This window comes from Hemitrygon akajei, chromosome 17, assembly GCF_048418815.1.
Source record: "Hemitrygon akajei chromosome 17, sHemAka1.3, whole genome shotgun sequence".
Lineage (NCBI taxonomy): Eukaryota > Metazoa > Chordata > Chondrichthyes > Myliobatiformes > Dasyatidae > Hemitrygon > Hemitrygon akajei.
In genome coordinates this window covers 27,654,306-27,726,394 of record NC_133140.1, presented here as the reverse complement: position 1 = coordinate 27,726,394, position 72,089 = coordinate 27,654,306, and the positions used below count along the sequence as shown (strand labels likewise).

The following is a 72,089-nucleotide window of genomic DNA, read 5'->3' as shown; positions in this document are numbered from 1 at the left end:
CATATCAGCTCCAATACCTTATTTAAATTTGCTCATATCAGCTCCAATACCTTATTTAAGTTTGCTCATATCAGTTCCAATACCTTATTTAAGTTTGCTCATATCAGCTCCAATACCTTATTTAAGTTTGCTCATATCAGCTCCAATACCTTATTTAAGTTTGCTCACATCAGCTCCAATACCTTATTTAAGTTTGCTCATATCAGCTCCAATACCTTATTTAAGTTTGCTCATATCAGCTCCAATACCTTATTTAAGTTTGCTCATATCAGCTCCAATACCTTATTTAAGTTTGCTCATATCAGCTCCAATATCTTATTTAAGTTTGCTCATATCAGCTCCAATACCTTATTTAAGTTTGCTCATATCAGCTCCAATACCTTATTTAAGTTTGCTCATATCAGCTCCAATACCTTATTTAAATTTGCTCATATCAGCTCCAATACCTTATTTAAGTTTGCTCATATCAGCTCCAATACCTTATTTAAGTTTGCTCATATCGTGGCTCCAATACCTTATTTAAGTTTGCTCATATCAGCTCCAATACCTTATTTAAGTTTGCTCATATCAGCTCCAATACCTTATTTAAGTTTGCTCATATCGTGGCTCCAATACCTTATTTAAGTTTGCTCATTATCAGTTCCAATACCTTATTTAAGTTTGCTCATATCAGCTCCAATACCTAATTTAAGTTTGCTCATATCGTGGCTCCAATACCTTATTTAAGTTTGCTCATTATCAGTTCCAATACCTTATTTAAGTTTGCTCATATCAGCTCTAATATCTTATTTAAGTTTGCTCATATCAGCTCCAATACCTTATTTAAGTTTGCTCATATCGTGGCTCCAATACCTTATTTAAGTTTGCTCATATCAGCTCCAATACCTTATTTAAATTTGCTCATATCAGCTCCAATACCTTATTTAAGTTTGCTCATATCAATTCCAATACCTTATTTAAGTTTGCTCATATCAGCTCCAATACCTTATTTAAGTTTGCTCATATCAGCTCCAATACCTTATTTAAGTTTGCTCATATCAGTTCCAATACCTTATTTAAGTTTGCTCATATCAGCTCCAATGCCTTATTTAAGTTTGCTCATATCAGCTCCAATACCTTATTTAAGTTTGCTCATATCATCTCCAATATCTTATTTAAGTTTGCTCATATCAGCTCCAATCACTTATTTAAGTTTGCTCATATTGTGGCTCCAATGCCTTATTTAAGTTTGCTCATATCAGCTCCAATACCTTATTTAAGTTTGCTCATATTGTGGCTCCAATATCTTATTTAAGTTTGCTCATATCAGCTCCAATACCTTATTTAAGTTTGCTCATATCGTGGCTCCAATACCTTATTTAAGTTTGCTCATATCGTGGCTCCAATACCTTATTTAAGTTTGCTCATATCAGCTCCAATACCTTATTTAAATTTGCTCATATCAGCTCCAATACCTTATTTAAGTTTGCTCATATCAGCTCCAATACCTTATTTAAGTTTGCTCATATCAGCTCCAATACCTTATTTAAGTTTGCTCATATCAGCTTCAATACCTTATTTAAGTTTGCTTATATCAGCTCCAATACCTTATTTAAGTTTGCTCATATCAGCTCTAATGCCTTATTTAAGTTTGCTCATATCAGCTCCAATACCTTATTTAAGTTTGCTCATATCGTGGCTCCAATACCTTATTTAAGTTTGCTCATATCGTGGCTCCAATACCTTATTTAAGTTTGCTCATATCAGCTCCAATACCTTATTTAAGTTTGCTCATATCAGCTCCAATACCTTATTTAAATTTGCTCATATCAGCTCCAATACCTTATTTAAGTTTGCTCATATCAGCTCCAATACCTTATTTAAGTTTGCTCATATCGTGGCTCCAATACCTTATTTAAGTTTGCTCATATCAGCTCCAATACCTTATTTAAGTTTGCTCATATCAGCTCCAATACCTTATTTAAGTTTGCTCATATCGTGGCTCCAATACCTTATTTAAGTTTGCTCATTATCAGTTCCAATACCTTATTTAAGTTTGCTCATATCAGCTCCAATACCTAATTTAAGTTTGCTCATATCGTGGCTCCAATACCTTATTTAAGTTTGCTCATTATCAGTTCCAATACCTTATTTAAGTTTGCTCATATCAGCTCTAATATCTTATTTAAGTTTGCTCATATCAGCTCCAATACCTTATTTAAGTTTGCTCATATCGTGGCTCCAATACCTTATTTAAGTTTGCTCATATCAGCTCCAATACCTTATTTAAATTTGCTCATATCAGCTCCAATACCTTATTTAAGTTTGCTCATATCAGTTCCAATACCTTATTTAAGTTTGCTCATATCAGCTCCAATACCTTATTTAAGTTTGCTCATATCAGCTCCAATACCTTATTTAAGTTTGCTCACATCAGCTCCAATACCTTATTTAAGTTTGCTCATATCAGCTCCAATACCTTATTTAAGTTTGCTCATATCAGCTCCAATACCTTATTTAAGTTTGCTCATATCAGCTCCAATACCTTATTTAAGTTTGCTCATATCAGCTCCAATGCCTTATTTAAGTTTGCTCATATCGTGGCTCCAATACCTTATTTAAGTTTGCTCATATCGTGGCTCCAATACCTTATTTAAGTTTGCTCATTATCAATTCCAATACCTTATTTAAGTTTGCTCATTATCAGCTCCAATACCTTATTTAAGTTTGCTCATTATCAGTTCCAATACCTTATTTAAGTTTGCTCATATCGTGGCTGCATTTGGCAGAATCAAAGGTGGTGACGAACCAGCATACAGGAGGAAGACTGAAAATCTGGCGGAGTGTTGGCATAACAACAACCTCTCAGTCTAGACTAAGGAGCCGATTATTGACTGCAGAGGAGGAAACCAGAAGTCCAAGAGCCTGTCTGCATCAGGGGATCTGAGGTGGAGAGAGTCAGCAACTTTAAATTCCTTGGTTTTGTCATTTCAGATGATCTGCTCTGGGTCCAGCGCGTAAGCACCATTACAAAGAAAGTATGACAGAGCCTCTACTTTCTTTGAAGTTTGTGAAGATTTGGCATGTCATCTAAAACTTTGACCGCCTTCTGTAGATGCGTGGTGGATAGTATACTGATGGTTTGCATCAGGGTCTGGTATGGAAAACCATTGCCCTTGAATGGAGATCCTAGAAAAAGTAGTGGATCCAGCTCTGTCCACCACAGGTACGGCCCTCCCCACCAATGAGCACATCCATACGGAGCAATCCATCATCAAGGACCCCGCCATCTGGGCCATGTTCCCTTCTCACTGCTGCTATCAGGAAGGAGGTAGAGGAGCTTTAGGACTCACATCACCAGGTTCAGGAACAGTTCAACCATCAGGTTCTTGAACAAGAGGGGACAACTTAACTCAACCCAACACTGAACTGTTGCCACAACTTATGGACTCACTTTCAAGGACTCTTCATCTCATGTTCTCAATATTTATTGCTTGCTTATCTATCTATCTATCTATCTATCTATCTATCTATCTATCTATCTATCTATCTGTTTATTTATTTATTTGTATTTGCACATGGTTGTTTGTCCGTCTTTGAGCACCTTTTCATTCTATGGTATTTCTTTGTATCTACTATGAATGCCCACAAGAAAATGAATCTCAGGGTTGTATATGGTGATATATATTTACTTTGAACATTGAAATGATGTACAAATAATGTACAAGGATGGTGGGACGCTGTAGTAGCAGATGAGATCCCAGGAGCTGCTGATACGGAAGTGACGGGGATGGTAGCATAGAGTATGGATTTTTGCTCAGGGATATAAATGCTAAACCCAGTGAAGGAACTATAAATCTGACACTAGGGGAACTACCCTGGTCTGGACAATGAAAGCACAACCATTATATGACAGGATGTTACCTGGTCTCAAATAGATATTTTGTTGTGTGCAGATAGTTAGTTGTAAGTTTCTGCACCACAGTGACTGATTTTAAGAAGTACTACACTGCTTGCTAAGTTTTATGAGGCATCAGAAAAGTCCATGCGCTTTTATTCCTTGCCATGGATCCATTTTACTACAGCATTCTACAGGACACAGAGAAGTCGATGTTGCGGGGAGCCAATTACAAAAGAAAACGACTGCGGATGGCATCCAAACCTGTTAGCTTCAGTGAATCCAGATATTCCACTGAACAGGTCTTCCCAAAACCAGGAACTCGGGTCTCTACCCCAGGTGCATTGGAAGATCTGCCTGTTGTCCTGTTATAGACACGTCTGAAAAAAGATGCAATTGTGTCAAATGCCAGTAAAGTTAAAATATTAACAGATTAAAACAAATTGGAAACTAGCTATGATCTTTGATATTTGTCAATACAGGGCTAACACAGGAGTGGAACTTTAAATTGCCACTCAAATGTAATACAGGTAGTCCCCGAGTTATGAACGTCCGACTTATGGACAACTCCTACTTAGGAACAGAGGAAGGAGAATGCTGTCCGCCATTTAAAGTCAGATCACGACGCCGTCCGCCATTTTAAGTCATTGCCGTTGACACTGTGTTGAGTGTTTAACTTTGTATTTGGCTTAAATTTTTCTTAGTAAGATTCATCCTGACCCCACCCATCCCCTGCTCTGGTCGGCTGGTGGTGTCGTGTGGTCAGTGCCGGGCTCGAGAACAGAGGTTCCTGAGTTCGATCCAGTGACAGTCCGCTCCCGTGCCGGGTTGATGTCGATCCAGTGACTCCCGTACCCTCCATGCCGGGTTGATGTCGAGCTCGCAACTCGACCTCGTAAAAAAAACTGCCACCTCCAGTTTAAATTCCCATGCAGAGTATTGTGGAGGATCAAATACCCAAACCCAGCACAGCCCCCACTTGTCCCATTTAACCTGTCTCAGTGCGGTGGAGTTTAGGACCCAGTGGACCTCAGGACCTACCACAGTGTTTCTGTTCCATTGATGGGAAGCGATCGCGATTGAAAATAAAGTGGAAATAATAAAGCGTTTGGAAAGAGGTGAAATGCCATCAGTCATTGGAAAAGCGTTAGGCTACAGTTGGTCAATGATCGGAACAATTTTAAAGGATAACGGATAAAGTGAGAATAATGGAGCATGTGAAAGGCCCTGCCCCGATGAAAGCAACAATTATTACTAAGCAACGCAGAGGTTTAATTATTGAAATACATACATTTCTTAAGTGTTTTATATGCATAGAAAGGTAAAATATATACTATATACGAATGCAAACGTTTGACTAACTGACGCTAAATAATACCGGATGTACTTGTTCTGACTTACGTACAAATCCGACTTAAAGACGGACTCAGGAACGGAACTCGTACGTCACCCGGGGACTGCCTGTATAGTGCTAGCATCAACTTTCTGCTTCTTTCTCCTCCTGAGCTGCCTGACTTGTCGCACGTTCCTAGCAAGCTCCATGTCTTTTTCTGATTTCAAGCATATGCAGTTTTGCTTTTCATCAATAAGAATGAAAGCTGTTGCTTTCTACAAAAGATTCCCAAGCTGCAAGCACTGGTTCAGACTGCAAAGAAAGAACGTAGCTCTTTGCATCTAAAGCTTTTTCAATGTTTCTGTTCCAGGCAGTAACAAAGGTCCCTGGTCTGTTCTTGATTCCTTGACCTCCCTTTACCAGGGGCCTGGTTTGCATCAGCTGGTTCCCGTTTGATTTCCTTTCTGATGAAGTCCCGTCTCAACTTTGGCACTGTGGGGAAAATCGGAAGCCAAACACAATCACCCTCAAGCGGGAGGAAAGGTGGGAACAGTTCCCGGCCCAGGATACCAGCAACTGGCGTGATAAAGGCTCTGGAACAACTTTGATTCTTGTACAATCTGGGGAGAAGAGAGTTAGAGAGAGATGTTGGGGAAAGGTGAGGCATGATCAAAGAGTCATAGTCATTGGGAGATACGACTTGGAAACAGGCCCTTAAACCCACAAAGATGACACTGGTTATCAACCACCCATTCACGCTAAATCCACAGTCTCACATACTCTCTCCAGATTCTGCCACTCAGTTGAACTTAAGTGGCAATTTACAATGGCCAGTTAATCTCCAGACTCACAAGTCTTTAGTGTGTGAGAGGAAACTGGAGCACCCCAAGAAAACATATGCAGTCATAGGGAGAACATATCAACTCCACACTGTCAGAAACTGAGGTTGGGCTCGAGCCTAGGCCTCTGGTACGCTGACACAATGGCTGTGCTAGCTGTGGAAAAAAGGGAAGGAGTTGTACTGTGTCATCCTTTAATCAGAATCTTGAAGCAAACATGAAAAACAAATTAATGTTGGAAATCTGAAAAAAAAAGGCAGAGTCCTAGAAATACTGAGCAGGTAGGGCAGCATGGTAGTGAAGTCGATAGCACAATGCTTCGCAGGACAATTCCCGCCGCTGCCTGTAAGGAGATTGTATGTTCTCCTGTGACCGCGGTGGTTTCCTCACACCGGTTGGTAGGTTGATTGGTTATTGATCAGGCTAGGGCTAAGTCGGGGATTGTTGGGCGCCATGCTCGGACTGGAAAGGCCTATTCTGAAGAGAGAGAGAGAGTGAAAGTGAGCGAAGGGTAGAGGTAGAGAGAATGAGGGAAGGAAAAAAGAAACATTCAGCTCCATGGTTCCATGCCAGCTGACGTTGATCTGGAATAATGAAGTTCAGTCACTATTGAAGAGATAGATGGTGGAGGTTAGCCCCAATACATTGTGTTATCTTACATCCATTCAAAGAAAAACAAGTTTAAGAGTACGAGAAGAGAAAAGGGGATTGGAAATGGCTGTGAGTTTCCTCTCCAGCTGAAGGATTGATCCATGAGTGTTCCTTTCAATAAAGCCAGTGGGAATTGTAGGTGACAATCCATGGAATGAATGGCATGCTACTTAGAAAGACATGTTCCATTCATAAAGACATCACACTGACAGGTATGAATCATATTTGAAACATCTGTGTGTGGTAAACTACGTATACCTGTCTGGACACACCCCTCTGCTGACTGCTCCTGTGGCTCCTCCCACAGACCCCTGTATAAAGGCGATCGGAGGCACTGCTCCTCCCTCAGTCTCCGAGATGCCGTGCTCCCTTTTGCTGCTAACAAAAGCCTATCGTTCACCGCCCGTCTCCGGGAGTTATTGATGGTGCATCACTGTGATGGTCTGTTTCAGGTGACAGAAGTTGGGACACAGTAAAACCCTCGAACAGGACCGCTTTCCAGTAAATCAAGCCCATGCAATCTGAAACCAGATTATCAAAGGTCAGCAAGGCTGTGACAAGTTTACATTACCTCATGTTATCTATCCAGCAGTCAATTCCAATGGGCAGGAACATGTTGAGGTTGAGCCACAGCATGAAGTAATGTCTGCTGCGCTTCATACACAGCCAGTGGACCAAGTCGGGTTTGTTCAGCTTTGCCTCCAGATGATTCCCGGTGTGTCCAGGCACTTGGCAAACAGCAGGACCACAGGGTTAGTGCAAAATCATTCAGCTAAAATCTTCATTCACTGTCACTCTAATGGGCATCTGATGGCCTCTGTGATGGAACGGCAAGCCCTCAAATCCTTTTTCCCTGGTCTCCTGAAAGCTGGATGCCAGATGTAGATTTTTGCCCCTGGCTTGCAGTGTTTCTCACTGAGACCAACATTTACTGCCCATTGTTAATACACTTGAACTGATTACAATTAAGCTCCGTTAATCCAACATGTTCAGGACTTTGATGGTTCCAGTAAATTTCTAGGCAATTGGATGCTATATTAATCCACATTTTATTCACTTTTTCCTCAACCATTAAGCAGTAGAATTATACGTTTTCCAGTGGACTCGGTAAGTTTAAAGGGAGCGTGGGAGCCAAGGCCTAGTAAATTTAGAGAAAGTGTGGGAAAAAGGCTGTCGTGTCTAAAGACCATGCAGGAACTGGGGCCTCTGGGAATGGAAGTGACGTGTGGGGACTCATTCCCAGTGAGTATGTGGGGAGTATAGGGACTAGGGTTCTGATGAGCAACGAGCCACTGGGATTTCCAAGTAGTTAGACAGCGGATCATAAAACAGCAGAGAAACAGGCTCTTTCTCCCATCTGGACCATGCCAACTACAGCACCCCAGACCCAGCTGCCCACAATTGGTTTCTAATACTCCAAACCTTTCCATTTTATGCATTTATCTAAATGTGTCTTAAATGTTGCACTTGTAGCCACCTCTACCACTTCCTCTGGCAGTTTAATTTGGTAGAAGGAATAAAGATTTAGACTGCTTTCTAAACAGTGGCAAAATTCAGAAATCTGGGATGCAAAGGGATTTGGGAGTCCATATGCAGGATTCCCTAAAGGTTAACTTGCAGCTTGAATCGGTGGTGGGGAAGGCAAATGCAACTTTAGCATTAATTTCAAGAGTACTAGAATATATAAGAGCAAGGATGTGCTGCTGAGGCTTTGTAAGGCATTGGTCAGACCGCACGGAGTATTGTGAGCAGTTTTGGGCCCCTCATTGAAGAAATGATGTGCTGGCATTCGAGAGAACTGAGGGGAGGTTCAAACGAATAATCCTGGAAACAAAAGGGTTAACACATGAGAAGCATTTGGTGGCTCTGGGCCTGTACTCGCTAGAGCTTAGAAGAATGGGGGGGGGGATCTCACTGAAACCTATCGAATATTAAAAAGCTTAAATAGAGAGGATGTGGAGAGCTTGTTTCCTTGAGTGGGTGAGTCTAGGATGAAAGGTCACAGCCCCACCCCATTCCTGTCCCGCCTGTGAACTACCCTTGGTGTAAATCATTGCAAGAAAGTTGGGTGTGACAGGGTGGGGTTGGGGATCAGAGGGAGAGGGTTAAAGAACATGTGTGAGAGAATAGGGGGAAATAGGAAGGGGCATGGGACAGATGAGGAAGCTCAGAGGGCTGGTATAGGCTCAGTGGGGTGAATGGCCCCCATGTGTGAAGAGAAACTATGAAATTATGAACAACCAGGGAACAAGAGTCCAGTAAGCCTTCATCGGTAAGAGGAAAAATACAGAAACATATTAAGGAGCAAGCTTTTAATGGTATATAACATCGGTTAATTTCTTTCCTGGACAGGTTAACTTTGACTTTTGGACTGGATGGAATCAACATGGATTTATGAGTGGGAAATCATGCCCCACAGATCCATTGGAATTGTTTTGAGGTTGTCACCTACTGTATGGATAAGGGGAAACTGGTGAAGGATAGATCTCCTGGCCTTCATCATCCTGCTGTCTCTGGCCATTTGACCAAAGGTTTTCTGGTAGTGACCCTTAGGCCCTAAGATACAGGAGGGCCACTGACATCCACTGACTCTTCTTTCCATCCTGTTTGTTATTTCTTCAAAGAATTCCAACAGATTTGTCAGGCAAGATTCCCCCTTAAAGGAATCTGTGCTGACTTTGGCCGAATTTATCGTGTGCCTCAATTACTCTGAAGCCTCATCCTTAGTCTGACATTTTGCAGCCACTGAAATCAGGCTAACTGGCCTATAATTTCCAGTCTTTTGCCTCCCTCCTTTCTTAAAGAAGGGATTTTCCAGACCTCCGGAACCATTCCAAACTGTGATTCCTGAAAGATTATCACTAAAGCCTCCACAATCTCTTAAGTAATCTCTTCAGTGACTACCCTTTCACAGGCTGTGAGCTGGGATGTACTGAAAAAATACGAATGTTACTATACAAATCAAAGACTTTATTTAACTAGTGGGAACAGCAGCCTACGCAGGGTCAGCACGGGCCACAGTGCGTGAACTTTGATCGACCTTTTTTTAAAAAAGAAACTGTATTCAAGCTTAGGGCAAACATGGTACTGTACAAAGATGACCATGATCTTTGCAGTTCTAGCACACCACTGAAACTCCTGAAAGAGTAATAGATGGCTGAAAGCCATAACAAATGCATCAGTTAGTCAGACTGTTAACTCATGACATGCCAAAATCAAAAGCCAAACAGCTCGTGTTAATCAGTTCCGTACCCACACTGCATCAGAGTCAAGCAAAGGATCTGGGGACAAATTATACTCCATCCTGTCCAATCTTTCAGCCTCATCGTGCTTTTCTAACCTCAAACATTAAATGCCAGGGAATGACAGAAACCACTTCTTGTTTGAACTAAACTCAAACTTTCCATCAGTCGGTTTTCAATGTAGCACGGTTGAACATTTCACAATCTGATTAACGGCATGAGATTGCTTTAAGATGACTGTAACAAGATCCTACAATAGCCTGATAAATTACCTGAAGTAAACAACATGCTTTATTAAACAGGAGTGGAAGGAATGCTGCAGCACTGGGCTCGGTATTGGCTACCAGTCTCACATCATTTCTCTTGCACTTGGACTAGAGACCTGCACCTTCCACGCTCAGGGTAATTACTCTGGCTCATTCGCTGGGATCACTCTACAGCTCGGTTTTCAGCAGAAGCCACAGCAAACTGGATTGAGGGAAGGTCGAAGCAGAAAGCTCTCCGGAGCAGTTTTGAACCTTATAGTGGTCTGTGGAACTTTCAATACCAAGCAAACTATGATGTTAAGAAGACATTCGCTGTGAGTAGAACAGGTGTAGCGTGTGTTCTGTTCACACGACTTGGCACATTTTGATGCTGATCTGAAGAGCGAATGTGGTAGATCAGCAGCCCGTTACACATTTCAGTTCAGATGAAAACCATACAATTACTGGAAGCAATCAATGCAAAGGCGAGCTGCCAAACTAAACTGATGAGCTGGATGCCAATGATCTTTCCCATAGCACATACCTCACTGGGGCATTCTGTTTCTCTACTACAATCTCTCAAGCACTGTGCGGAATAATATGGAAATAACACTTCCTTTAAAATTCTTGCACACTCACAAAAGACTGTCGCTTTGCAAACGTGTCAGTAAACTGGCAGCAAAGTGCAGATGCCTTGCTCGTCTTGGGGTGAAGTGAATGAATGTATGGTCCCTATACACACACCACTCATTAAATGCCAGCAAGATCAATACAGTTCATTGAGAAAAACTCAAAGGAACTTACTATAGGTAGTTGCCCCATTAGCCATACTTACCAATGATCAGAGGTGGGAGCTCTTTCTGCAATACGTTTGCATCTTCTGGACCTACTGGCGAAAACAGAACATTGATGATCCAGAGTGTTGAGTTTGCTGCTGTCAGCTGGATAGAGAGGCCCACTAAGATCAGGGAGAGGACAAAACGCGGTGGAGGGAGATCTCTCATATTTTTGGTGTTCCCTCTCAAGCTGAGAGGAGCTCACTGGAAACGAGCAGAGCTCTCAAGGCTCTGCTGCTTGCAAGTCAGATAGTTCAGGCTGAGTAAATACTCATGGGCTGATACCCATCCGTCTGCCAACAATGGATTCAACTTTAATCTCAAGTGGAAAAGAGCAAGAAACAAAAAAACAAAAAGACCGCAATTAATAAGTGAAGGAATCCTGGAAATAAAATATAACCTTTACTGCTTATTTTGTGGAGTATTTTACATTATATATGTATTTTGTGCAATGCTTTTTTACATAATTTTTGGATATACAAAGCCAATGAAGAATTTCCAACTTTACAACTGTATTATGTAAACTTAGTCAGAATTTGGCTAAACTGTACGCAAATGTAGTAAATTTTAACCAGGACGTGGACTTCCCCTCCATGAAAGGACATAAATTCAAGAAAATCAGGAGGGAACCACAATCGGCCTAATGCTCATTGAGAGCCAGGAGATGAGGGCATACTCTGTGTGGTAGGTACACCCGGTGAAGCCAGTGTGGTCCTCTGATGCTGCAGCCCACCCACTTCAAGGTTCAATGTGTTGTGCATTCAGAGATGCTCTTCTGCACACCGCTGTTGTAATGAGTGTTTTTTTGAGTTCCTGCCGGCTTGAACCAGTCTGGCCATTCTCCTCCAACCTCTCTCATTAACCAGGCATTTTTGCCACTGAACTGTTGTTCACTTGATGCTTTAGTGTTATTTGCACCAATCTCTGCAAACTCTAGACACTGTTGTACATGAAAATCCCAGGAGAACAGCACTTTCTGAGATACTCAAACCTCCCCATCTGGCACCAAAAATCATTCCACAGTCAAGGTCAGTTAGAATATATTTCTCCCCCGTGCTGATGTCTGGACTGAAGAACAACTGAACCTCTTGACCATGTCTTCATGTTTTTACACACTAAGTCGCTGCCACATGATTGGCTGATTAAATATCCGCATAAAATATGTAGGGGCAATGAGCACTGGACTTCAAGGTTTTCAAAGCACCTGAATTGGTTAATTGTTGTTTAATGAGAGTCATTAATCATTTAGGGTTCCGTATGTTTTTACCAGAGCAATTTGCACTTTGTAATGTGGTCTCCTGATGCTTTCTATTTAAACTAGTTAAGTTTATTTTGATAGGCTTGGGGATTCAGTCTTACCTGCATTATTTAAGTGGATCCCTGATTAATGCTAATCACGGGGTCCTAATGTTGAAAATGTTACATCTCGAGGTATCGCTCTGATGAGCCACCAATATTCTGTTGGAATTCTTATGAGAAAGTTCTGGTTGCCATCTCTACATTAGGGTCTGTCTTTCCTCTGCACTTGGGTTCCGATATAGCCAGCACATATGGTGACAGAAGGAGCCCACTAAGTAATGGACCCTGCAGAGTTTGAATAGCCATCTATCTTCAAGTCCAAATTCTGAGTTCCTGAAGTTTACGTTCCGAGTGTCTCTGGTTTGTGTTCCGTGTCTCTCAAGTCCACGTTCTGGGTCAATGTTATGAGTCTCTCCAGTCTATGTTCTGAATTTTTCATGCCTACGATCCAAGTCTCTCAAATCTATATTCTGAGATTAGGTTCCACGTATCTCTAGTCTACATAATGAATCCATGTTCAGAACTTTTCTCATCTATGTTCTGAGTTTCTTAAGTTCAGGTTTCAAGCTTTAAGGTCTGCGTTTAAGGTCTTTTCAGGGCTTCAAGTTGTTTTTTTTCTGGGTCTCAAAGCTTTTTCCAGATCTAAGCATCTCCATTTCTCAAGGTTCTCAGAATTTCTGAGGTTTACTTAAAGTTTATTTGCTGTTTCCAAGGTTTTTTTCAATGTTCTCCCTATCTCAGGGTTCCCAAGTCTGTCTTGAATTCACCAGGTCTTTTTTGAGTTTTCCGGTCTCCCTGGGTAGACAGGTGCTGGACAGAGGAATGGGGGTACTGTAATGAGCTCTTTGGGCTTGTGTGGGGAGCTGGAGGGCATTGGACTCCAAAGTTTTTGAGCACCCGAATCGTTTAATTGCTGTTTATTGAGAGTTGTTAATTGTTCAGAGTTTCTTGTGTTTTTTTCTCAAGCAACTTGCTCTTCATAATGCGGTCTCCTGGTGCTTTCTGTTTAAATTTGTTAAGTTTATTTTTATAGGCTTGGGATTCTCAGCTATGTCATCGGTTGAGATTGCCCATTTGTCAAAAAGGGACCTTCTTTCAGCATGGTGTCATTACCCTAGCCGCTGAACCCTGCTGAAAATGTGAGTTTCCTATCTATAATATGTTACATGTAAATGAAGATGATAGCATTTGCAAAAAGCATTTTAGAACATAGAACATTACAGGCCCTTCAGCCCACAGTTTTGTCAGCACAGCCGTGGAAAGGATGATCAGCTTTGTTACTGGTTGTCAACATTTCTGAAGATCTATCCTGGGCCCAACATACTCAATCATTTACAAAGATGCCATATAGATGTTATATTTCACTAGGAGTTTGAGGAGAATTTGTATCTCACTCCTGTACGCCTCCTCATCACCTTCTGAAATTCTGCCAATGAAAGTCGTGCCATTGGCAAATTTAGAGATGACATTTGAGCTGTGCCTAGCCAGATTTCTGCTGATGTACCACGCAGAGCATTCTAACTGGTTGCATCACTGTCTGGTATGCGGGGGCAGGGATGGGGGGCTCTGTACAGGATTTTAAAAAAACTGTAGGAATTTGTAAACACAGCCCCATCGCGGACACCTTCAAAAGACGATACGTCAAAAATGCAGATTCCATCTTTAAGGACCTCCATCACCCAGGACATGGCCTCTGCTCATTGCTACCATTAAAGTTCAAGTCCAGGCGTCTGAAGGCACACACTCAATGTTTCAGGCGAAGCTTCTCCCACTCTGCCCTCAGAATTCCAACTGAAAAATAAATCCATGAATAATATGTCACTATTTTTTCCCTCTTTTTTGCACTACTTATGTTTTGCAATGTACTGCTACATTACAGGGGATACTGTAATGAGCTCTTTGGGCTTGTGTGGGGAGCCCAAGCGCCAGTGACATTAAATCAGATTCTGATTACTAAAGCTTCCACATCCTCTCTATAATGAGGTGACCAGAACTGAACACAATACTCCAAGTTTGGTCTAACCAGAGTTTTATAGAGCTGCAACATTACCTCACAGCTCTTGAAATCAACCTGCAACAAATGAAGACCAACAGACCATACACCCTCTTAACAAACCTATCAATTCGTGCTGCACAAAGGTGGAGGTCTATCTATGGATGTGGACCCCAAGGAAATGAATTTGCACCAACCTGCACTTGGATTTTATTGTAATGGTCTAGCAACGGCTGGATGTATTTTGGAGGAGGTATTGCTGTCTCCCTCAGTAAGGCCAGAGATCCGACCATTCACGAGGAACATTGAGGAGGCTGTACGGACAACATGGAACCCTCTCCAACACCTGACCTGATGCCTACACCAGTTCCCAAAGAACACTGCACCATGAGCATGGGACAAAGGAGATTTTCTGACATTTCCGTTTCTCTCCTGTCATAGCTTCCTGGATCTCCCTCAAGTTTACCAGAAGGCTAACACTTGGATGCTTGAGCGACTGCAGCTCTCAAGCCTGAGATCAGCCGATGTCGTTAGACAATGTTATCTTGAAAGCAAAGCCAGTAACATGGAACAAAAATGCAGACTTTCAAGTACCTCATCTGGAAAAGGCACCTCCAGGTGTACAGTACAATGCTTCCTCTGATTGGTTAGGCTAGATTTTTGCCTAAATACCCGGTCTGAGAGCTAGACCTAGGCCATGGACCATAAACAGAAACGTGAATAGGCCATCTCTCCCCTCAGATCTACTCCAGCATTCAATAGTATCACAGCTGATCACATTTCTGAAGTCCATTTTCCTGACCCTTTCCCATGACCCTTGAATCTCTTACAGATTAGAAATCAATAGTCCTGTGCAAAGCTCTTGAGCATATATACATCGCTAGGGTCTAAGATTTTGCACAGTACTGTAGTAATTTTATCTATTGCACTGTAATCTCATGACACGTGTGTGTGATGATAAAGCTGATTCTGATATGGGTCTCTGAAGTGGACTGAGAGTGGGAAGGGGGCAGGAAGAGGAGAATCTTGGTTGGGAAAAGGGGAAAGGAGAGGGGAGGGACCAGGAAGTATCACAGAACCATTCTATAATGATCAACAAACCAGTTGTTAGGAATCTAATGACCTTGGCTGATGTCTCAGGACTGGGTGTGTCTGCACCCATGCCACCCCCCAACCCTGCATTCCTTCCACCTGTACCACATCCTACCCACGGCACCATTCCCAACATCCTTTGCCTTAATGACTGTAACAGTTAATGGTGCAACTGTTATTCAGTGTACTGGAAAGATCAAAGTCAGTAAGTGTGAAGTGTATTAGTTTGCAATTTGGTCTCTGTAACTATGTGTGCGAATGGAGAAATAGTCAAAAATGTTTACTTCAATTTTATGCTTCAAGATTTCACTGAAACCATACAAGGAATGTTCCAGTGCAGAAGAACAGAATTCTTTTTGATAAAGATCAGGTGATGCCAGTTTGTCTTATTGGCTTTGCTCTATTGCTTGAATCAGAGCTTTTCCCAAAGTGTGATACGCCAGCAGATTGGAGTAGTGGATGATAGGAAAGGCTAATGGAATACTTCCAGGTATATGGAATATAACAGTGGGGAAATCTTACTGCAACAGAATGAGGCATGAGTGGGACCATGTCAAGAGTCCTGTGAATAGTTTTTGTTCCCCTCCTTAACGAACAGTCTTGTTGGTCAGTTGTCAACTGTTCATTCTCTCCACAGATCCTGCCTGACCTGCCGAGTTTCTCGAGCACTCTGTGTTTGTAGCTGTGGATTTCCCTCATCTGCAGGATCTCTTGAGTTTATAAGTTGTTGCTTTGTTATTGGATTCCATTTGACCAGGGTATTAACTGCTGACTCTTTACAGGAAAATCTTTCAGGTGATTTTGACAAGTTGAATCATTGGGCAAGTCCATGGCTGATGCCATATAAAGGGGATAAATTAGTCATTATCTACTTTGGTAGGGAGAAACAAAAAGGCAGCGTATTGGTTGTAGATTGGGAAATGCTGATGTACAATGAGATTGGGTGTCCTTGTACACAGGTCACTAAAAGCAAACATGCAAGTGCAACAAACAGTTAAGAATGCAAATGCTGTGTTGATCTTTGTTGCGCCTATACTTACAGTGAGAGTGAGGCCATTCACCCTTTCATGTTCCTGCCAACTCAGATGGCAGAATTCCCATTATGCTTTTCCCCTTATTCTGCAGAAATAAGAAACAATAACCAGCTGCATAGAACAAGCCTCTCTGCTTTCCTAGTTGTTTTTCCAATTGTCTTAAATCCGGTCACCAGCGGAAACATTTCTTTTCTACCTACACTTGAGTCTTTATAAAACTTTATAAGGCATAGATTAAACCACACTTGAACTATTATGAGTAGTTTTGGGCCCCATATCTATGAAAAGATGTGCTGGCATTGGAGAGGGTCCTGAGGAGTTCACGCGAATGATCCTAGGAATGAAAGGATTAATGCATGCGGAGAATTTGATGGCTCTGGGCCCGTACTTGCTGGAGTTTAAAAGAATGGGGAGAGGGAGCTCATTGAAACCTATCAAATTTTGAAAATAGGTCTCACACAAAAAAAGCCATGAACAAAGACCTTCAAACATCCAATGTGCAAAATAAAAGCAATTCGTACAAACAACAAAAAAGTAAGTAAATAACATGAACCGCAGAGCTCCCAAAGTTAATCCAAAGCCACCGAGCCAGTTTGATGATACAGCCTGTTCTAGAGCTGACAGCTGCAGGCCACACACAGCAGAGTCAGTTTGATGCCTGTTCTAGAGCTCTATGGCTGCAGGCCACACTCAGCAGAGTCAGTTTGATGCCTGTTCTAGAGCCCGACGGCTGCAGGCCACACTCAGCAGAGTCAGTTTGACCCTACAGCCTGTTCTAGAGTGCAACGCCTGCAGGCCACACTCAGCAGAGTCAGTTTGACCCTACAGCCTGTTCTAGAGTCCGACGGCTGCAGGCCACACTCAGCAGAGTCAGTTTGATGCCTGTTCTAGAGCCCAACGGCTGCAGGCCACACTCAGCACAGTCAGTTTGATGCCTGTTCTAGAGCTCAATGGCTGCAGGCCACACTCAGCAGAGTCAGTTTGATGCCTGTTCTAGAGCCCAACGGCTGCAGGCCACACTCAGCAGAGTCAGTTTGATGCCTGTTCTAGAGCTCAACGGCTGCAGGCCACACTCAGCAGAGTCAGTTTGATGCCTGTTCTAGAGCCCAACGGCTGCAGGCCACACTCAGCAGAGTCAGTTTGATGCCTGTTCTAGAGCCCAACGGCTGCAGGCCACACTCAGCAGAGTCAGTTTGATGCCTGTTCTAGAGCTCAACGGCTGCAGGCCACACTCAGCAGAGTCAGTTTGATGCCTGTTCTAGAGCCCAACGGCTGCAGGCCACACTCAGCAGAGTCAGTTTTATGCCTGTTCTAGAACCCTACGGCTGCAGGCCACACTCCACAGAGTCAGTTTGACCCTACAGCCTGTTCTAGAACCCTACGGCTGCAGGCCACACTCAGCAGAGTCAGTTTGATGCCTGTTCTAGAGCCCGACGGCTGCAGGCCACACTCAGCAGAGTCAGTTTGATGCCTGTTCTAGAGCTCAATGGCTGCAGGCCACACTCAGCAGAATCAGTTTGATGCCTGTTCTAGAGCCCGACGGCTGCAGGCCACACTCAGCAGAGTCAGTTTGATGCCTGTTCTAGAGCCCGATGGCTGCAGGCCACACTCAACAGAGTCAGTTTGACCTTACAGCCTGTTCTAGAGCGCGACACCTGCAGGCCACACTCAACAGAGTCAGTTTGACCCTACAGCCTGTTCTAGAACCCTACGGCTGCAGGCCACACTCAGCAGAGTCAGTTTGATGCCTGTTCTAGAGCCCGGCGGCTGCAGGCCACACTCAGCAGAGTCAGTTTGATGCCTGTTCTAGAACCCGACGGCTGTAGGCCACACTCAACAGAGTCAGTTTGACCCTACAGCCTGTTCTAGAACCCTATGGCTGCAGCCACACTCAACAGAGTCAGTTTGACCCTACAGCCTGTTCTAGAACCTTACGGCTGCAGGCCACACTCAGCAGAGTCAGTTTGATGCCTGTTCTAGAGCCCAACGGCTGCAGGCCACACTCAGCAGAGTCAGTTTTATGCCTGTTCTAGAACCCTACGGCTGCAGGCCACACTCCACAGAGTCAGTTTGACCCTACAGCCTGTTCTAGAACCCTACGGCTGCAGGCCACACTCAGCAGAGTCAGTTTGATGCCTGTTCTAGAGCCCAACGGCTGCAGGCCACACTCAGCAGAGTCAGTTTGATGCCTGTTCTAGAGCTCAATGGCTGCAGGCCACACTCAGCAGAATCAGTTTGATGCCTGTTCTAGAGCCCGACGGCTGCAGGCCACACTCAGCAGAGTCAGTTTGATGCCTGTTCTAGAGCCCGACGGCTGCAGGCCACACTCAACAGAGTCAGTTTGACCTTACAGCCTGTTCTAGAGCGCGACACCTGCAGGCCACACTCAACAGAGTCAGTTTGACCCTACAGCCTGTTCTAGAACCCTACGGCTGCAGGCCACACTCAGCAGAGTCAGTTTGATGCCTGTTCTAGAGCCCGGCGGCTGCAGGCCACACTCAGCAGAGTCAGTTTGATGCCTGTTCTAGAACCCGACGGCTGTAGGCCACACTCAACAGAGTCAGTTTGACCCTACAGCCTGTTCTAGAACCCTATGGCTGCAGCCACACTCAACAGAGTCAGTTTGACCCTACAGCCTGTTCTAGAATCTTACGGCTGCAGGCCACACTCAGCAGAGTCAGTTTGATGCCTGTTCTAGAGCCCAACGGCTGCAGGCCACACTCAGCAGAGTCAGTTTTATGCCTGTTCTAGAACCCTACGGCTGCAGGCCACACTCCACAGAGTCAGTTTGACCCTACAGCCTGTTCTAGAACCCTACGGCTGCAGGCCACACTCAGCAGAGTCAGTTTGATGCCTGTTCTAGAGCCCGACGGCTGCAGGCCACACTCAGCAGAGTCAGTTTGATGCCTGTTTTAGAGCTCGATGGCTGCAGGCCACACTCAACAGAATCAGTTTGATGCCTGTTCTAGAGCCCGACGGCTGCAGGCCACACTCAGCAGAGTCAGTTTGATGCCTGTTATAGAATCCTACAGCTGCAGGCCACACACAGCAGAGTCAGTTTGATGCCTGTTCTAGAGCCCGATGGCTGCAGGCCACACTCAACAGAGTCAGTTTGACCTTACAGCCTGTTCTAGAGCGCGACACCTGCAGGCCACACTCAACATAGTCCGTTTGACCCTACAGCCTGTTCCAGAGCCCAACGGCTGCAGGCCACACTCAACAGAGTCAGTTTGACCCTACAGCCTGTTCTAGAACCCTATGGCTGCAGCCACACTCAACAGAGTCAGTTTGACCCTACAGCCTGTTCTAGAACCCTACGGCTGCAGGCCACACTCAGTAGAGTCAGTTTGATGCCTGTTCTAGAGCCCGATGGCTGCAGGCCACACTCAGCAGAGTCAGTTTGATGCCTGTTCTAGAGCCCGATGGCTGCAGGCCACACTCAGCAGAGTCAGTTTGATGCCTGTTCTAGAACCCTACGGCTGCAGGCCACACTCAGCAGAGTCAGTTTGATGCCTGTTCTAGAATCCTACAGCTGCAGGCCACATTCAGCAGAGTCAGTTTGACCCTACAGCCTGTTCTAGAGCCCGATGGCTGCAGGCCACACTCAGCAGAGTCAGTTTGTTGCCTGTTCTAGAATCCTACAGCTGCAGGCCACACTCAGCAGAGTCAGTTTGACCCTGCAGCCTGTTCTAGAGCCTGATGGCTGCAGGCCACACTCAACAGAGTCAGTTTGACCCTACAGCCTGTTCTAGAGCCCGACAGCTGCAGGCCACACTCAGCAGAGTCCGTTTGATGCCTGTTCTAGAACCCGACGGCTGCAGGCCACACTCAGCAAAGTTACATGGATCTCCCACCCGCATGTCTCTTCCGTGGGCTGGAGGAGACAGTGTACCACATGTACCTATAGTGTGCGAGGCTGCAGCCCCTTTTTGCGTATTTGCGTGGGCTGCTTCTCGCCTTCTGGTTGCATTTTAGCCCCACCCTATTTATATATGGTCATCCAGTAAAGAGGGGGGCATGGAGTGATGAGGATGTCCTTGTTAACTTGCTCTTGGGGCTGGTGAAATCAGCCATCCGAGGGTCTTGGAAATGGGTGGTGGGAGGATCTGCCCGGGCAGACTGCCTGGCAATGTTTAGAGGGTATGTTCGTGCTCGGGTGAATATTGAAAAGGAACTCGCACAGTCCACGGCGACCATAGAGGCGTTCCGGGGGGTGTAAATGCCATCGTTGATAGAGATGGGAACATTTTGGTTTAATGCGTATTGTCTGTATGTAGTGAAGTAATTGTATTAGTCACTGTTTTGTATATATTGTATAGCACTGATATTTGTAATAAAGGAATTTTGTAAAAAAATACAATTGAGTTAGTTTGACGCTACAGCCTGTTTTAAAGCCCTAAGCCTGCAGGCCACACTCAACAGAGTCAGTTTGACCCTGCAGCCTGTTTTAAAGCCCTAAGCCTGCAGGCCACACTCAGCAGAGCCAGTTCATCGCTGAGGCAATAAGGCCTCTCAGTGTAGTGAGCTGAACACGGGTTTGTCCTTCACCCTCAGATCAACACCTCGATCGTTTTAATCTGGTCCTGTGCTTAAATCGACTAAACATCGGTTCATAAATATGAGAAATTCTGCAGATGTTGAAAACCCTAAGTAACACACAAAACACTGGGGTAATTCAGCAGGTCAGGCAGTATCCATGGAGATGAACAAACAGTCGACATTTCGGGCTGAAGCCTTTCTCTAAGGCCTGAGCCCCGCCATTTTGATCCAGCCTGGTTTCAATCTGGCCCCAGGTCCACTCCAACAACACTGCCACAACCATACCTGCATTCTCAAGAGTTCAGTTCGCTGACTCAGTCAAGATACTGCAAAAATTGCAGGTTGTACAAACGGTTCAAAATCACAATTTCTAAAGAGAAATTACAGGCTGCAGATGCAGTGATCACAATCCAGAAAAAGTATAATTAATAGAAAAGTTAGGAGTTCAGTTTACTGCCTGTAAAAGATCGCCGTGACTTGCCAGCAAAACAAGATATCTGTTACTCTAGATCCGATGCAGCACAAAGAAACACACTAAAATAAAAAACACAATAATTTAAAAAATACACAATAAATATATATTTTCCTGTCAGCCCCAATCTCCTGCCTTCTCCCTGTATTCTTTTATGCCCTGACCAATCAGGAATGTATTAAATTCCACTTTAAATACACATAAAGACTTGGTCTCCACAGCTGCCTGTGGCAAAGAATTCTACAGGTTCACCACTCTCTGGCAAAAGAAATTCCTCCTCATTTCCATCCTAAAACAAAACCCCTCTATTCTGAGACTGTGACCTCTGGTCTTAGACTCTTCCACCATAAGAAGCACCCTCTTCACATCCACTCTATCTCGGCCTTTCACCACTTGATAGGTTTCAATGTGGTTACCCCTCATTATTCTGAATTCTAGTGAATACAGGCCCTGAGCCATCAAACGTTCTTCATGTGACAAGCCATTTAATCCTGGAATCATTTTCGTGAACCTCCTTTCAACCCTCTCCAGTTTCAGCACATCCTTTCTAAGATAAGGGGCCCAAACCTGCTCACAATACGCCAAGTAAGGTCTCACCAGTGCTTTATAAAGTCTCAGCATTACATCCTTGCTTTTATATTCTAGTCCTCTTGAAATGAATGTTAACATCACATTTGCCTTCCTCACCACAGACTCAGCCTGCAAATTAACCTTTTGGGAATCCTGCACAAGGACTCCCAAATCCCCTTGCACCTCAGGTATTTTGTATTTCCTTTCCATTTAGAAAATTGTCAACCCTTTCATTGCTTCTACCAAAGTTGAGGACCATACATTTCCCAACACTGTATTCCATCTGCCATTTCTTTGCTTATTCTCCTAATCTGTCCCTCTGTAGCCTCCCTACTTCCTCAAAACTACCTGCCCCTCCACCTATCTTCGTATCATCTGCAAACTTTGCAACAAAACCATCAATTCCATCATCCAAATCACTGACTTTTAAAGTAAAAAGAATTGGTCCCAACACAGACCCCTGTGGAACGCCACTTGTCACTGGCAGCCAACCAGAAAAGGCTCCCTTTATTCCCACTCTCTTCTCCTGTCAACCAGCCAGTGCTCTATCCACGCTAAACGTTTTTCCTGTAATACTATGGGCTCATAGCTTGTTAAGTGGCCTCAAGTCAAAGTCCTTCTGAAAACCCGAGTACACAACATCAACCTTTGTCTATCCTGCTTGTTACTCCTTCAAAGAATTCTAACATAGTTTCCCTTGAGGAAGCCATACTGACTTCAGCCTGTTTTATCATGTGTCTCCAAGTACCCTGAGACTTCATCCTTAATAATCGACTCCAGCATCTTCCCAACCACTAACTGGCCGATAGTTTCCTTTCTTCTGCCTCTCTCCCCTCTTGAAGAGTGGAGTGACACTTGCAATTTTCCAGTCATCCAGAACTATTCCGGAATCCAGTGATTTTTGAAAGATCATTACTAATGCCTCCATGATCTCTTCAACCACCTCATTCAGCACTCTGGAGTGTACACCAACTGGTCCAGGTGACTTATCTACTTTCAGACTTTTCAGTTTCCCAAGAACCTTCTCTAGTTCTGATACCTTCACACACTGGAACTTCCACCATTCTGCTAGTGTCTTCCACAGTGAAGACCGATATAGAGTACTTATTCAGTTCATCCACCATTCCGTTGTCCTCCATTACTACCTCTTCAGCATTGTTTTCCAGCAGTCTGATATCCACTCTCACCTCTCTTTTACTCTTTATGTATCTGAAGAAATTTTTGCTGTCATCTTTAGTATTATTGGCTAGCTTACTTTTATATTCCATCTTTACTTTCTTAATGACTTTTTTAGTTACCCTCTATTGCTTTTTTAAAAGCTTCCCAATCCTCTAACTTCCCACTGATCTTGGCTCTATCCTTTGGCTTTTAGGTTGACTTTGACATCTCTTGTTAGCCACGGTTGTGTAATCTTTCTTCTAGAATACTTCTTCTTTGGGATGTATATATCCTATGCCTTCTGAATTGCTTCCAAAAATTCCAGCCATTTGCTGTTCTGCCATCACCCCTGCCAGTGTTCTTTTCCAGTCAATTCTGACCAGCTCCTCTTTCATGCCTCTGGAATTCCTTTTACACCACTGTAATACTGATACATCTGACTTTCGCTTCTCCTTCTCAAGTTTCAGAGTGAATTTGATCATATTATGATCACTTGCCCTTCAGGATTGTTTTACCTTGAGCTCTCTAATCTGTTCTAGTTCATTTTGCACAACAGCCAGTCAGGAACAGCTGATCCTCTAGTGGGCTCAACCATGAGTTGCTCTAAAAGCCATCTTGTAGGCACTCTAGAAAATCCACCCCCCCCCCGCCGTAATCCAGCACCAACATGATTTTCCCAATCTATCTGCATATTGAAACTACCCCCCACCTCCATGATTAGTAAAGGTATCACAGATTTTGGGGAGAAGGCAGGAAAATGAAATTGAGAAAGAAAATAAATCAGCCATGATGGAATGGTGGAGCAGACTCAGTGGGCTGGATGGTCTCATTCTGCTCCTGTGTGCTATGGCCGAACCCTAAATATAACATATTCAAACAGATGCTATGTAAATGCAATCCTTATCATTTGCTTGAGCTGTATTTCACACTTGACCGACCAGGAAGCAGAGAGCAGACGCAAAAATGGAAAGTACCAAAAAGGCTCCTGATCAGAAGCGGTTAAATATTTCTGCAGGGTGAGGTGATCTGTAAGCAGTTTATCTGGGAGAATGGGTGCGGTCATTTAATGTGTCAGCAGTTCCGGCATGAAGTGGCTGAGGTAAGTGGTTGGCGCCCTCGCTCCAGTTATATTGGTCTTTTCTGATAAAGTTTGCCTTGTTCATGTTTGCTGTGCGCGTACCTGGATAAGGGCCTCTCCTCTCTGCAGCTCTCCTCTTTAGTGCTGCAGCTGGCAGAGCAGGTAACTGGCATGCAAAGGGCCTGTCACATTCAGACAGTTGCTGCAGTTACAGCTGATGCTCCACTCTCAGCTCTCGTCTCCATGAGCTCCATTCACAGAACAACACAAGAGTATCATGCAGACTTACTTCATCTGAAGTCAGAAGTAGCACGTGCCCAATCACTTGTTCTCATCAGAAAGGTAGAGAAGGGGAGGGAGGGAAGTTCACTTATGAGGACTGTGCTGTTGACTGTCAGTGCAGACCTGCTTAACCAGGTAACAAATTATCTGGAATGAAAACCCAGGAAGCAGGAAGAGAAGTGGGATTCACACTAAACTTTAAGCACAGGGAGGAGACATTTAGATGAGCTTGTGAATAAGAGGCTGCCAAAATCCCCAAAACCACAGGGCAGTCACAAACCTTTGATACCTGGCACAAAATATACTCGTAAATCAAATGCAGGGATGGGTTTAGTTTTATTTAAACTTACATGCAATTGATCAAATCAAATTAGAACAGTACTGCACTGTCACAGCAGTTAGATATGGTGGCAATGAGTCTGTTCTGTTAGCTGGGCAGAGTATTCCCATGCAGTCTTTTCCTATTTTTGTCTCACATTCATTCCAAGTTTAGGTCTTTCTGGAAGTCTGGCTGCATTCCTACTCAGTAGATCCTGTAAATACGATGCCAGGACAGGTTGAGTGCCCCTTATCCAAAATTTGAAAATCTGAAAACCTCCAAAATCTGAATTTTTTCTGAGCACCGACATGACGTCACAAATGGAAAATGCCAGAAGGTTCCCAGGCGATGCACAGGCAGTTTTAAGAAATCACCTCACATATGTAATGAACGGAAGTTATTGAAAAACAGAAAACACTGCATAAAGCGGAAAATTAAGATCTCGATGGTGTATTGAAAGAATGAATTCGTCAGTGTCAGAGTGAACATATAATGCTTAACGGTGTGCTGATCATGAAGCAAGCAAAGATCTATCACGATGAATTGGAAATCGAAGGTAATTGTCAGTATTCAGCAGGCTGGTTGCAGAAATTAAAGAAAAGGCACTGTAGTATATTTAATATTTCAGTAATATTTGAGTAATACTGTAAATATTGAATAAGCATTCTTTGTTGTTTATATAGTTCATTATAGGTTATATCCATATGAATGACATACATCATTACGCCACCACATCATATCTGAGCACTTCACTAAAGAGGCACTAAGTAGACAACATTTCCTGGTTCCAGTGTTTTGCTTTCGATCAGTTTTTGGAGTTACAAAACATACCAGTGGTGATGAAGAAGCTTTAAAATGAACATAGGCTGTTGAAATGCTGCACATCTTTTCTTCCGAAGGGGAGCGAGACGGTTGAGTTAAAAAGGCGGCAGAAAACAGATAGAATTCACAGGTTCATAAACAGTGAGTATCAGGTGATAATAGTAATAGCAAATTTTTAAAAAGCAGAAATAGCTGGCTACATTAGAAAGACAAATGTGCTCAGTTGTACAACAGATAACTGGGGGATACATACTGAACAAATTGAGCAGTATTCAAAGCAACTAGAATAGCTGATACAAAACGAGTGCCTGTTTTGCTTAGAAGTTTAACAGCTCCATCCAAATCAGCCACAATTAGCTTTGCTGATATCTGAAAGTAATGCAGGAGCATTTAGAACTGAAGCCATTGTTGACTGCAGAACACTTTATATTTCTTAAGCAGAATCAAAAGGCAGAGGTGTCCAATTCAGCCAGAGTATTGTCAGTTCAGTGACAGGTTTAATCATGCACTGGGAGATCATTTAGTTTGTGGAATCTTACAAGGAAGCATTTAAAAATGGCTCCTAACTGAAGCACAACTCATGTTCAAAAGAGCAGTTGAAATTTCTGTGTCAATGGAAACAGCTGACAGAGATGCAATTGAGTTGCCGTCAGGAATTCAAATGAGCCTGGACAAAATTGTAACATCTGGCCGAACAAATAGTGTTACCATTGTGGCAGGGGCACACATACCCCAGACTAATGTGGGTTTAAAGGCAAAACTTGCAGAAATTACAACAAGGTAATTCACACACAAAGAGCATGCCAGGCAGACAAAAATAAATGGAAGAGAAAAAGATAAAAAGTCAAGTGGCAGTTTCAAAAAGAGCACTAATCTGCCGGCTGTATGTGAAAACTAACAATAGACAAGTAATATGGCTTCAATAGGTACATTTAGTGTCAGAGAAATGTGTACAATATACATCCTGAAATTCTTTTACTTCACAAACATCCACGAAAGGTCATTGGCTGCATTTCAGGCAGAGATAGACAGTTTCTTGATTAGCCAGTGCATCAAAGGGTATGGGGTGAAGGCAGGGGAGTGGGGGTGACTGGAAGAATTGGATCAGCCCATGATTGAATGGCGGAGCAGACTTGATGGGCCGAATGGCCTGCGCCTGCTCCTGTATCTTATGTTATTATGGTCTAAAACAGAGGAGTGCCCCAAAGAATGAATGAGGTTAATCATTAGAACCTCAAAGCCCCCCAGCTCCCCCTCCCATACACAAGCAGCAGCAATGACCCAACTCCCACCCCCACCAGCAAAAAAAGCATTGACACCCCCCCAACGAGCACTCAAGCGTGCAGCAAAGCATCAATAAAAACACAGACTTGTAGCACCCTAAAGAGTACTCGTTCGTCTGGTAATTCGACATTCCAGAGGCTCTCTGTCTCCCTAATAAGGGAAAAAGAGGTGTCCCCGTTTCACAGCGAGAGGGGAAACATAACAAACGACTTGCTGATTTATGGTGTTAAAAGTCTGTTGCATCGCTTTTCTCGAGCTCTGTGCACAGAGAGTCGGACCCAGGTCTCAGATTTCTGGACACACAACCCATGGCAGCTAACCCGCTGCTCCCGAAGATCCGTGTTCTCCCACGGCGCCTCAGTCAGGGGCACCGGCCTAGAATCAGCATGTCTACATAGCCATGAAAATCCTTGGGATATCAAAATGAGGCCCTGAGAGCAGGTCCCATTCCCGCAGAGAACTGAAGTCAGAGTGTAACTCCAGGTTGGTTTTCAAAAGGACCCTGAAAAGGAACAACAGAGATATCAAAGATAGAAATAGAGCTGTTTCCAACGATGCAAACAAAGCAGTCACCGTTTAGCACCATCTTAACTTTGCTCCACCCCTCGAGTGTCGCGCTTACACCGGTAGTGAATGGCAGATTAATTAAAATGGATTGGATACTGACTCAGCGGTTTAAATCATTCCACAAAACGAGTTTGGCATTTCAAAGAACCTGAACTGAAGCCTGCTGATATCCAACTAAGAACTTGCACTGGAGAGAAAAATATCTCCTGCGGGAAAGGCATTCGTAACAGTGAAATATAACCGCCAACAAGCCAGATTGAGCTGGTGCGTGGCATTGTGGTGCCGTGATTACTGATGCACCTACCACATGAATGGAGATCTACCCACCATTTCCATGCCACATCTCCTGCAATACAGTCAACTGAAAGTGAATTAAGAAAGGTACTGGATGATTCAACAGCAGTGTTCAAGGATGGCTTTGAAAACTCAAACATATCAAAGGTAAAAGAGTGTTACAAAGCCTGTCTGGTTCCTTATACCATCCATGATAAAGTAGCCAGTGAGCTAGATCGCATGGAGGAATTCTTTCCGCGTTTGAGTGGAGCCCATGGGCAATGCCAGTGGCCCCAGTAGCCAAGAAGAATGGGTCTGCCAGGACCTGTGGTGATTTTAAGGTCGACATCAACCCAATACCGAAAGTAGATCAATACCTTCTGCCCATGATAGAGGATATCTTTGCAAACCTGTCTGCAGCAAAACACTTCAGCAAAGTGGACTTAGTTGAGCCCTACCTACAGCTGGAGATGAAAGAGGAGTCCAAGCTGTTTCTCACCATAAGCACCCACAAGGAGCTTTGTCACTACAATAGGCTTATTTTTGGGGTAGCATCTGCACCTGCACTCTGGCCCAATGCTATGGACCAGGCTCTGCAAGGCTTTACAGCACTCATCATTTTACTGGTGCAGATGGCAAGCAACATCTCCAAAATCTCAAGATAGTTTTAAAAAGATTAGAGGATTATTGGCTCAGAGCACATCGCAACCAATGTGAATTCTAAATAAACTAAGCATCACTTATTGTGGTCACACCATTGAGACACAAGGTTTATGCAAGTGTGCTGAGAAATTTCTAGTAGTGGTGGATGCCACAAGGCCAAAGGACGTGTCACAATTGCGGTCCTTTTTAGGATTTGTCAACTACTGTTCCTGCCAAAGCTGGCTGCTGTGCTCCACCCTTGAAATCATTACTGCAGATCGGGAAGAAATGGACAAAGCAGTGTGAGGTGGCTTTCGAAAAGGCAAAGGGAATGGTGATGCCAGACTGTACTCACACACATCGTCCAGTGAAGCTTGTCTGTAACGCCTCACCTTATGGTATATGTAGTCATGTCACACGTTATGAGTGATGGCAGTGAATGTCTCATATCCTTTACATCACATTCCCTTAACACCGCAGAGAAAAATTACACACAGATTGACAGAGAGGCCTTGAATCTGGTTTGGAGTGTAGAAAGTTTCAACCAGTACCTGTACGGGAGAGAGTTCACCCTCATTACTGATCATCGACCCCAGGTGTTATTTTCAGTCCACAGAAGGGTTTTCCACTAACAGAGGTGGGCTCTGTTCCTCGGAGGGCACAATTACAAGATTGAATAAAAGAGGACAACTAATCGTGGAAATGCTATTAGATTGTTATGCTTATCCCTGAAAAAGGAAGTATCTGAAAACATTTACAAACGAGTACACACCTCTTGACGTATTCTCCCTAACACAAATCAAAAGTCTCCCCTTTATAGCAGAGACGATCAAAAGGTAAAGCAGAAAAGACCCCACACTGTCTCAGGTCTACAAGGCAATTCAAAATGGTTGAAACGTGCAGCAGAAATTCTAGTTCCCCCATTTTTACCAGCATTGGGATGAACCTGCCCTTGACGGGGGTTTGTTATTATGTGGGGATTGGCAGTTGCACCATCCGAGCTGGGAGCTAAAGAGTAAGAGAAGCTACATGCTGGTCATCAGGGCGTGGTCAAAACAAAAGCGTTGGCTGGAAGTTTATCTGGTGGTCTGGGATAGATCAGTAGATCGTGTGGCACTCCGGGCACTGTTCCGGATGCCAACATGTCCAGGAGATGCCAAGAGCAGCACCTCTCCATCCCTGGGAATGGCCTCATCGTCCTGGCAGAGGATTCATGTGGATTCTGCCAAACCGTTCATGGGCACAAATTTCTTGGTAGTAGTGGAGCAGCTGCAAAGTGGCTAGAAATGTTCCCAATAGCCTCCACGACAGTCTCGCACCCTATTACGTGTTCAGAAGTCTCTTCTCCAAGACTTGTGTAACAGAACACTTAGTCAGTGACAATGGACCATAGTTTGTTGCAGAACTGTTTCAGTCATTCCTCAAAATGAATAGAATAAGTCACATTACGTCTGCACCGTACCACCCAACTATAAATAGCTTGGTGGAAGGTTTTGTTCAGAGTCCAAAGCACACACTGCGAGCAACGTCAGCAAAACAAACCACACTGACACTAAATCAGAGGTTCACCAATCTCCTCCTTGCATATCGCTATGTAGAACACTTCACAACCAACAGCTCACCAGCTATGCTGTTGTGGGTGGTCATGCTCAGATCTCCTCATCCCCAATCTCAGTAGGAGTACGCAGGACAAACAGCTGAGGCAAATTGAGGGCCCCTCAAACAAGGAGGTTCGGTGTCTCACTCCAGGACAAGCAGTCCTGGTGAGGGACAATAGAGATGATCAAAAGTGGGGACTTGGAAAAATGAAGGACAGAACTGGACCATTCTCCTATGCGGTGGAGATTGCACCTGATGTCATCTGGAAACAACACATCAACCAGCAGGGGAGAGCAGAGTCAATGGTGAGGGAAGAAAGGTGTCCAGAGCTGTCACAACAACTTCCTGAATCAGCTCCTATAATCACCACAGAGGAGACTCCAGAAGCCGAGATTGTTTCACGGAGACGTCTCACCGGCTCACCTCGTACTACATAGACACCCACAGTATAGTAAATTAAGTTCTAAATTGTCCCATTCCCATCTGAAGATTTAATCGCTGCGGAGGATTTCTTACTTTTGTGGGATAACGTCTTTCCAGACAAGGGGGATCACTCTACTTGGCAGGTGAGATCACCAGCAGGTGGTAAGAGTGGGCTCCCTCACCTGCACCCCTCTGACTCTCAACACAGGAGCCCCTCAGGGCTGTGTACTAAGTCCCCTCCTTTACTCCCTGTATACCCATGACTGTATCGCCTCCCACAGTTCTAATACGCTAATTAAATTTGCCGATGACACTACATTGATTGGCCTAATCTCAAGCAATAATGAGGTGGCCTACAAGGAAGAAGTCATCTCTCTGACACAAGGGTGTCAAGAAAACAACTTCTCCCTCAATGTTGCAAAAACAAAGGAGCTGGTTGTGGACTACAGGAGGAATGGAGACGGGCTAACCCCAATTGACATCAATGGATCTGGGGTTGAGAGGGTAAACAGCTTTAAGTTCCTCGGCATCCACATCACCGAGGACCTCACGTGGTCTGTACACACCAGCTGTGTGGTGAAAAAGCACAACAGTGCCTCTTCCACCTCAGATGGTGGAGGAAGTTTGACAGGACCTCCCAATTTCTAAGAATCTTCTACAGGGACACATTGAGAGCATCCTGACTGGCTGTTTCACTGCCTGGTATGGGAACTGTACCTCCCTCAATTGCAGGACTCTGCAGAGAGTGGTGCGGACAGCCCAGTGCATCTGTAGTTGTGAACTTCCCATGATTCAGGACATTTACAAAGACAGGTGTGTGAAAAGGGCCCGAAGGATCATTGGGAACCCAAGTCACCACAACCACGGTCTATTCTAGCTGCTACCATCCGGGAAACAGTATCGCAGCATAAAAGCCCGGATCAACAGGCTCTGGGACAGCTTCTTCCACCAGGCCATCAGACTGATGAACTCACTCTGACTTGAGTGTATTTCTATGTTATGTTGACTGTTCTATTTATTATAAATTATTATAAATTACCATGATTGCACATTGCACATTTAGACAGAGATGTAATGTAAAGATTTTTACTCCTCATGTATGTGAAGGATATAAGAAATAAGGTCAATTCAATTCAATGTATATATAGGATGACTAGAGAGCAATATGTTACATACTTGAGTTGAGATGCATTCTATATTGAGCTGGTGTTTATAGCTAAGCAGGGAGGAGTGTAATGTGTTTAATATTTCAGTAATATTGTAAATACTGTATATTGTCTGATTAGCCATTCTTTATTGTTTACATAATTCATTACGGGTTATATGTGTAAGTACGTGAATGGCATACGTCACTACGTTAACACGTCACATTTGAGCAACTCACTAAAGTGACACTAAGTAGACGCATTCTCTGGCTCCCGTGTTTTTCTTTTGATTAATCTTTGGAGTTACAAAACGTAATAAGCATGTCATTAAATATTTAAAGATTAAAAAAGTTAAAGATAAAGCATCTGCTGGTCACAAAGCAGCAGAGAAATTCATTGATGACTTTGTGAAGATTATCGCTGATAAAAATCTACCTTGCTGATTGCTTTTAAACCTTACATAAAACCTGAAAAAAGGTAAGCTACAAATACAGTGTACTTTTACCTTTTCATAAAAACGGCATTTGAAGTGGAGTCTGAAAGCCCGCCGTTGCTGGTTGTTGTTGAGCAGCTGATTCAGGTATTCCCCTCATGCAGCTTTTCTAACCATTATATTTTCTTTATATTAATGGTATGTAATCATTTTTACTGTTAAGTACATATGTATGATGAACAGGTGTAAGAAAAAGACTGCTTACCCGTAGCACATAAATTCATTTGGAAATGATGGCGATCCCAAGCTATCTCACTAAATATTCCAAAATCCCAAAAATTCCAAAATCTCAAACTCTGCCGGCCTCAAGCATTTCGGATAAGAGGTACTTGACCTGTAATAGGATTCAGTAGCACAAGTGATATCAATCCAGCCTTCGTCAGAGAGCACAATGCCCCAACCGTGCCACACTCAGAAACGTGTGCCTACGGGGTGGGTGGGGGGGGAACCGTGAAAACACACACATGCAGACGTATAGAATGGGGTAGAAAGCAATAGACAGACACACTGCACACACAAACATTTGTTGAGTCATACGTGCAAACTTGCAAATGGAGTCATTCGTACATCGGCCTGTTGCCAGTGAGTCTGTTTCTGTCTCGTATGACTACTGAGTTGGCACCACTGATCAAGCATCAGTTTGAATGAATCCTATCTTACTCACATTTTACTCTTCTCACATTCCCACACCATCCCCCCCCCAGATTCTACTACTCGCTTACACACTCAGTGACCAATTAAGCTACCCCCCCCCCACGTGCTCTTTGGATGTGGGAGCAAGGCCGAGCACCCAGAGGAAACCCACACAGTTACTGGGGAGGAGGGCATACAAACTGTACACAGGCCACACCAGAGGTCAGGTTTGAACCTAGGATGATGTAACCATAAAGCTGGTACGTAAGCAGGGAGAATGGAGTGGCCACACAGACACATACAGCGGAACCGCTCACACCTAGGGGACAGAAGTAAAGCAGATGCTCCAATGTAACAACCGAGCCACCATGGGTCCAGTGTTCTCTTTTGTTTAGACAATTCCTTGGTAATATCTTGCCTGGGTTGCTGAGGGGGATGAGCTTCAAGTTATTGACACACTTACCATATTGAAAGAGATATTCTTCCTTGAATCCCCCAGCCACGTTGCTAGCTGTGCTGTAGCAAAAACCACCAAATGGGAGATGGTGCCAATGACCATCGTACTCAGAGCGGGAATGAAGGAGGAGCTCTGGTAACACGACGTAAGTCATGATATTATTCCTTCACTATCTTCCAGGTGCCTCCACCTCCTCCATTGTTTGCTGGTCAGGTGACCATCCTCATTGCGTGGTGGTCTCAAAACTCATTCCAGGCATTTTAATCAGCAAGGGGCATTTTATGTAGCAACTTTCACATGCCTAAGTGTCCTAGGCTACATATGACAGGTGAAGCACATTTGAATTGAATTGAATTGACTTAATTTCTTACATCCTTCACATACATGAGGAGTAAAAATCTTTGTTACATCTCCATCTAAATGTGCAAAGTGAAATCATAGAAATGTATAATAGTTTATACTAAATAGAACAGTCAATGTAATATAGAGTATACTCAAATCAGCATGGGTTCATCAGTCTGATGGCCTGGTGGAAGAAGCTGTCCTGGAGCCTGTTGGTCCTGGCTTTTATGCTGCGGTACCACTTCCCGGATGGTAGCAGCTGGAATAGATTGTGGCTGGGATGACTTGGGTCCCCAATGATCCTACGGGCCTGTCCTTGTAAATGTCCTGAATCATAGGAAGTTCACATCTACAGATACGCTGGGCTGTCCACACCATTCTCTGCAGAGTCCTGCGATTGAGGGAGGTACAGTTCCCAAACCAGGCGGTGATGCAGCCAGTCAGAACGCACTCAATTGTGCCCCTGTAGAAAGTCCTTAGGATTTGGGGGCCCGTACCAAACCTCTTCAACTGTCTGAGGTGGAAGAGGCACTGTTGTGCCTTTTTCACCACACAGCCAGTATGTACAGACCACATGAGATCCTCGGTGATGTGGATGTCGAGGAATTTGAAGCTGTTTACCCTCTCAATGCCAGATCCATTGATGTCATTAGGGGTTAGCCCATCTCCATTCCTCCTGTAATCCACAACCAGCTCCTTTGTTTTTACGACATTGAGGGAGAGGTTGTTTTCTTGACACCACCGTGTCAGACTGCTTCCCTGTAGGCCACCTCGTTAGTGTTTGAGATAAGGCCAGTCAATGTAGTGTTGTCGGCAAGTTTAATTAGCTGGTTGGAGCTGTGGGAGGCGATACAGTCATGGGTATACAGGGAATAAAGAAGGGGACTCAGTACGCAGCCCTGAGGGGCTCCTGTATTGAGAGTCAGAGGACTGGAGGTGAAAGAGCCCACTCTTACAACCAGCCAGTGATCTGACAGGAAGTACAGGATCCAGCTACACAAGGCAGGGTGAAGGCCGAGCTCTCTGAGCTTCTTGTTGAGCCTGGAGGGAATTATGGTGTTGAATGCTGAACTGTAGTCGAAGAACAGCTTTCTCACACCTCCAGATGCATAAGGACAGTTGCATCACCTGTCGATCGGTTGTGTCGGTAGATATTGTTGCAAAGTAGAAAGTCAGCTTCTCTCCCCGTCATCCCTTGCACTGACTCTGTATGTAAATTAAAGCAACTGACGTTTGATTAGAATGGATAGTATCTTTAAGAAAATACCGAACCGAGGAAATGCTGTACAAAATTGGATAGGTATATGGACAGGAGAGGAATGGAGGGTTATGGGCTGAGTGCGGGTCAGTGGGACTAGGTGAGAGTAAGCGTTCGGTATGGACTAGAAGGGCTGAGATGGCCTGTTTCCGTGCTGTTATTGTTATATGGTTATATGGTTACTCGTGTATCTACACACAAACAGCACCCAGACATGATGATCAGTCTCAGTGACGTTTTTTAATCAGAAGCCAAATCACCATTAAAAATCCCCTGCTTTTATAGCATTACCGTTTCCACCTGACAGCCCTGGCAGGGTTATGCTCGAGATATCGCTGTCATTTCTGATGTTCTTGTCACATTTTAGACTATTGAAGCTTTTTTGGAAAATCACATTTCTGTCACACGGCGCTTCCAGCCAACTGGCTGCTTCCTTCTCATTCATCTTCCCCATTGCACCCCTCCCTCGACACTTCCACTGGCTGCATTTGGATTATATTGTCAGTTCCCCGTGCCTGTTAGTGTCAATGAGATACAGTTGACAAATAGTTGCCACTACAGCTTTAACTCACCCGTTCAGCTGCACTTCCACTCCCCCTGTTTGCCTTTACCCCTTGTAGCTGCGGGCTCGTATGCCAGGATGGGTTACGTCTGCATGCCCCCCGAGGGTCGGTGCCTATTGTCTAAAGGCCGTTGAATCGGGACTGACTGAGATCTACTGAAGCAGCAAACAGTCTCCTGGTTGTAGACTCTGCCAGCTCCATTGTGGGCTCAACCCCACTCCCCACTGAGGACATTTTCAAAAGTTGGTTCCTCAAGAAGACCTCATCCAGCATCGAGGACTCTTCGTTCGAGAGGCCCGTTCTGCATTACTACCGTACAGGACCCTGAAACCTTCCCCTCTGCATTCCCCTTTCTGCATTACTACCGTACAGGACCCTGAAACCTTCCCCTCTGCATTCCCCTTTCTGCATTACTGCCGTACAGGACCCTGAAACCTTCCCCTCTGCCATCAGATTTCTGAACAGCCCTCAAAAACTATCCTCCTTTCACACTGTTTATTGATTTATCCATCTACCCATCTATTTATTATATGGTTTTATTGCCTTTTTTATGTCTTGCCCTGTCCTGCCGTAACAAACGTCACACGATCTGTCAGTGATAATGAACCTGATTCTGATTCTGAACTCAGTGGAGTGAGGAGCAGGTTCTGTTGTGTGGGGAGGAGGGGTGCGTGGAGCGACTGGGGGAAGAATTGCCAGTGTATCAGTTCGAAGCCCTGCGTCAGGAGAGAGACTGGAGGCTCGATATGACCGGTACAAAGTGGCAGGAAAGGAGTCTGAGCTGACTGGTGGATTGAGGAGGAGTGTACGATGATGTCAACCCGAAGACTTCAGGACGTGTTGCATCTTCGGACTTGGTGTGCCTCAGTTGGAATGAGCTTAGTCTCCTTCCTTCTCCAGCAAACTCCCAACACTTTTTACACAGATTCTCACCAAATCAGACTTGAAACCCTTTTCACTCCTTTACAGTCACCGGCGGCAAGTGAATGAGACTGAGTCAGTCCCACCCGAGAAATAAAGAGTTGACAGGATCTTATAGAGGGCATAAAGCACCTCTATCACTGTGCAAGTATCGAGCAGCTCGTTTCCTGGTTCATTTCACTGCGGGGGCAGATCCTAGTGCTTCAGAGCAGCTAATGGACAATAATTGAATTCCAATAGCCATCTGTGTTGCTCCCTCACACCCCCCTCAGCACGATTTCAAAGAGTTAACTGCTGGGCTGGGATAAAGACAGTCCCAGTTCAATCAAACCAAGTTTAAGGCTGGGTGAGAAGGTGCAGCCATTGGGTATTTCATTCCGTCTGACTTGAGTCGGCAGAATGGAATATGCTCACAAATGGATGGAATCTGTAAAAACTCCAGTTCAAGCTGCCATCAAACACTGGGATATTGTAGTCTTAAAAAATAATGGAATTAGGGCTGGCCGAAGAGATACACTGGAGCCACTCTACAGAGTGCTGATTAGTTATAGCAGTCTTGGCCCTCCCGCCTGAATGTTTATGGATTTAACCACTCCTAACCTTGGCGAATACATCGACCTGCTCCGCACTCTGCTGTGATTAGAATCTGAAACAACCCCCTGCTCCTGACACCTCCCACTCACTGCTGTGCCGGGAACATGGGTTCCTCCCCCGTGACTCGGTGTGGAGCGGCTGCCGGGTGTCTGCATAGTGCTGAGGAGGTGCTGGAGGGGGTGGGGATGGGCTCAGGGGTGCATCCAGAGTGAGTGTGGCCGCTGCCGGGGAGTCGCAGCCCCCCTCCCTCATCCTGTCAGATCAGCCGCTCTCGGCACCTCCTGCTGGAAGTGAAAATGTTGTCCTCCCCTCTCTTTGGCTTTACTGCCCTGAGATCTCTCAGATGGTGCTCTTTGACCCCTGAACTTGTTACTGTGGAGAATCTCTCTTTATGTGCAACATAGAAGAGCGCAGCACAGGAAAAGGCCACTCAGCCCATAATGTTGTACCAAACTGGTAACTAAATGCCTAACTGAACTAATCCCATCTGCCTAAATCATGTCCATCTCCCTGCATTCTCATGCTCTCTATAACGGCCCATTTTAGTGCCAGAAGTACACCCTCCTGACCCAGGCAGTGTGTCATGCAAAACTGCAGAAGTTAAAATCTGAATTAAAGGAAACAGGCCATGGTGGTGATACACAGCAGATCAGGCAGCATTTGAGGAGAGAGGAACAGTTAATGTTTCAGCTTGATGACCGTTCATCAGAACTGGGAAGGAGTTAGAAATCGGACATTTTTTATGTCGTAGTGAAGGAGAAGCGGAGAGAACGGAGGGAGATCTTGTGAAGGGCAGAGAACAAGAGAGCTTATGGCAGTGTTGTCTGAGGGAGGGTGGTAGCCCCTTGCTGACTGTGGACAATGCAGCGAGAAAGGTCATAGAGGGGGATAGATGAAAACATAAGACATAGGAGCAGAATTAGGCCATTCAGCCCATCAAGTCTGCTCAGCCATTCCATCATGGCTGATCCCAGATCCCACTCAACCCCACATTCCTGTCTTCTCACCATATGCTTTGATGCCCTGACCAATCAGGAAACTATCAACTTCCTCCTTAAATATACCCATAGACTTGGTCTCCACTGCACTCTGTGGCAGAGCATTCCACAGATTCACCACTCTCTGGCTAAAATAATTCCTCTTTACCTCTGTTCTAAAAGGTCACCCCTCAATTTTGAGGCAGTGCCCTCTAGTCTGTATGCTCTCATCATAGGAAACATCCTCTCCACATCCATGCTGTCTGGTCCTTTCTTCATTCAGTATGTTGCAATGAGATCTCCTCCCTACATTCTTCGAAATTCCAGTGAGTACAGGCCCAAAGCTGCCAAACACTCCTCATATATTAACCCCTTCATTCCCAGAATCATCCTCATGAACCTCCTCAGGACTCGGTCCAATGACAACACACCCTTTCTGAGATAATGATCCCAAAACTGATGACAATACTCCAAGTGTGGCCTGACTAGTGTCTTATAAAGCTTCAGCATTATCTCCTTGTTTTTATATTCTATTCCCCTTGAAAGAAATGCAAACATTGCATTTGCCTTCTTCACCATAGACTCAACCTGTAAATTAATCTTCTAGGAGTTTTGCACGAGGACTCCTAAGTCCCTCTGCATCTCTGGTTTTTGAACCTTCTCCCCATTTAGATAATAGTCCGCACTATTATTTCTTTAACCAAAATGCATTATTATACATTTCCCAACACTGTATTCCATTTGCCAGGCAACACGAGTGAACCTGCAGATGCTGGAAATAAATAAAAATACAAAATGCTGGCAGAACTCAGCAGGCCAGACAGCATCTATGGGAGGAGGTAGTGACGACATTTCGGGCCGAAACCCTTCATCAGGAGGGTTCATTCCATTTGCCACTTTTTTTGCCTAATATTCCAATTTGTCTAAGTCCTGCTACAATCACATTACTTCCTCAGCACTACCTACCCCCCCACCTACCTTTGTATCGTCTGCAAACTTTGCCACAAAGTCATCAATTCCATTATCCAAATCATTGACAAAGTGAAAAGCAGGGGTCCCAATACTGACCCCTGAGGAACATCACTAGTCACTGGTAGCCAACCAGAAAAGGCCCCCTTTATCCCCACTCACTGCCTCCTACCTGTCAGCCGTTCCTCTATCCATGCCAGTATATTTCCTGGAACACCATAGGATCGTAACTTGTTAAGCAGCCTCATGTGAGGCACCTTATCAAATGCCTTCTGAAAACCTAAGTAAATGACATCCACTACCTCTCCTTTGTCCACCCTGCTTGTTACTTCCTTGAAGAATTCTAACAGATTTGTCAGGCAAGATTTCCCTTTACAGAAACCGTGCTGACTTATTTTAAGTATCCTGAAACCTCGTCCTTAATAATGGACTCCAACACTTTCCCAACCACTGAGGTTAGACTAACTGGCCTATAATTTCCACTCTTTTGTCTTCCTCCCTTCTTAAAGAGTGGAACAGAAACAAACAAAAAGTCCTGGAGGACTGGCAGCATCTATGGAAAGGAATAAACAATTGACGTTTTGGGCCAACGCCCTTCATCAGGCCCAAAATGTCAACCGTTTATTACTCTCCATAAGGTGCTGCCTGACCTGCTGAGTGCTTCCAGCATTTTGTTGTGTTGCTCTAGATTTCCAGCATTTATAGAACCTCTCGTGTTTATGAAAGCAGAGAAGTGGGAGAAAGAATAAAGGAACTAAAAGCCATGCTGGTTTGAAGGCACACACATTGGAGATGCAAATCACTGCAGCTGCTGGTAAACAGGTACAAATTCTGCTCTGATGGAAGAATTCAGCCAATCAAGCAGCATATGAGGGAAAGAAAAAATAAAGAGGATGCTTATTCTGATTTAAACCAGAAAAGCAGGTTATTTGAAATTAATGCGTGTTTCAAACTGACAAACAGGAAATGTTAATTCTTTGGCAAACATGAGGAAATCTGCAGATGCTGGAAATTCAAGCAACACACACAAAATGCTGGTGGAACACAGCAGGCCAGGCAGCATCTATAGGGAGAAGCGCTGTCGACGTTTTGGGCCGAGACCCTTTGTCAGGACTAACCGAAAGGAAATTTTTCAATGATTTTAAGTTCCCTGGCCCCCACCGCCTTATTTTCACCATGGACGTCTAGTCCCTATATACCTCCATCCCCCACCTGGAAGGTCTCAAAGCTCTCTGCTTCTTTTTGGATTCCAGACCTAACCAATTCCCCTCTACCACCACTCTCCTCCGTCTAGCGGAATTACTTCTTACTCTCAATAATTTCTCCTTTGGCTCCTCCCACATCCTCCCACATCCTCCAAACCAAGGGTGTAGCCATGGGCACCCGTATGGGTCCCAGTTATGCCTGCCTTTTTGTTGGCTTTGTGGAACAGTCCATGTTCCAAGTCTATACCGGTATCCATCCCCCTCTTTTCCTTCGCTACATCGACGACTGCATTGATGCTGCCTCCTGCACGCATGCTGAGCTCGTTGACTTCATTAACTTTGCCTCCAACTTTCACCCTGCCCTCAAATTTACCTGGTCCATTTCCGACACCTCCCTCCCCTTTCTTGATCTTTTTGTCTCCATCTCTGGAGACAGCTTATCTACTGATATCTACTATAAGCCTACAGACTCTCACAGCTACCTGGACTATTCCTCTTCCCACCCTGTCTCTTGCAAAAATGCCATCCCCCTTCTCACAATTCCTCCATCTCCGCTGCATCTGCTCTCAGGATGAGGTTTTTCATTCCAGGACGAAAATGTCTTCCTTTTTTAAACAAAGGGGCTTCCCTTCTTCCACCATCAACTCTGCTCTCAAATGCATCTCTCCCATTTCCCGCACATCTGCCCTCACCCCATCCGCCCACCACCCCACTCGGGATAGGGTTCCCCTTGTCCTCACCTACCACCCCACCAGCCTCCAGGTCCAACGTAATTTCCGCCACCTCCAACGGGATCCCACTATTAAGCACATCTTTCCCTCCCCCCCTCTTTCTGCTTTCTGCAGGGATCACTCCCTACGCGACTCCCTTGTCCATTTGTCCCCCCCCATCCCTTCCCACCGATCTCCCTCCTGGCACTTATCCTTGTAAGCGGAACAAGTGCTACACCTGCCCTTACACTTCCTCCCTCACCACCATTCAGGGCCCCAGACAGTCCTTCCAGGTGAGGCGACACTTCACCTGTGAGTCGGCTGGTGTGGTATACTGCGTCCGGTGCTCCCGGTGTGGCCTTTTATATATTGGTGAGACCCGACGCAGACTGGGAGACCGTTTCGCTGAACACCTACGCTCGGTCCGCCAGAGAAAGCAGGATCTCCCAGTGGCCACACATTTTAATTCCACGTCCCATTCCCATTCTGAAATGTCTATCCATGGCCTCCTCTACTGTCAAGATGAAGCCACACTCAGGTTGGAGGAACAACACTTTATATACCGACTGGGTAGCCTCCAACCTGATGGCATGAACATTGAATTTTCTAACTTCCATTAATGCCCCTCCTCCCCTTCTTACCCCATCCCTGACATATAGATAGATAGATAGATAGATACTTTATTCATCCCCATGGGGAAATTCAACTTTTTTTCCAATGTCCCATACACTTGTTGTAGCAAAACTAATTACATACAATACTTAACTCAGTAAAAAATATGATATGCATCTAAATCACTATCTCAAAAAGCATTAATAATAGCTTTTAAAAATATTTAGTTGTTTGTTTTTTTTTCTCTCTCTGCCCATCACTCTGCCTGTTCTCCATCTCCCTCTGGTGCTCCCCTCCCCCCCTCTTTCTCCCTAGGCCTCCCGTCCCATGATCCTCTCCCTTCTCTAGTTCTGTATCACTTTTGCCAATCACCTTTCCAGCTCTCAGCTTCACCCCACCCCCTCCGGTCTTCTCCTATCATTTTGCATTTTCCCCTCCCCCTCCTACTTTCAAATCTCTTACTATCTTTCCTTTCAGTTAGTCCTGACGAAGGGTCTCGGCCCGAAACGTCGACAGCACTTCTCCCTATAGATGCTGCCTGGCCTGCTGTGTTCCATCAGTATTTTTTGTGTGTGTTGAATGTTAATTCTTTTTCTCTTTCCACAGATGCTGCTTAATCCGCTGACTGTTTGTGTTTCAGATTTCCAATATTTTCTGTTTTCTTTTTATTTTTGTTTGTTGAATTCAGTGTTCCCCTGTGTTGTTTCCACCCAGCGACTCCCTTTAGTCACAGGTTTTCCATCGCACCTTGGCCTCGGGCTGTGGTAGAATTTCCAATCCAGGAATGTGTCAAGTTTGCAGTTAATCGGGTCCAGGTTCGCTTGCCTATTCTCACTGAACCTGTCCTGGTGTGTTCTAGAAGTGAAGCCAGGAGCCATTTCACAGGGCAGTGCAAATGCTGAGAACTCCCTGCTGCTCCGGTTGGTTGAGAGTTGTCTGCGAGAGGCCGCTGATGAATTGTCCATTTCCTGATGGCAATGTTGCTTCTGTTTTGGGTGGCTGGGCTGCTGAAGATAAAGGGGCAGATTAGACACGGTTATAATAGCTGTCAAGGCCTAGGTCCTTGCAGTCTCTAGTTCAGTCTCTGCACCGTAATTGATGGAATTGCCATGAAGTCTTGTATTTACAGTAATACATAACATGATAGGCTTGAGGAACTCAACAGGCCAGGCAGCATTCATGGAGTCCGTGTTTCATGCTGAGAAATGTCTCTTTGATGAATTGCTTCCTGATTGCAGGATCCTGAGCACAACTAATTAACACCTGCTTCCATCTTGGAGCAGATTCTTCATGAGCAAAATTATTGCCTCCATTGGTAGCTTAGGACGTTGGTTGTAATCAGTGTTCATTAGAGTTGTCTAAGAGTTCTTCATAATCCACACCAATCCGAAGATCACCATCAAACCCACTGACAAGGGGAGTGCTAGGACTGATCTCTACCTTGCCGAGGACAGACGGCAGCTCTCTGACACCTCCTTTTACTTACCCCTTGACCAGGACCCCACTAAGTAGCATCAGGCCATTGTCTCCTGTACCACCATCAACCTCATCAACTCTGGAGAACTCCCATCCACTGCCACCAACCCCAAAGTCCCTGTACTGTGCACTACTCATTTCTAAATCTTACCCAGCTGTTCTGGTAGGTTCATTATTTCTGCCTGCTCCTGCCCCACTGAACTTGTGGCCACATAACTTGACTCCATTTTGTTTCCACCCCCCCCCCCCCCCCAGTTCAGTCCCTTGCCACCTACGTCCCTTCGGTCACTTTCATCTCTCACTAACCCTGATTGCTTTATTTTCACTATGGGCACCTAGTCCATCCTCCATCTGGTAGACGTTAACCTCTCTGCTTCTTTCTAGACAACAGACCTAACTAGTTCCCCTCCACCATCAGCCTCTCTGTGTGACGGAACTAGTCCTCTCCTCAACAATTTCTCATCTGGATCATCCTACTTTCTCCAAGGGTGTCGCAATAGGTAACTGCATGGGTCCCCGTTATACCTGCCTTTTCACCAATTACGTTCCACATCTACCCTGGTAATGTTTCCCAATTCTTTCCACACCTCATTGATGGCTGCATTGTTGCTGCTTCCTGCAGCCATCTGTGCTCAATATCTTTGCCTCCATCTTACATCCTGCCCACAACAACACTGGCCCATCTCTGACACCTGTCTCCCCTTTCTCAACCTCTCTGTCTTCATCCCTACAAACAGACTACCTACTGACATCTTTTACAAACGTGCTGACTCTGCCAGTATTTTGACTATAGTTCTCCCGGCTCTGTCACTTGTAAAAATGTGATTGCTTCTCTCAGTTCCTCTGTTTCTGCCACATCTGTTCCCAGGGTGAGGCTTTCCATTCTGGAACACCTGAGATGTCCTCTTCTGTCAATGAATGGAATTCCCTCCCATCACCATTGATGCTGCCCTCACACGAGTCTCCTCCATTTCTGACACATCTGCCCTCACCACATCCTCCCCACCATCATAACAGGGATAGGGTTCCCCTTGTCCTTACCTACTATCCCACGAGCTTCCACATCTGGCACGTTATTCTCTGTAACTTCTACTATCCCCATGGGGATCCTACCACTAAATACACCTTTCCCTCTTACCCTCCCCACTCTCTGCTTTCCATAGGGAATACTGCCCATGTGATTCCCTTGTCCATTCATCCCTCCCCACTGATCTCCCCCTGGCACTTATCCGGGTAAACACGAGTGCAACACATGCCCCTGCACCTCCGTCCAGGACCAGTTGCTCTAGACACTCTAAAGCGAAGTCACTGGCACTCCTCTATGCCATTGAGACCCAATGCGGACTGGAGGACTCCTCTGTTGAGCTCCCTTCCTCCATCTGCTGTAAAAAGGCAAAGTCTCTCTGTGGTTATCTACTTCCATTCAACTTCCTATTTCTAATCTGACATGTCTCCTCTACTCCATGATGAGGCTGAATTCAGGTTGGAGGTGCAACACTTTATCTTCAGTCTGGGTATCCTCCAACCTGATGGCAAGAACATCAATTTCTCTAACTTACAGTAATTACTCTACCCCTCTTTCCTTCTCTTTTTCCCTTCAACATTCTGGTTATCTCTCACCCGCTCTCTTCTCCTCAATTGTCCATATCCACCCTAAGGTTCCCATCTTCCTTCCCTGGTCTGTCATCCATCAGTTTCCTCCCTCATCAGCCCATTCCCCCTCCCACCTATCACCACTCAGCGTCATCTCCCTCGCCCTCCCACCCACCTTCCCCCTCACCTGGTTCCACCCATCATCTCCCAGCTTGTACTCCTTCCCTCCCCTGGGAAGGAACACTGATCCTGGGACAGGGAAAACTGCAACAATCCAAAAGAAAAACCCATTTGGATTTACCTTGGACATCTTAATAAATGCAATTCAACTTCTTGGCATTGGATAGGATAATGGAGCTCAGCTTTTATTCTGCTTTCTTACCCTCCCCTTTCCAGCCCTGATGAAGGGTGTTGGCTGTTTAGTCACAATCAGAATCAGGTTGATTATCACCGGCATGCGATGTGAAATCTGTTAACTTAGCAGCAGCAGTTCAATACAATACATAATATAGCATAGAAAGAAAATAATAATAATTAATAAAATTAAAAATAATAAATAAACAAGCAAATCAATTACGTATATTGAATGGATTTTTTAAAACGTGCAAAAACAGAAATACTGTATATTAAAAATGTTAGGTATTGTCCAAAGCTTCAAGGTCCATTTAGGAATCGGATGGCAGAGGGGAAGAAGCTGTTCCTGAATCGCTGAGTGTGTGCCTTCAGCCTTCTGTACCTCCTATCTGATGGTAACAGTGAGAAAAGGGCATGCCCTGGGAGCTGGAGGTCCTTAATAATGGACGCTCCCTAAAGATGTCCTGGGTACTTTGTAGGCTGGTGCCAAAGATGGAGCTGACTAGATTTACAACCTTCTGCAGCTTCTTTCGGTCCTGTGCAGTAATCCCTGCATACCAGACAGTGATGCAGCCTGTCAGAATGCTCTCCACGGTACAACTATCAAAGTTTTTGAGTGTATTTGTTGACATGTCAAATCTCTTCAAACTCCTAATGAGTCTTGCCTTCTTTATAACTACATCAATATGTTGGGACCAGGTTAGATCCTCAGAGATCTTGACACCCAGGAACTTGAAACTGCTCACTCTCTCCACTTCTGATCCCTCTATGAGGATTGGTATGTGTTCCTTCGTCTTACCCTTCCTGAAGTCCACAATCAGCTCTTTCATCTTACTGACGTTGAGTGCCAGGTTGTTGCTGCAGCACCACTCCACTAATTGGCATATCTCACTCCTGTACGCCCTCTCGTCCTGTACTTCCTCTCCATAGATCTGCCTTGCTTGTGAGTTCTTCCAGCATTTTGTGTGTGTTTCTCAAGATGTCCAGCGACTGGTGAATCCTTGTTTTTAAATTTTCCCTCTTGTTCACTTAGGAGATTTTGCACTGATCCAGTGACAGGAAAACAACAGTGGCGGCATTCCGAAAAAATTCTCAAACCTGTTTGCATTTACCCTGGGCTTCTCGATAGAAACAAAGCAGCATCTTGTTATCGGATAGAAGGATGGAGCTGACAACGCTGCTCACCCACAATGGCCTTCCCCTGTTACACTGTGATTAGGATTCCACCTGAAATCCACACCCAGTAGGTAAGGCTTATTCAAATGCCGTGCTTCCTTGTCTGCCTTCACTTTGACTTTCAGAAGAAATAAATTTCTAGCAAAGTTATATTCCACTAGAGTTGTCAGCAAACACCTCTTTGTAACAGACTTGCCATTCCTCACACTGTTTAGAAGCTGTTTGTTGGTTGACGGTACCTGGCCGATCACCTAATTGGTGACCTGCTTGTGATCACATATCAGAATGTTAACATTCGGGCCCTCGGCTACTTATTACAAATGATCTTGTATAGTTTTAGATACAAGTTGTATTCTTTTCCTCCAATATCTACCCCACAGTCTTTCCCAGACAATTCCAGCTTTAGAGACTCGGATGAAAGTTTGGGGCTGAGAAAAGTTTTGGCGTGAACATGGTTATGTGGCATTTAGTGTAACAATATTCCAGCACCAGTGACCATGTTCAATTCTGCCGCTGTCTGGAAGGGTTTGTACGTTCTCCCCAGGGCATGGATTTCCTCAGGCTGCTCTGTTTTCCTCCCACATTTCAAAGACATACGGGTTAGTAGGCCAGGTGGCAACTCCCAGAGGACTGACCTCCACCTTGCTAAGGCCATGCGGACACTCTCAGCTATGTCCTCTTGCCCATCCTTGAAATGGACCCCACCCCAGGCCATCAGAAAATTGTCTCCGACACCATCACTGACCTCATCAGCTCTGGAGCGCTCCCACCCACTGCCACCAAAATCATAGTTGCCTTATTTCGACCCCTACCCAAGATCCGGAAACCGGACTGTCTGGGTAGGCCCATTGTCTCTGGCCTCTCCTGCCCTACTGAACACCTGCATACCTCGACCCTATTCTTTCCCCCTTGGTTCAGGCCCTTCCCATCTACATCCGCAACAATTCACATGCTCCTGATCTCAACAACTTTCAGTTCCCTGGCCCTGGCTGTTTCATTTTCACCATGGATGTCCAGTCCCTATTCCCCATCATGAAGGCCTTAAAACTCCACTCCTTTCTCAATAAAAGACCCAACCAGTTCCCCTTCAACAACACCCTCCTCCACCTTGCAGAACCGGTCCTCACCCTCAACGATTTCTCCTTTGGCTCCTCCGACTTTCTCTGGACTCGAGGGGCAGCCCTGAGCACCCACACGGGCCCCAGCTATGGCTGCCTTTTCTTTGGCTATGTAGAACAGTCCATGTTCCAAGCTTTCCCTGGGCAATACTCTCAGTTCTTCCTGTGCTATATTGACGACTGCATTGGTGCTGCTTCATGCATCAATTTGATTAGCTTTGCCTCCAACTTCCACCCTGCCCATAAGTTCACTTGGTCCATCTCTGACACCTCTCTCCCCTTTCTTGAACTTTCTGTCTCCATCTCTGGAGACAAACTGTCAAACGACATCTTTCATAAACCTACTGATTCCCATAGTTATCTTGATTATACCTCCTCCCTCCCCGTCTCCTGTAAAAAAATAATATTGCCTTTTCTCAGTTCCTTCACCTTTGCTACATCTATTCTCAGGAGGAGGCTTTCCTTTCCAGGACATCAGAGAGGTCCTCCTTTTTCAAAGAACGGGGTTTCCCTTCCTCCACCATTGCTGTTGCCCTCATCCACATCTCCTCCGTTTCCCGGACGTCCGCGCTCACCCCATCTTCCCACCGCCTTAACAGGGACGGAAACTTTCTTGTCCTCACCTACGACCCCATGAGCCTCCACATCCAACACATCATTCTCCACAACATCCACTATCTTTGATGGGATCCTAACACCAAACACATCTTTATCTCCCCCCATCTCTGCCTTCCACAGGGATTGTTCTCTCCGTGACTCCTTTGTCCACTCAACCCTCCCTACTAATCTCCTCCTGGCACTAACCTCTGCAAGCAACAGAAATGCTACAACTGCCCATTCACCTCCTCCCTCACCTCCATCCAGAGCTCCAAGTAGCCCTTCCAGGTGAGGCAACACTTCACCTACAAATCTGTTGGGGTCCTCTATTATATCCAGTGCTCCTGATGTAGCCTCCTCTATATTGGTGAGAAACCGGGGACCACTTTGTCAAGCACCTCCACTCCATCTGCCAAACGCGGAATTTCCCAAGCATTCTAACTCCTATCCCCATTCCCGTCCCAGTGTGTCGGTCCATGGTCTCCTCTTCTGTCACAATGAGGCCATTCCTCAGGGTGGAGGAGCAACACCTCATATTTCATCTGGGTAGCCTCCAACCTGATGGCATGAAGATCAATTTCTTTTTTCAGTAAAAAAAATTCCCCTCCCTCCCCTCTTCTTCTATTCCTCACTCTGGCCTCTTATCTCTTCTTACCTGTCTATCACCTCCCTCTGGTGCCCCTCTTTCTTCCCTTTCTACCATAGTCCACAGTCCTCTCCTATCCTTCGTCTCTACCCCTTTACCTTCCCCACCCACCTGGCTTCACCTGTCTCCTTCTAGCTAATCCTCCTTCCCTTCCCCGTCTTTTAATTCTGGCCCTTCCCCCTTCCTTTCCAGCCCTGATGAAGAGTCTCAGCCTGAAACATCAACTGTTTATTCATTTCTATAAATGCTGTCTGACCTGCTAGACTCTTCCAGCATTTTGTGTGCGTTGCTCTGGATTTCCAGCATCTGCAGAATCCCTGGTGTTTATTGAAGGTTGATTGGCCACATGGGTGTAAGTGGGCTGCCTTGTCTCAATAGGCTTGAAAGGCCTGCTAACAACCGTATCTCTAAATAACATTTTTAAAAAATCAACAGCAGTAAATTAAAACCCAAAGAGGCTTCCGATCTCTTGTCACCCTCCAAAAATTTAGAGTAACACCAGGGAGAGAGGATGAATGATATACCCCCCCTCCCCCCACCACTTTGTCAGTTGAGCAGGAGGGTACCGCCAGAGGAACAGATCTCCGCCACATCAGCGGCTAATTGGACGCACCACCTGTGTGCGTCCAACACTTAGGCAGCTGTGAAAAATGATCCAGATTTTGAACCGCGATCCATCACTGTGAAATGAGGGCTGGCAGAGGTCCCCCACTGCTTCCTTATTACCATAGTGACAGCTGCATCAGTGGCCTTTCATTCAATTTATCACCAGGGTTCAAGGAGGACTTGATATCAGGTCAATTCTACAAAGATGCTGGGCCAAGAGGCAGGAGCACATCAATAACCAATGTACAAAACAAATGGTATCACTGTTTCTCCCTGCATCCCAAAACTATTTTCAGAACAGGCACCAGGACAAACTGATGATACAGTTATGATTGATGTACAACTGCAATCACAATGGATCTTTCAAACAGAAACTGACTGCCTATCATTAAAACATTGGGTGAAACTAACAGCTTCACTCATATGTACAGTCAGGGTTATCATGGAGAGATTATTTTATACACTCTAGTCTGCACTGTATTTCCTTGACTGATGGCAATGGTTAGTATGTTCTGGTCAGTTAACTCTCTGCATTCTTTCCCCTGGAGCTGCCAGTCATGGGCTCTTGGACCAGGCCCACGTGTAAGTGCTGTTTATCCCGACCAGTGCAGCCTCTGGTCGCTTTGGAGATGAACGAGGACGTCAACATGGAAACCAAACGATGGCTAATGACCAGGATCCAGACTGAGAAGGCTGCTGGTGGTATGAACATAATGATTAATCTCTAGTCAATAAACACCACTCCCAAAATTCCACACCCAATCAAGATTGTATGTCTTCCGACAATAACCTTTTCCCCATGGACTGGTCAGTGAAGGGGATGAATCGGAGGGACCCTCAGTGAGTGTTTGGCCTTCACCTACCTCCTCTGCATGAGTGGACATCTTCCTACCCAACCCCACCTGCCAGGGCCGAGAGTGCTCCAATCACGTGTGAGTGGAAGGGAGTGATTATTTTTGTTCAGTGTCTGTTTTTGTAAGCTACTGATGGGCCTTTAATGCCTGTGCGGAGTTGACAAGTTGTAGGTTGCCACATCCAGTTGTGTAGACAATTACCAGCATGTCAGATCCCTAGCACTGACTGAAATTAAAATAAAAACAGCAGACATTGAAAATCAGAAGCACACACTAGTCAGGCAGTATCTGTGGAAAGAGAATCAGAATTAATGTTTCAAGTCAAAAGACCCTTTGTATCTACAAAGATTTGAAATAGTTTAGTTTAATCTGAAACCAGGACCTTAAATCTGAAGAATTAAGCAATTAAACAGCAAAGACGTGAGATGTGATTTGTCTATGGTGGATTTATAATTACTTTGAAAGACATAACATTGGACCAATAATGGCTAATGTTTGACAAAATAATGTGTGGTTTACAAGTTACATACATCCTCAAAGAAGAAAAGAAAACAAGTCAAAAAGTGATTATGTTCAGCAAGAGAAGTTAAAGGTAGTACTGAATCAAAGAAAAAGGGGATAGGTAAGATTCAGCAGACCTGAGGATTGGGAGAATATCAAAATTCAGCAAAAGAGGATGAAGGTATTGATAAAGAAAGGGACTTTGAGTGCACCAGGAGGCCAGCAAGAAACACAAGTCCTGATGAAGGATAATGGCCTGAAATGTCAACTGTTCATTTCCCGCCATAGTTGCTTCCTGGCTTGCCGAATTCCTCCTGCAGTTTGTGTGCGTTGCTCTGTATTTCCAGCTTCTGCAGAATATCTTGTGTTTACAAAAAAAGGCTTGTAAAAGCTTCTATGGACGTATAGAAAGGCAAGGATTAGCAGAAATCAATGTGTAGAGTTTTTTTCATTTCCCTCACTCATGATGGTCACCTGCACGTCTCGACAGCCAAGTCACTCCACATTATAGCACTCTTCCTTCATATTCAACTCTGTCTCTTTTATTAATGAAAATATCCAGTGCATACTTTTCCTCTAAAGATGCTCATTTTCTCTCATTCTATTTCCTCTTTCCATTGCTACTCCTCATTTCCACTTATTTTCTTTCTACCTCACACCTCTCATTCTGTGTCCCATTTCTTCCTTCAGTCTCTCAATTTCCTTTCTGTCTTTCTATACCCGACTCAGTTATGTATGGAATCAGTCACCAATCTTATGGCATGAAATTTGTATTTTGTGGCAGCAATATAGTGCAAAGGTACAACAAAATAAATAAATTGTGCAAAAAAATAACAAATAATGAGATTGGTCCAAGGAACAAAGGACATTTTCATAAATTTGATGGCAGAGGGGAAGAAGCTGTTCCTGAATCGCTGAGTGTGGGTCTTCAGGTTCCTGGAAGTAAGAGAAGAGGCCATGTCCCAGATGCTGAGGGTCCATGATGATGGATGCTACCTTCTTGAGGCACTGCCTCTTGAAGATGCCCTTGCTGGTGAGGAGAGTTGTGCCATTGAAGGAGGTGACTGAGTCTGCAACTCTCCCCAGTCCTGCCTCCAAACTAGGCTGTGATGTCGCCAGTTAGCATGCTCTCCATCATCCATCTACAGAAATGTGCAAGAGATTTTGATGACGTCCCAGTGTATATCAAGCAATGTAGAAGGTACCGTTTTGTTGCATTACTTTGCTTTCACATCACTTTTTATTTCTTCTGTTAGCTTGCCCCTTTTGATCTCCTTGTTGTGCTTCCTCCAAACACACACAGGGAAGCCGCTATTCTGAAAGGGTAAGACTAACTGGATGAAATAGTTTCGTTTGTATCCATCAGTTCTCTCTCCTTCCTCGAGCAGGTGCAGAACTAATGGTCCATCCTGGTGAAGATGACGATGGGCACGTGCTCATTGTTTCTGCATCTCGACATGTCCTCCTAAGGGCTGCGGAGGTTCTTGGATTTTACAAACTCTACAAAGATGGCTCCATGATCTCATTTTCCTACAGGGACAGGAGAAATTTTAAAAACTCAGGTATCATTTTCACATCGAGAAACTTCTACTGCTTTGTGGCTGTACAACATTTTCACTCCTATATCTTCCTTTCAGATAATATTGATGAATTTCTGACTTTAGCTGAGCGTCAGTTCATCATTCTACGAACACTGGAGAACATAAAAGTTGTGGATGAAAAGTATATTCCAGGATATCCAACAAAGACCCTCTATCCAGGAGAAGCAATTTGTAAGTTCTAAGACTATTAGGAAGAAGTGTTTTTATTCTTTGAAATATAAGTACCATTCAAGTTATTTCATCTTTCATAAAGTGGACGCCACAAAAATGTTGGAAATGAAATGGTGATCCGTGCATTGCAGTTGCCATTCATTCAGAGAAATGATCACGCTGTACAATTCTTATACAACACAAAATAACAACATTGCAAACACGAGGAAATCTGCAGATGCTGGAAATTCAAGCAACACACACAAAATGCTGGTGGAACACAGCAGGCCAGGCAGCATCTATAGGGAGAAGCACTGTCGACGTTTCGGGCCGAGACCCTTCGTCAGGACTAACTGAAAGGAGAGACAGTAAGAGATTTAAGAGATAGTAACAACATTGCAAGTGCTTTTTGCCAGCTCAAGAATAAAACAACGAAAAGAACTTGGAAAACATGATCAACACACTCTCAAAATGCTGGAGGAATTTAGCAGGTCAGGTAGAATCTGTGGACAATCAACATTTTAGGCCAAGACCCTATCCTGATGAAGGGTTTTGGCTTTAAGCATCAACTATTCCTTTCCCTCCATGGATATAATCTGAGCTGCTGAGTTCCTCCAGCAGTTAGTGTATTTTGCTCAAGATTTCCAGCATCTTTTGTGTCTCTGAAAACATAATTGAAGCTTTCTTCATACTTAGTAGTGAAAGTGAGGAGCATGCTCATGAATACATTCACTAGAAAACAGAAATATAAAAACATACTGTTTAGTTCAATAGTCTGCTGCTCTGGTTAATCAATACCTTGAGTATTGTGTCATTCTGGTCACTGAGAAACAACGTAGTGTTTTGCTGTAGTGCTGTGGAAACAGAGAGACTTGGATAGATTGGGGGAATGGGCAAAGAAGGGGCAAATGAATTACAATGTCGGAAAGTGCACTTTGGTAGAAGAAATAAATGGGCAGACTATTATTTAAATGGGGAGAGAATTCAAAGTTCTGAGATGCAATGGGACTTGGGAGTTCTCGTGCAGGATACCCTTAAGGTTAACCTCCAGGTTGAGTCAGTGGTGAAGAAGGCGAATGCAATGTTGGCATTCATTTCTAGAGGAATATAGGAGCAGGCATGTGATGTTGAGGCTCTATAAGGCACTGGTAAGACCTCACTTGGAATACTGTGTGCAGTTTTGGGCTCCTTATTTAAGAAAGGATGTGGTGACGTTGCAGAGGGTTCAGTGAAGATTCACTAGAATGATTCCGGGAATGAGAGGGTTAACATATGAGGAACGTTTGACCGCTCTTGGACTGTACTCCTTGGAGTTTAGAAGAATGAGGGGGGACCTCATAGAAACATTTCGAATGTTGAAAGGCATGGACAGAGTGGATGTGGCAAAGTTGTTTCCCATGGTGGGGGAGTCTAGTACGAGAGGACATGACTTGAGGATTGCAGGGTGCCCATTCAGAACAGAGATGCAAAAAATTTATTTTAGCCAGAGTGTGGTGAATCTATGGAATTTGTTGCCACAGGCGGCAGTGGAGGTCAAGTCATTGGGTGTATTTAAGGCAGAGATTGATAGGTATCTGAGTAGTCAGGGCATCAAAGGTTATGGTGAGAAGGCGGGGGAATGGGACTAAAGGGGAGATTGGATCAGATCATGATGAAATGGCGGAGCAGACTTGATGGGCCGAATGGCTGACTTCTGCGCTTTTGTCTTATGGTCTAAAAGAGAGATTGGTGTGCTGGTGAGTGAGCGGAGAAGATCCACCAATCCAAGCTGAGATATTGGAAAAAAAATGTAGGACATCTTGACCTAAATGAAATATGATCTGAAAGAAATAAGCTAAGATAAAACTTTACTTATTCTGAAGGAAATTATTGTCACAAGGGAGCTCTGTCAGTTATATATACCTTAAAATACAAAATGAGATATGAAAAAGACTACAAAATGTATGCTAAAAAGTAACAGTGAAAATACAGATGAGCAATGAAACCATATGCTTAAGGAGGAGGAGCTATTGAGTCTTATAGCCACAGAGAGAACCTCACTTGATTTCATTTGACAGCTTTGATTTAGTGCCTGTGTGGTCAGTTCTCAAACATGTTTGGCTTTAGTTCACAGATTGCAGAAAAGCAAGATCCTGCATGCCTTCTATCCATTGCATCATGAGGAAATGCTGAGTGAGCTGGAATCAGACTGGTACACTTGCAGGAAGCTAACTCTACAACCCATTGGTGAGCAGACCAAAGTCAGGAAGCAAGGGGGGTTCCATCAGTCCAGCCTTCTCTCTACTTAATTGTCACTCAAATGCTCAAAAATGTTCTGCCAGCTGTATCTAAAATCTTTTCAAAACCCACCTTACCAACAAGTCTAGACTTTATCCAAACTCTCTCTGTTTCTGTTCTCATCCAAGTTAATATGATCTTATGGCATAACCTCACAGTTGTTCAATTACCAACGCTCATGTTTACTAGTTTCACTTTTCTTGCCTGGCAATAGTTGGCATGTTTTTCTCTCTTCCTGGGCAAGTTCAATCACTCACTCAACTTGATAAAATATCAATATGAAAATAAAGCATTAAGCTGAATTTTCCTTGCCAGATGATGGGACTCTATATCATGGGTTATGTCAAGGATCCAATATATTAATGGGATATGACAATGGTTATAGTTAAGTTTTTTAAAGTGTCGTTTTGGGCAAGGATCCTATATATTATGGGATTTGACAATGATTTTAGTACTCAAGTTTATTGCCATGTGTAAAAATATGGTGAGGTCCTGGTTCTATGAAAATCTTTTTGCAGCAGCATCACAGGCACGTAGATTCAGACAACGTGAACCTACACTGACTGGCCACTTTATTAGGTACACCTGCTCATCAATGCAAATATCTAATCAGCCAATCGTGGCAGCAACTCAATGCATAAAAGCATGCAGACATGGTCAAGGGGTTAATTTTCTGTTCACACCAAACATCAGAATGGGGAAGAAATGTGATCTAAGTCACTTTGACCATGGAATAGTTGTTGGTGCCAGATGGGATGGGGATTTGAGTAACTCAGAAATTGCTAATCTCCTGGGATTTTCACACACAATAGTCTAGAGTTTACAGAGAATGTGTGAAAAATGAAAAGGAACATCCGGTGAAAGGCAGTTCTATGGGTAAATCTGCCTTGTTAATGAGGGGGGTCATGGTTACACGGGGGCAACGGAGGAGAACCCATGTGCAGGACACTGGCACGTCGACTCAGTTGGAGAGGCTGGTGTAGACCTGAACGTAGAGCAGGAAACCAGAGGGATCTTGACAAGGAGATGGGATTCACAGGGACTCTCTAGAAACTAGAGCAGAACTTAGAACTAACAGTTCTAATCAGAACAGGGAATGAAATATCACACGAGAATTGACCAATGAACTGGCAACCTGTGATGGAGTTGTCCTTGTATTTATTTCCCAGTCTCTGATGAAAGCCAGGTGTATGATTATTGGGTAACTAGCAGCAATTGACTGAAATTGGGGCATGATCAGGGACAAAGAAGTGTTAAAGGAGAATGGCCAACCTGAGCCATGACAGTCAGAGGAGAATACTGGTTCAAGTTGACAGGAAGGTGACAGTAACTCAAATAACCACGTTACAACAGTGGTGTGCAGAAGAACATTTTTGAATGCACAACAGGTCATGCCTTGAAGTGAATGGGCTACAGCAGCAGAAGACCACAAACATACACTCATTGGCCAATTTATTTGGTACAGAAGGTATGTAATAAAGTGGCCACTGTGTGTACACATGATTAACTTGAATTTTGTTTCATTATTCTGTGTACTTTTTTCTTTACAGATTCTATTTACAGATATTACGGTGGATCCATCGCCATGTACTTCAGTTTTCTGGAATTCTTCACCTGTTCACTTGCACCAATGGCCATCTTCGGTGCCATGATTGTTACCCTCTCGATGGACACCGTCGATAAATGCATCCTATTTTCGGTTTTCAATATAATCTGGTCAACTGTGATCATGGAGTTGTGGAAACGTCACAGCTTCGTCCTATCCTATACTTGGGGCACACTGCAGATGAACAGTCAATTTGAGGAGCCCCGTATGGGTTATGAAGGCCCAATGGGTATCAACCCCATCACCCTTCGCCAACAGCCATATTACCCTGCATGGAAGCGTAAAGTGAAAATTTGGCTTGTTTCTGTTCCAGTCCTATGTTTGTTTCTCGCCTTTTCTCTCTACACAATGATTATTTTCTTCCATATGGAAGCTTGGGTCAAGGCCTTTTACAGCGAAAGTGAAAACTGTTGGAGTTGTGTGCTGTACATCCCAAGCATTCTTCACACTCTCTGCATCACCGTCCTCAACACCTGCTACAAAACAGTCACCGAAATGCTCACGGAATGGGGTAAGGGTGTGCTGAGAGTTGAGGGAGAATGCATTCAAGTGGTACTACTAGAAGCCACACTGCCCACAACCCCTGCTTCTATAGGAAGCCTTTGGGCAAGCTATCAATGGCTTCAGGGTTATGTTGTTCCTACACAGGGGCTACCTCACTTTATCTGGCAATATGACTGGGAAATGGAGCACCGCAAAGCTCCAGGATGTGGCCTGTTTGTTTCCTGGGCCACCATACCTCCTTAAATATCCCTGAAATGTCGCTGATTTCCCTTGCCAACTACTGGCAGCACATCCTAATGGGCTGGTGGAATGACAGCAATGTACTTGGGTGACACCACTCAGTGACAGCACTCCCCACTCGCAGCCAGAAGGCTGTCTGCCCCCTACCTAAACAAATCAGCAGATTGCAGTGCAGGGGGAGTGTTGCCCTGTCAAAAATGCCATCCTTCTCATCAAACAAGAGCCAAATCTCCACCTCAGGTGGAGCTAGAAGATCCATCTGTGCTATTTGATGGAATGCGTTCCCAACCAACATCTCCTGCCATTTGGCTGGTGTTTACTCATATGGCTGTGTTCCAAAACTTGGCTGTTGCAACATTGGAACAATAACCGTGCTGAGGGGGTGGGATTGATGGTGGTGACAGTGTGAAAGAAAAGCTGTGAAGATACATACAAAAAGGCTAACGAGGATGGAAGAATTACAGGAAATTTTTTTGACGGAATATATTGCATTTTTTTTCCCAGAAAATCATCGACTAGAATCCTCTTTCCAAAACCATTTGACAGTTAAAGTGTTGGTGGTGAGTATACCTAAGCACACGCTACATGTCCAAATCCGTAGTGTTTTTAAGTGATGTGAATGCCCTTCTTCAAAGGAGGCTGGTTCAAGATTTTGCCATAAAAACAAGCCTTTCCAGCAAGGCCAATTCCCACCTTGACTGGGTGACAAACACAAGAGATTCTGCAAATGCTGGAAATCTTGACCAAGACACACAAAATGCTGGAGGAACTCAACAAGTCAGGCAGCACTGAGGAGAGGAATAAGCAGTGGCTGTATCGGGTTGAAAACCTTCATCAAGATTAATCACAGCTAATTTTAGTAGAAGAATTCATAACATGCACTTACAAAAGATGAAAGGTCTCAGCCCAAAATGTCAACTGTTTATTCTTCTCTATAGATGCTACTAGAACTGCCGATCTCCTCTCAGACTTTGTGTGTGTTAATTGGGTCACGTCCAGCTGTCTATCCACAAGGGACAATTATGGCTTGAGCTTCACACTGTCATTCAGTGCAATGGTGTATGATCAAAAGCTGCAGTAAATGGATAGACCTGGCAATCTGATGGTGCATGCTCCTGCTTCATGGTCAGTGCTGCAGGTGGGTGGTGCTTGTAGCTATTCTGTGGCAGAAGAGCACCCAAAGCTTCGATGAGCCATATTCAGCATACTTGAGCTGATAATCAGCCATTGTGATCACAAATTGAAGCCTCATACCTATTTTGAGCCAATATAAAGCAAATTGTGTCACCCCTCTTCCTTGACTCTTTATTTTCATTTGACCCCTTAACATGCAGAAGGGGTGTCAGACCATCTGATAATGGAATCAAATAAAATTAGCTCCATTGGAAAAATTTCAAAGACAATATCAAAAAGGTTTCAAATATTCTCGGGAATTAGTGTTGCTATTAAAATATGTAAAATCCAAGGACAACTATTAATATTGTTCTACATTTTCAGTTTCGCTTTGTCAATTGCTTTTCCGCATTGTTCTACATCTCCTTCTACCTCCAGGACCTCAACCTCCTCAGAAAGGTAGGCATTTGCAAATGGTCTCCGGGTCCAGTGCACTGTAATTGTGATGTAGTTGGAAAGTAACGGGGTTGACAGCCTGGCAAGGATGATTATCAACCAATCTGACCAGCACTTTTATTCAACCATCAGCTTCATAGTGTCATCCAACAGGAATATGCCAAATACATTTTTCTTGATCAGATTCAGAGTGAAAAGCATGAAAACTTGAAGCCTCAAAGCAAATCAAAATATTGAGATGACTAGCTTCCCACCCCCCCCACCACCATTAAATCAGGAGATTATCTTTCTGACAACCTGAAAGATATGTCCAAGGTACAATTGTTATTACTCCTGCATTGAATGCAAGATTGAAGATATAAAACACTTATTATCATTTATTATTTATAATGTAATTATTTTATAATGAATTAAAGGATAAGAACATTGCAAGCAAGCATTCCTACAGTACATCAGGCACATGTTCAATTTATTCATATACAGTAGGTATGTTAGTGACAGAAAAACCTTTAGTTGTCAATTGATTGTAAAATGATAATTCGCGATTTCCTGAAGCTTGTTGAGGCCGTGTAGGTAATTAAACTGCCTGGGATATCCTTCTCACTCTTGATCTAAGTTTTGATCAAGACAAAACATTAGCAGTGGCTAATTTTGGCAGGAGAATTCCAGCTTTACACCCTCTTAACCCATTTATCAAAACTGCTCATGCCAGGTATTTTGCTTGTGGGTAACCTTTAAATCTATCTTTAGTTTAGATGTTTTAACTTCCTGATCTACTTGTTTAATGAGGCTCTGCTTCCTTCCAACCTAGAAACTTGCATCGCTTCTCATTCTGACCCAGATCATTAATCAGTTCCTAGAGACACTGCTGCCCTATTTCTTCAAGACTCTTAGTGGGAAAGCGGCGGGTCTGAAGAGCGGCACTCTGAAAAATGCACCAGAAATTGACAAGATAAAATTACAAGGACAAAAGGCAACATTTCCTGTAAGTATTTTCATGAGAACACAGCTTCACAACAGTGACCAGCTGGTACTATTGCCACCAAAACAACCACTGCAAAGATTAGAATGTACGTTCAAAACAATTCTGTTATCACTTGCAGAAATGAATTATCAACTATCTTTTGCACTGCTATGGTGCGTAAGCTTGAACACCTTTCCCTCACATAATAATAATTCAGAGAGTAATGTAATCATCAACTTAAAAGTCAGCAAAGCCAGGAACCAACATGAACATTATCTTTTGTATTAATGAGCATATTTGAATAATCTAACAAAAAATCCAGAAGGTTTATCATTTAACTTACAATTACATTCAGGAAATATAGGATTTAATTAGCAAAGATGCATTGAATCACACAGTTTCAAAAACTTCAAATGGAGGTTGTTGCAAAGACTTTAAAACTCTGATTATACCCACACTTGGAATATTGTGTTCAATTCTGGTCGCCTCATTATAGGAAAAATATGGAGTCTTTAGAGAGGGTGCCGAGGGGATTTACCAAGGTGCTGCCTGGATTACAGAGCATGTCTTACGATGATAGGCTGAAAGAGTTGGGTCTTTTCTCTTTGGAGTGAAGGAGGGTGAGAGGTAACCGGGTAGAGGTGTTCAAGAGGGTAAGAGGCATAGATCAAGTGGACTGCCAGAGACTTTTACCTAGAGTAGGAATGGCTAATTCAAGGGGCATAATTTTAAGGTGATTGGAGGAAAGTATAGGAATGATGTCAGAGGTACACAGAGTGCTGGGTGCTTTGAACACAATGGTGGTAGAGACGCTTACATGAGAGATATATAAGAAACTCTTGGACTGGCACATGGATGATAGAAAAGTGGAGGGCTGTGTGGAAGGAAAGGTTTATATTGATCTTAGAGAAAGATAAAAGGTCCTGAAGGGTCTATACCTTGCTGAAATGTCCTGTGCTTTAAAATATTGAAGTAAAGGAGACTTAAAAAACTGCTTTTTATTCCAAATGATACTTGTTTGGTGTTCTCAGTTGTCATTATCCCTTCATAACCATTTAGTTACTCCTTAAAACAGGGACAAGCAAATTGTGCTTTCAAAGAGTTTTCTATTGATCGCTCCTCCACACTTCACAATTTTTTTTCTCAGCTTCAATGCCACCTTATTATCTAATGACACGTGTTCCTTCTACTTGTGTCCTGGCCAAGAGTTGGCAAAGTTCTTCAAATGAGTTGGAAAGAAATTTTATTCTAACTGTCATTTCATTCTCCAAAATGGGAGAACAGAACTGTCCTTGAAGACAGACTCTGCCACAGAGCCAGAGATGGCAATGGATGCAGCTTTCCATGGAGATGTGATGCACTGAATTCAAACGCTAGAAATGGCACTGAATTCAGTTCCCTCTCAGACAGTTCTGATCTCTTGGACTCTCCCAGAAGACTGGTTACACTAGCACAGAATGCTGATTTCTCCAGTGTTGCTTTAGACAACTGCATAGTGTTTGAGATGAAAATTCAGACATGCTGATTTTCTACTCTCCATTAGATTTGCCAGAACAGTAATAATCACAAATACTCTGATTGTATGTTCATGGTCATTTACCCATCCACTTCAAGATCCAATGTGTTGTACATTCATAGATGCTCTTCTGCACACCGTGAATTATTTGAGTTACTGTTGTCTTCCTGTCAGCTTGAACCTGTCTGGCCATTTTCCTCTGACCTCTCCCATTAGCCAGGTGTTTTCACCCACAGAACGGCCGCTCAGTGGATTTTTTTTTTGCTGTTTTTTGCACCATTTTCTGTAAACTCTAGAGATTGTTGCGTGTGAAAATCCCAGGAGAAGAGCAGTTTCTGAGATACTCAAACCACCCCATCTGACACCAGCAATCTTCCACAGTCAAGGTCGTATATAACACATTTCTTCCCCATTCTGATGTTCGGTCTGAACATCAGCTGAAGATCTTGACCATGTCTACGTGCTTTCATGCATTGAGTTGCCGCCACTGGATTGGCTGATTATATATTTGCATTAACAAGCATGTGTACAGATGTACTTAATAAGTTGGCCATTGGGTGTATATCCTTTTCATCCTTCTTTATTGGGTCTTTCAGTATATTCCACTCAGTAAATATTTTAAGTATAATTAAAGAAGGATGGAAATACGCACACCTTAAATTTGAATAATGGTTGTGGGTCATCGACTGGCCCTGATGACAGAAATCGCTTCCCTCCTGTGTTGTGCAGTCCTTTGTCAATAGTATCCAAGTAAAATGAGCACAACTATTAATTTAAGATTCTGTTATTGCTTCTGATATAAAATACCCATCTTTCATTCTGCTCACTAATTTCCCTCACTTGTTTGCTTCCTGCTTATCTGGATGTGCCTTTCCTCACAGCTGAGGCAATCTGACCCCTGCGTGGAGTTTGCATGTTCACCTTGCGGCCACGCGGGCTTCCGAGGGTGTTTGGGCTCCCCCCCCAACCCCGCCCACATCCGAAAAATATGTGGGTCAGTAGGTTAATTGCCCCTAGAGTAGGAGGGTAGCAAGTCTGAGGGGAGTTGATGGGAAAGTGGGGAGAAGAGCATGGGGTTACTGCAAATAAATGCTAGATAGTCAGAGTGCTGTCAATGGGCTGAGGGGTCTACTTCTGAGTTCTAGGACTGCAAACTTTCTCCACATGAGGGCAATAAAGATTCACAGGAATGTGAAGTGACCTTATCTGATGCTGATTGCGTTTGGTTTTTAGTTTCATTTTGGTCATCATCTGCCACTATATTTTTAAGCAATTACCATCAATCCCCCTGGCAATTCTTGCAGCTAGGGGGATATTTTCTAAGATGGAAGCTGCAGTGTTACTGAGCACACCAAGAGCAGAGCACTGGAAGCCACAACTGGGACTGGAAACACTACAGACGAGGCCTGGAGCGTATCAGCACTGAGGAAAGTGGAGTGGATGTACACAGGCAAGCTTATGAGAATAGTAAACTAATAACTAAGGATTATAGGCAGGAACGGAAAGAGGCGAGGGTATTGGTATGACTTAGAACAAGGGTGAGTTGGTTCCAAAAATCCAGTCCCATTACCAACATAAACATGGAAGCTTACGAAGAGTGAATACTAATAGGCAGTGTTAGGGTCCCAGTACTCCTTAGTGATGGAGAAGGAGTGATTTGAAGATCAGGGATTTGCATAGGCTGGCAGTAATGCGGTTCCTATATCAGACAAAATTCTGCTCATTCAGATAGCAGAACAGGTCTGAAATACCACTTATCAGAGTGGATAGCCAGGCATTTTTTCCCAGGGGCAAAAACAGCAAATGGGAGGGGGTATAATTTTAAGGTGATTGGAGGACATTGGGGGGAGTGTCTGAGGTCAGTTTTTTGAGAGTGGCAAGCCTGTGAATGCACTGCCAGGGGTGGTAGGGGAAGCAACTACATCAGTGACATTTAATAACACTTATATAGACACCTAGAAGATCGAGAAATGGAGGGCTGTCTAGGAGGGGAGGGATAGGTTGATCTTAGAGTGGGTCAAGCAGAGCATTAAGAGATAGGTGCTAAATAAGCCACCCCACCTCCCCTGGTGATCTGCCTGTCCTTTCAATACAATGCATATCCTTGGATGTTAAGCTCTCCCAACTATGACTTTCTTTCAGCCACGATTCAGTGATGGCCATAGTATCATACTGGACAGTTTCTATCTGCTCTACGAGATCATCTACCTCATTCCATAAACCGGGCATTCAAATATAACGCCTTCAGTCCTGTACTTGTCTCCCTTTTTGATTCCCCCCCCCCCCACCAAGTTTCACATCAACCCACCCTGCTGAGTACAATTTTTCCTTATCATCTGCCTGTCCTGTATACCAACTGCCCCATCCTTAGCCCTATCACTCCAGTTCACATCACCCTGCCAAAATAGTTTAAACCCTCCCCGATAGCTCCAGAAAATCTGCCTGGAAGGATATTTGTTCTACTCGGGTTCAGGTGTAACCCGTCCTTTTCGAGCAGGTCATACATTCCCCAGAAGCGATCTGAAACACTGCCCCCTGCACCTCCTCCTCAGCTACTCATTCATCTGTACTCATCCTGTTCCTGCCCTGACCAGCACACGGTACTGGGAGTAATCCAGGGATTACTACCTCGGATCTCTTGATCTTCAGCCTCTTCCCCAACTCCCTACACTCACTGTGCAGGACCTCTTCCTCCGTTTTGCCTCTGTCACTGTTACAACATGCACCATACTCTCCCTCTTGTGGGCCAAATGGCCTGTGATGCAGTAACACTCTATGTTCTGTTTAAACAAATCCCTTCTGTTTCCAATGTTCCTGTGCTTCAATTTCATGCACATTCATGGGATTAACTAAGAGCTGTTTGAACGCCTCTATCATGTTTGCCTCTACTCCCACCCCGGGTAGTGAATTTGAGGCACCCACCACCGTGTGTGTAAAAAATAAACAAACTTGCCCCATGTGTCTCCTTTGAATTTACCCCCTCCCACTTTAAATGCATGCTTTCTGGTATTAGGTATTTCAGTCCTAATTTAACGGCGGCAGTAAGTTGCTCTTACGTGATTGAGAGAATCTGGGTGGAGTGAATGAGAAGATGGGAGGAATACAAACGGATCAGTATCATTGGACGCTTGATGGTAGCCTTGGGCTTTGGAGGCTGAGGGCCTGTTTTAGTTCTGTACGACTCTAAAGAAGTTTACACAATCATTAGGATTATAACAACCTAAAGAGGAAAACGTGAACTGTTTAGGAGCTACAGGAATAAAATAGTTCAAGTCCCCAAACTAACACAAAATGCTGGAGGAACTCAGCAGGCCAGGTAGCATCTGTGGAAAAGAGTGAACAGTTGATGTTTCAGGCTGAGACCCTTCATCAGGACCCCTGGTTAATCCTGATGAGTCCTGATGAAGGGTCTCGGCCTGAAACGTTGACTGTACTCTTTTCCATAGATGCTGCCTGGTCTGCTGAGTCCCTCCAGCATGTTGTGTGTGGTTGCTTTGCTTTCCAGCATCTGCAGATTTTCTCTTGTTTGCACGTCCCAGAAGTGCCCATCAGTCCAACCTAGTGGGATGGTTTCAGAGTTTAGTCAGCGCTCTACCTCCAACTCATGGAAATGAGTCACTTCATCTCTCAGGAACAGGAAAAGCCAAACTTTCTTTGAAACATCATCAGTCTATTATGTATGCGACAGTTCCTCGGCGGGGACTGCTGTGCTGTCCGATGCTCTGATTAGTCTTGACAAGGCCTGTTGACGGTGCTGTCTGTGCAGAAGTCATCTCGGTGCTGATGCCTGTGGCAGGAGCGCGTCCCCGAGCAGGATTACTTCAACAGCTCCGTGAGCTCTGACTGGGGCAGTTTGGTCTCCATGTGTAACGCAATACTTAATTTGATTAAGACTAAGGTCGCCAGCATCGCTGTACGAAATAATTTCAAAGGGCAAAGAGGAACCAAAGCTCTTTCTTCACACGAGCCACGAGCAGTCAGAGTTCACTAAACTGCTCAGGATCTTCCAATTTCTATAGAACAACCCACTGAGTACTAATATAATGTACCATGGTGATGTGGGCAGGGGATAATGGGGAGGTGGTGGTGTTTGTGAGGAGGGTGGAGGGAATTAGCTTTGAATTTCCAGCCTTCCAGTACTACAGTTTTATGTCTTGAGAGTCACCACTGACCAGGACTCAGTTACGATACGGTGGCAGTGAGAGCAGGTCGGAGGCTAAGCATCCTGTAGCGAGTGACTTCCATCTTTAAATCCCATGCTTTTCCCAACAGGAAGCTATGCCAGGAGTGTAACAAAATCGCTCTTAATTGTCCCCCTTAGACATTTAATCCTTTCACTGCAGGTGCACATGGCCTGCAGTGCGAACCGTCTACAAAATGCTCCACAGTTCTGACAACACCTCCCAGACTGCTCTGCAGTTAAGAAAGAAGGGAAGAAAGATCAGGAAAACACCACCATCTCCAATTCCGGCAATAAATGTGTAAGCAAAGTCCTAAAAACAGAATAAAGACATTTGAGCTCTTTTCCATGTTAATCTCTCTCTCTGTTTGTCCAGGGAATGTTTGATGACTACATGGAGCTTTTTGTTCAGTTCGGGTATGTCAGCCTCTTCTCTTGCATTTACCCATTGTCAGCAATACTCATCGTTTTGAACAACATCATGGAAATCCGCACCGACGCCCTGAAGCTGTGCCATCTTTTCCGAAAGCCTTTCATCTCACCAGCAGCAAATATTGGAGCCTGGCAGGTGAGGATGGAGAATTGCTGCGGGCTCAGTGTTTGACATAATCTCCCCAATGCAAATCCAAAGCCGAGAGGACCCAGCACTATGCCAGGTCTACATGGAAACTCAAAATGGCTGGAATGTCATGCAGAAATTCCTGTTCCTCCATTTTTTTTTACCAGCATTGGGATGAACTTGCCCTTGATGGAGGTTGCCTTATGTGGGGATTGAGAGTTGTTGTACATTCCAAGCTGAGAACTACATGTTGGCCATCATGAAAGGCTTGGCTCGAAGCTTTGTCTGGTGGCCTGGGATAGGTCAGCAGATCGAGCAGCTTACCATGTGCTGTTCAGGATGCTAACGCTTCCCGAAGGAAGGTATCCAGAACTGTCAGAATCACTTCCTGCAGTCCCAGAGTCAACTCCTACAACCATCACAGAGGGGGCCCCAGAACCTGAGATTGTCTGACAGCCACAAGCAGACTGATCCTTTCCCCTTGTCAGGAAAGACTAAGAGTAAGAAATCCTCCAGAGTAATTAGTTAGTTAGGCCTGAATGAAGCAAATCAGAATATTTTGGAATTAAACCAGGAGGAATTAGTTGGTCTCACACTGTCTTTCATCTTCCTGTGGCTGATTTGTTTGATAATTATGAACACTAGTTTAACCCAATTTAAATGCATCCTGTTGTGTGTGGAGTACAGCCTCAATGTAATAATTCATATATTCACACATTGTTGCAATTACTTAGAGCAAAATTATTCCTATTCTAAAAAGTTGTCTTTTTTTCTTGATACTCCTTGATAGCAGGAAAGTCATAAGAATGTTCAATTAAAAAGCGGGCAGCCAGGGAAATGATCTGAGATCTGTTCTCTTTATCTCTTCCTCTCTATCTCTCTCACCCTTTCTCTCTTTCGCCTCCTCCTTCTCCCTCCTTCCCCTTTTCTTTCTCTATAGATCTGTCTATTTATTTATTTAGAGATTCAGCACAGTAACAAGTCCATTCTGCAGTTTTTAGCTCAAACATCATGCCACGCTTCAACAAGCAGGTAGTCATCTCGGGTTTGTTTAAACCTTCCTCATCACCGCTGTTGTGTTTTTGTAACTCCAAAACAAAGAAAACGAATCGAAGAAAAACACAGGGAGACAAGGAGAATGAGTACATGTCTTCACTTTAGCGCAGTGACACGGTGCCGCGATACGTGCCATTCACGTATAACCTATAATGATTATGTAAACAACAAGAATGCTTAATCAAACAATATATTTACAATACTACTCAAATATTGCTGAAAAATTAAATATGCAACACTGTAAATCTCTCATTGTATGTTTTTTTTATTTCACAGATTGCATTTGAGACTTTAGGATTTGTGTCAGTCATCACCAACTGTTTGTTAATTAGTATTACCCCTCAAGTGAAAGAGTATGGCACAGAAAATAATGTAACCTCTAATAGCGTGTTAATCTGGGCCATTGGAGTGGAGGTAAGTGAATGCCCATTTGGCTCACTCTTCTACATTACGATACACACATGCACAGGACCACTTCAGCTAGAACATAGGATGGGTTTGCATCTATGACATTTAAGAATGGGAATGTTGACACTTATTGGTACAGCTCTTATATAATTTGGAATTTTGGTTTAAGATATTTTTCTTTATTTTGTTGTCTAAGTGCATATAATTTATGCTAAGTCTATGTTAACTTATGCTTGTCACGTTTGTAATATACTGTGCTGCTGCTGTGTAAAATTAGCTTTAATGGTATTTATACCTCATTTGTACCATGGCCGTGACAATAATCTTAAACTTGAATTAAAAGGGCTTATGCTGTTCTCATCTGACAAAGTGGACAACACAGTAGTGCATCTAGTAGAATTATGATCCAGATTCAATCCTGACTTCAGATGCTGTCTGTGTGGAGTTCACATGTCCTCCCTGCCACAGTACGAGTTTCTTCTCCCATTGGCTGGTTATCTGGCTACTCCAAAATGCTCCTGATGTGTAGGGGAGAGACAGAATCTTGCATTTGTGTATGCAAGCAGCTCAGTGTGGTTAGAATGAATCATGGACCTTGGAAATGCTTTGAATCTTAAAAAAAATCACAAAAATGATTGTGTACCTTGTGTTCAATGACTGGTCTCGTGACATCGAGCCAGCTCTACTGCTTACTTTGTTTTATTTCTGTCTTTCAGCATGTCCTGCTGGTTATAAAGGTAATTTTAGCCATTGCTATTCCCGACGTCCCACAGTGGGTGAAGCTGAGGATGGACAGAGTTGAGTATCGCTCTCTTCAGGCCCTAAAGAACAAGGTAAGGCACTGGTTAGCTGTAAAGCAGAGAGAGAGGGGGCCGGCCCTTCAGGAACACTTCCCACTAACACAATGGAGAGAAATGTGGCCAACGGCGCCGTGCGGATATGAGAAGCTTTGGGCTGACTTCAGAGTAAAGTGTTGACGGTGTCAGATGGAGCGAGGTGGGAAGAAGATCATTTGAAATAGATCAGAATGGCCTTTATTGGTGCACAATGAATGACAGAGTCCCTTTGCTGGGAGGTTTGGTGGTCTGTCGTTAATACCTGCTTACTGATACAACAAAGTGAGTAGCATTTCGGCCTTGCCAGCTGAATGTACATGTGGCAGGATGTACTGTCTGCAGCCTTGAGCGTTGTTGCCTACAATCTTCTTCGTAGTCTTTTTTCTCAGCCACAATCATGTGTTGGCTCTGCACTCGCCCAAACCTGCCCTAAATTGACTCACTTTGCTACCAGCAGCCTTGTTTTCAGTTGCCAAGGCCCTAGCTCAGAATTTCTCCACATTCCTCAGTCCCTATCCTCCTTGAAGAGACAAAGTAAAAGCAAAGTGATTGGCCACCTCTCTTTTTTGGTATTTGAACCAAAAACCACTCATTTTGGTTCAGCAACTTGGGGCATTTGCTACCTCCTATAAATGCTAGTTATGCTTATAGTTTTAAGGACCTCTGCTAATTCAACCTCTGCCCTGAAGAAGCAGAATCTTAAGGTTCTGAAGATGCTGGAAATCCCGAGGAACACAAACAAAATGCCAGAGGAATTCAGAGAGGAATAAAGAGCTGAGGTTGTGGGCAAAGACCCTTCATCAGGATCAGACTTTGATAATGAATTGACTTTGACCCAGTCTATTCACCATTTCCTGTAAACGTAACCTCAAGCATGTTATTGGCTTGAGGTGCATAATTAAAGGAGACTGAGATACTGTATTAGTTTCAAATGTGCATTCGTTTGTGGGGCTGCAGTTCTCACTCAGAATTTAAGCAGGATTTTTTTTTCTTCTTGCTTCAGTTGTTTGAAGAAGATAAAGGTCCTGGCAGAGAAACAGAGAAGATTGATGGAATCACTGGACCCGATTCTGCTGATGGCTCTCTGCAGGCCAGCAATACACAGCTGAACTTGCTGTGAATACCACATTATTGCACGATGAGGCACACACCAGATTAAACACAAAGGTTCCTTTTCAATAACAAGTTCGACTCCTTCACTGTTTAGTTTCATTTGCTGGATCTGGTCCTCCTATATGTATGATAAGGTGGCTTTCTAGTTTCATAATTCCTCAAAATATGCAAAAATACATTTCTAAAACGCAGTTGATTTTAAACCACATCCCCACTACAGGAACTACAGCTTCTGATAGTGTTTCCTGCTTTGCATTTTTATTTGGAGACAAAGAACAGTAACAGGTCCTTCCGGCCTAACGAGGGCTCGTCACCCAGTTACAACCGTGTAACCGATCAACCTGCTGCTAATCCGTATGCTTTTGGAACGTGGGAAGAAACCCATGCGGAAACAGGAAACCATACAGAGAGTGGCAGCAACTGAACTTGTGTCGCTGGCGCTGTAATAGCGTAATGTCACCATGCCGCCCTACGATTTTGATGGGGTCAGTAAACTGTAAATCATCCCGGCCACTGACAACACACAGCAAGAGTCTCACAAAGAAGCAAGGGCAGTATCGTAGCCCGATCACACGAGAAGGTCCCAGTTCATCTGATGGCTCAGAGTGACATCCTCATTGCTCTTGAAGCTCCAGCCTTACAGCTGTCCTGCTCAAGGTGCCCCTTTTCTTTCCTACATACTTCATCCCACAGCCATGGGGCTGTAACTTTAAAACAATGGGTCCAGGACAAGTCTGCTTTTCAAAGCTTGGCAGTCCAGACACCCAGGTGCTCAGCTCAACAACTTTGGAATGATGTGTGACCTTCTCGGCCAGAGATGCCGCTGCCTTACACTCACCCGATGATATCTCATGATCGGTTGTGCTCCTTGCCCTCCAGGAGATTGAAGAGATGTATTGGAGGGTAACAGCTTCTCACTCAGAATACTGGCGGGAAGGATCTTGCTCACAAGAGACTCTGCAGATGCTGGAAATCCAGAGTAACACACACAAAATGCTGGAGGAACCCAGCAAGTCAGGCAGCATCGGTGGAAAGGAATGAACAGTTGACATTTTGGGCTGGAACTCCAACAGGTTTTGCTTTGTTTCTTCCTTTCCATAGATGCTGCCTGACCTGCCGAGTTCCTGCAGCATTTACTAGGTGAAAGAGTGTTGGGGTCAGAACCTTCACCAGACTGAGGAGGGTGGGTGAGGATGAGTACTTGTGCATAATAATTGTGCAGAGCCAAGGCTCCAGCCGGGAAGCAGGGTCAACCTAAATCTTTTCCCAGCATGAGCATAGTGGGCTGAATGTGCTCCTCCTGATCCGTGAACCTCTCCAACGCTAGTGACACTCTTTACTCTGTGGTACATCACCATCCTTCAGCAATGAAACAACCAATATTCTGTCAATATTGCTGGCCGTCACTAGCATCAATTGTACATCCTGATTTTTAAGCAGGAGTATAGCAATTTACACTCGTTCCCAGGTGTCTCACAGGAACTCTGAACCGTGACATTTTAGCAAGGTTTGTGGAATTCTCCCAAATCACACCAATAAAAATGAGCTGCCCAAGAGTCTTCACCAATGAGACTCTCCACCTCTTTAGTCAGTAAAGGTGTTCTCTTCAAGTTGCTGGCCAATTTTCATCTCGCCAGACTCGCCATCTGGCCAGTGGCTGCTGCCACTGATCACTGCTAGATGTGTAAGGAGAGAGGGTCTTCCTTTCCCGTTCGCTTGGAGAGGCTGGCACAGGGATCTGCTGGAATTTCAGCCTTTCCCGAAGGGCAGGAGTTCACGATCTGTTCTCCTGTGGTAACACTTGTGACTGAAACCTCCCTGCCAGGACTGCTGGATGAACTCAGCAGGTCAGGCAGCATCTATGGAGGGGAAGGGACAGTTGACATTGTGGGCTGAGACCCTTCATTGGGACTGTAAAGGCCTGAAGACCTACAGTAAGAGCAGAATTAGGCTCTTTGGTCCAACAAATTTGCTCCGCCATTCCATCATGGCCTCTGAACCCCATTCTCCCACCTTCTCCCTGTAACATTTGAAGCAATGACAATGAAGAATCTATCAGCCTTCACTTTAAATATACCCAATGATTTGGCTTCCACACCTGACCGTGGCATTGAATTCCACAGATTCACCACCCTCCTGCTTAAAAGAAAAATCTCCTCACTTCTGCTCTAAGAGAATGTCCTGAGGAAGAGCCAGAAGGCAGAACAAAATAATAAGGGGAGAGGGAGGACCACAAGTTGGAAGTTAATAGGTGCTCACATTACTCCCCTTCCCCACCCTCACACTTCACATTTTCAGCTGGACTCACCTATCAACTGCCACCTTGTGACCCTTCCCCTCCCCCACCCTCCCGCCTTCACACTCTCACCTATCAACTGCCACCTTGTGCTCCAACTCCACCCTCACCCTCCCACCTTCACACTCTCACCTATCACCTGCCACCTTGTGCCCCTTCCCCTCCCCCACCCTCCCTCCTTCACACTCTCACCTATCACCTGCCACCTTGTGCCCCATCCCCTCCCCCACCCTCCCGCCTTCACACTCTCACCTATCACCTGCCACCTTGTGCCCCTTCCACCTTCACACTCTCACCTATCACCTGCCACCTTGTGCCCCTTCCACCTTCACACTCTCACCTATCACCTGCCACCTTGTGCCCCTTCCCCTCCCCCACCCTCCCGCCTTCACACTCTCACCTATCAACTGCCACCTTGTGCCCCTTCCCCTCCCCCACCCTCCCGCCTTCACACTCTCACCTATCACCTATCACCTGCCACCTTGTGCCCCTTCCCCTCCCCCACCCTCCCACCTTCACACTCTCACCTATCACCTGCCACCTTGTGCTCCTTCCCCACCCTCACCCTCCCGCCTTCACACTCTCACCTATCACCTGCCATTTTGTGCCCCTTCCCCACCCTCACCCTCCCGCCTTCACACTCTCACCTATCACCTGCCATTTTGTGCCCCTTCCCCACCCTCACCCTCCCGCCTTCACACTCTCACCTATCACCTGCCATTTTGTGCCCCTTCCCCACCCTCACCCTCCCGCCTTCACACTCTCACCTATCACCTGCCATTTTGTGCCCCTTCCCCGCCCCCACCCTCCCGCCTTCACACTCTCACCTATCACCTATCACCTGCCACCTTGTGCCCCTTCCCCTCCCCCACCCTCCCACCTTCACACTCTCACCTATCAACTGCCACCTTGTGCCCCTTCCCCTCCCCCACCCTCCCGCCTTCA

General features: G+C 44.5%; 2 protein-coding genes across 7 annotated transcripts in view; one reads left to right on the top strand and one right to left on the bottom strand.

Annotated features, from left to right (window-relative positions):
* The window catches only part of LOC140740560 (lysosomal phospholipase A and acyltransferase-like), a 365,712-nt gene extending 354,440 nt beyond the window's left edge, over positions 1–11,272 (bottom strand). For both annotated transcript variants that reach the window (XM_073069819.1, XM_073069820.1), the window contains exons 1-3: positions 11,023–11,272; positions 7,272–7,428; positions 4,142–4,257 (exon numbers count right to left, since the gene is read on the bottom strand). In XM_073069819.1, the coding sequence (XP_072925920.1) occupies positions 4,142–4,257; positions 7,272–7,428; positions 11,023–11,191 (442 nt within the window). In that variant the 5' untranslated portion in view covers positions 11,192–11,272. The remainder of the gene's footprint in view (positions 1–4,141; positions 4,258–7,271; positions 7,429–11,022) is intronic.
* Positions 11,273–24,145: 12,873 nt separating this feature from the next.
* On the top strand, positions 24,146–71,251 carry ano10b (anoctamin 10b). Of its 5 annotated transcripts, none has more exons than XM_073069814.1 (14): positions 24,146–24,279; positions 45,805–46,018; positions 49,463–49,616; positions 51,658–51,831; positions 51,907–52,041; positions 54,127–54,246; positions 55,848–56,414; positions 57,152–57,207; positions 58,145–58,219; positions 59,028–59,201; positions 65,253–65,444; positions 66,768–66,905; positions 67,616–67,732; positions 68,739–71,251. In XM_073069814.1, the coding sequence occupies exons 3-14, from the start codon at positions 49,472–49,474 to the stop codon at positions 68,853–68,855; spliced, it is 2,010 nt and encodes a 669-aa protein (XP_072925915.1). In that variant the 5' UTR covers positions 24,146–24,279; positions 45,805–46,018; positions 49,463–49,471; the 3' UTR covers positions 68,856–71,251. The 5 variants fall into 5 exon arrangements, with proteins under 5 accessions (XP_072925915.1, XP_072925916.1, XP_072925917.1 ...); XM_073069815.1 differs by lacking the exon at positions 24,146–24,279 and adding an exon at positions 33,238–33,342 and having other exon boundaries at positions 45,805–46,014; XM_073069816.1 differs by lacking the exon at positions 24,146–24,279 and adding an exon at positions 33,238–33,342 and having other exon boundaries at positions 51,934–52,041.
* Positions 71,252–72,089: the final 838 nt, after the last annotated feature.

Coding starts and splice junctions, on each gene's coding strand:
- ano10b (XM_073069814.1), top strand. CDS start 49,472: ATGGGCTCTTGGACCAGGCCCACGTGTAAGTGCTGTTTATCCCGACCA. Junction 49,617..51,657: donor GACTGAGAAGGCTGCTGGTG/GTATGAACATAA, acceptor TTCCTCGAGCAG/GTGCAGAACTAATGGTCCAT. Junction 56,415..57,151: donor CGAAATGCTCACGGAATGGG/GTAAGGGTGTGC, acceptor TTTTTTTCCCAG/AAAATCATCGACTAGAATCC.